Source organism: Leptonotus elevatus, chromosome 1, assembly GCF_054856555.1.
Source record: "Leptonotus elevatus isolate MCC_2025b chromosome 1, RoL_Lele_1.0, whole genome shotgun sequence".
In the NCBI taxonomy this organism is placed as follows: Eukaryota; Metazoa; Chordata; class Actinopteri; order Syngnathiformes; family Syngnathidae; genus Leptonotus; species Leptonotus elevatus.
The window spans coordinates 39071658-39142597 of NC_141239.1; the positions used below are offsets into that span (position 1 = coordinate 39071658).

At 39.2% G+C, this 70940-nt stretch overlaps 6 protein-coding genes across 13 annotated transcripts in view; 3 read left to right on the top strand and 3 right to left on the bottom strand.

The window, feature by feature from the left end:
* The first annotated feature begins 1031 nt into the window (after window positions 1-1031).
* Window positions 1032-5193, top strand: ptchd3b (patched domain containing 3b). Its single transcript, XM_086098276.1, has 4 exons — window positions 1032-1745; window positions 1962-2083; window positions 2201-2346; window positions 3401-5193. Exons 1-4 carry the CDS (start codon window positions 1032-1034, stop codon window positions 4921-4923), a joined length of 2505 nt encoding a protein of 834 aa, XP_085954402.1. The 3' UTR covers window positions 4924-5193.
* Window positions 5074-14178, bottom strand: LOC147182010 (ATP-dependent zinc metalloprotease YME1L1-like). Its single transcript, XM_086098289.1, has 18 exons — window positions 14029-14178; window positions 13255-13386; window positions 12988-13168; window positions 12565-12657; window positions 12342-12451; window positions 9630-9771; window positions 9154-9237; window positions 8851-9024; window positions 8613-8765; window positions 8373-8505; window positions 7583-7645; window positions 7381-7493; window positions 7132-7287; window positions 6856-7007; window positions 6637-6763; window positions 6471-6544; window positions 6287-6373; window positions 5074-6197 (listed from the first exon to the last, which is right to left on the bottom strand). The coding sequence occupies exons 1-18, from the start codon at window positions 14155-14157 to the stop codon at window positions 6054-6056; spliced, it is 2247 nt and encodes a 748-aa protein (XP_085954415.1). The 5' UTR covers window positions 14158-14178; the 3' UTR covers window positions 5074-6053.
* A 504-nt stretch (window positions 14179-14682) lies between these two features.
* On the bottom strand, window positions 14683-20624 carry LOC147182011 (acyl-CoA-binding domain-containing protein 5-B-like). Of its 4 annotated transcripts, none has more exons than XM_086098344.1 (14): window positions 20488-20624; window positions 20199-20305; window positions 19769-19892; window positions 19574-19646; window positions 18823-18973; window positions 18697-18729; window positions 18258-18422; window positions 17950-18165; window positions 17455-17546; window positions 16769-16898; window positions 16478-16671; window positions 15583-15633; window positions 15367-15482; window positions 14683-15280 (listed from the first exon to the last, which is right to left on the bottom strand). In XM_086098344.1, the coding sequence occupies exons 2-14, from the start codon at window positions 20278-20280 to the stop codon at window positions 15268-15270; spliced, it is 1440 nt and encodes a 479-aa protein (XP_085954470.1). In that variant the 5' UTR covers window positions 20281-20305; window positions 20488-20624; the 3' UTR covers window positions 14683-15267. The 4 variants fall into 4 exon arrangements, with proteins under 4 accessions (XP_085954470.1, XP_085954460.1, XP_085954479.1 ...); XM_086098334.1 differs by having other exon boundaries at window positions 16769-16922; XM_086098353.1 differs by lacking the exon at window positions 15583-15633 and having other exon boundaries at window positions 16769-16922.
* Window positions 20625-20964: 340 nt separating this feature from the next.
* On the top strand, window positions 20965-43741 carry abi1b (abl-interactor 1b). 3 transcript variants are annotated; one of them, XM_086098302.1, is made up of 11 exons: window positions 20966-21234; window positions 28423-28590; window positions 32881-33057; window positions 35193-35207; window positions 35474-35580; window positions 35936-36076; window positions 37278-37378; window positions 37540-37755; window positions 39898-39984; window positions 42380-42565; window positions 42638-43741. In XM_086098302.1, exons 1-11 carry the CDS (start codon window positions 21118-21120, stop codon window positions 42811-42813), a joined length of 1491 nt encoding a protein of 496 aa, XP_085954428.1. In that variant the 5' UTR covers window positions 20966-21117; the 3' UTR covers window positions 42814-43741. The 3 variants fall into 3 exon arrangements, with proteins under 3 accessions (XP_085954447.1, XP_085954428.1, XP_085954437.1); XM_086098321.1 differs by lacking the exon at window positions 39898-39984 and having other exon boundaries at window positions 20965-21234; XM_086098311.1 differs by lacking the exon at window positions 35193-35207.
* An 8912-nt stretch (window positions 43742-52653) lies between these two features.
* On the top strand, window positions 52654-59706 carry LOC147182013 (uncharacterized). The gene is made up of 6 exons (XM_086098403.1): window positions 52654-53364; window positions 56101-56306; window positions 56377-56547; window positions 56636-56788; window positions 56894-56960; window positions 58084-59706. Exons 1-6 carry the CDS (start codon window positions 52806-52808, stop codon window positions 59652-59654), a joined length of 2727 nt encoding a protein of 908 aa, XP_085954529.1. The 5' UTR covers window positions 52654-52805; the 3' UTR covers window positions 59655-59706.
* Window positions 59707-62440: 2734 nt separating this feature from the next.
* The window catches only part of LOC147182014 (metabotropic glutamate receptor 1-like), a 23257-nt gene continuing 14757 nt past the window's right edge, over window positions 62441-70940 (bottom strand). For all 3 annotated transcript variants that reach the window (XM_086098384.1, XM_086098374.1, XM_086098391.1), the window contains one exon: window positions 62441-65365. In XM_086098384.1, coding sequence (XP_085954510.1) covers window positions 64855-65365 — 511 coding nt within the window. In that variant the 3' untranslated portion in view covers window positions 62441-64854. The remainder of the gene's footprint in view (window positions 65366-70940) is intronic.

The window sequence follows — 70940 nt, forward strand, 5'->3', positions numbered from 1 at the left end:
ACTCCACAGTCTCTTTGGTGAGGAGAGGGGCGGAGTTTTTCTTACCTCATTTGAAGTCATGTTTTCCAAACCAGATCGTGCACATACTCGCACGTGCACCATAAACGAGCCTGACACAGATGCTGCAGTTACACTTTGGTCCAGAGGTGGCAGTTGCGAGAGCAAGAAAGTGACAAATGCACAAAGATCCTTTAAGAAGACATTTTCTGACTTTAATTTTGGCTATTTTGGCTACATTTTATGTACATTTTCGGGATGTCTTCTTTTATTTTGGGGCATTTTATAGTTACTTTTGGAATGTTTTCTACCATTAACATTCAATTCTCTGACATTTTTGGCAATTTCATTGACATTTGATGGTAATTTTCTGCTTTTCCTCCTTTATGGTGACATTTTCAGGTAATTCTGAAAACTTTTTCATCTATCTTTCGTCTGTTTTACTGACAAGTTAAACATTTTGACTCGGACCATTTTTGAATATTTAATTATTCATTTAAAAAAAATCTAAATTATGAATACATTTAAATAATATTTTATCTAAAAATGAAAATATGTCAAAAAATATTAATTTCTACAATTATTTATTTATTTTATAGTTCCACGGGGAGCCAACGGAGAGGCATGAAAGAGCCACATGTTGCTCCAAAGTCACAGGTTGCACACACCTGCACTATAGAGCCCGTGTACCAGGTACTCATACCAGTGACACAGAGAGAATCATTGTGTTTGTCCTGAGCTCTTGCATGACCATCAAGCAGTGAAAAAGAAAGGCCTGAGGGCCAAACCAGTGACAGTAGCAAGCATTGAGGAGACTCACTGAACCATACTACACCTACCACGACTCCTCAATAGCCACTTTGATTGAACCGCTCCCCAACCTTTTCCCGCTATTATTCCTTTCAAAGTAGATCAACCCTGTTATCATGCAAATCTCGCGATACAAAGCATCTAGAAAGAGTCCGATGCACCACAAATGCAGCTGGTAGTGAGTCTGCATTTTTCTTTGTAAGCTTGAACCCAAGTCAGCAGCCATGGCCACATGCCACACAGACTGCATGGAGAGACCTTTACGCATATATTTTGGGATGATGGGAGCTTTTATTGGATCGCACCCGTGCTGGTTCCTCATCGCCCCGCTTGTTGTCTCGGCAGGTTTTGGGAGTGGGTTTTATTTTCTCGCAGAGAGGCTGTCCAACAACATTGAGGAGCAGTTCACTCCTGTTGCCGGCCAAGCCAAGTTGGACAGGAAATACATCCAGGAGACATTTCCAGGAAATTATTCCATGTTTTCGCCTTTGAGACTCAGCACAAACGGACACTATGCATCAGTCATTGCAACCAGTGACAGCAATATTCTGACAGTGGAGGCACTTCAGGACATCTTGGACCTGGACTTCAGAATTAGGAGAATTGCTGTGCACTTTGACAACCACTCTTTTGAATATATGGACGTTTGCGCTAAAGTGAGGGGATCCTGTAACTCTAACAGCATTCTGGAAATCATCAGATACAATGCTTCTAACATAGACAACGTCAACCTGACATATCCTTGGCATCACACCGGTTTGAGTGATGTTCCCTTGCATCCAAGTTTAGGTGGTGTACGTTTGAAAGTGCAGAGCTCACTAGTTGAAAGCGCAAACGCCATTCAGCTCCGTTATTATCTACAAGAGGATGACAAAAGAAAGATAGACATGTGGTTGGAAGCTTTCATCAACTTGCTCTCAAATGAACCATCCAGTCAGGTAAACAACATTAGGGACACCTGAAGAGGTTAATGAAAGCAATTGTACAGGAAGAGCTGCTAGATTTGGAATGTTACAAAGATAATAATGGCACTTTGTGGAAGCGACATTTTTGGTGCAACCTTAGCCTTTGAATTGTGCAGTTGTCCATGTATGTATCACTGTTTCACAAGAGCAGAACCTGATTAATATACTGTATATGTCTTCCCTTTAAAGCTGACATACTCCACCTCCATGTCCATGCAGTGGGAATTTGAGAAATCTTCATCGTCGGTGATCAGTTTATTCTCCATCACCTACGCCATTGCCAACACGTTTTGCGTTCTATCATGCTGGAGGTCATCAACACAACAACTACTTACAGAAACATGGAGCATATGAATTGACACATAAGTAAATGCTGTACACTAAAAAAGTCACATTTCTTTAAAATGCATGTTTTTTTATTTCATTAGGTTGGACAATGTCCGTACAAAGGTGTGGGTGGCTGTCTGCGGCGTGCTGACCCCAGGTCTTGCAGTCCTTAGTGGTTTCGGTATGCTACTGCTGCTGGGTCAACCTTTTGTCATAACAGTTGCCTCTGTTCCTTTTATGATAGTAGGTAAGTACAGTTGTGGAATTTAGGGCTTATCATGGACATACATTTTGCATTTATTGAAATTTAAATAAATTCCTGTTGTCTTTATGTCCCCTGTTGGTGATTGAGGCCAGCTGAGTTTGGTTTGTAACAATGTAATTACTTAGTATGGAAGACAGTATGTCTTTATTTGGACTCCAGAAAACATTAAGTGACTGCAACCATGAAAAGAAACACTTAAAGGGGATACAAGTGACATTACTGAGCATTGAGAAGGACTCACTGAGCCATTCGATACCTAATAGGGCACCAAATATGATTGCCTTCCTTTAAAGCATTGGGGACCATTTGCGGCCCACCATTAACTTTTCAGCAGCCCGTGACATGACCCCCCCCCCAAAAAAGCTAAAATTAGGGGGAGGAAGAGTGTGACGTGAGCGTGTCAAAAAAACCAAAAACAATAATAGGTGTTACTATTAATAAAAAAATTAAAAAATTGTATATGTTTCTAAATAATCAGATATACAAGTAAACTAATTATGACTTAAATAAAGTTTCTCTTCAAAACATTGATGAATAAAGATGATTATATTTTAGAAGGAAAAATAATTTCTTCCACTTTCTGCTCTGTGTCAAGATCCATTTTATGAAGATATCACATTAATGATCCACAAGTAACTGTTTTCAAAATGGTCAGCTTACTAGGGTTTGTTCTGATTGTGGAGATCGGATTCGGCTGCTGTTCAGTGCAGGGGTGGATCTAGTTTAGTCGGATATAGGGCTAACGGCCACCCCAAAATCTTAAAAATTCTTGAAATATTTGCCTTATATCAACTTGAACAGAAAGCTGTTATGCATTTATTAAATTAATTAGAAAATATAATATATAATTGCTTACTTGATTAGTTTTAGTGTGCTTAATACATTGAATTTTTAAAGTGGCTTGCGTCCTTTCATTTCTCAAACAGGCCCTCAAACGAAAAAGTTTGGACACCCTTCTTTAAAGGCTTAACACTGTACAATGAACAGTTTGTGGGTTGTAAAATGCAAAAGTCTTGAATTCCATGTGTCTTCTAAGGTGTTGGACTTGACGATATGTTCATCATGACTTCCTGCTGGCAGAGGACCCGCGTGGTGGACAGCGTTCCCGATCGGCTGGCTGACACCTACAGGGACTCTGCCATCTCCATCACCATCACCACCCTGACCGACGCTCTGGCTCTCTTCCTGGGCTACAGCTCACCCTTCGGCTCGGTCCGCTCATTCTGCCTCTATGCCGCAATTTCAATTTGCTTCTGCTACCTTTACAACCTTACGTTCCTCGGGGCTTGCATGGCTCTTAATGGACACCGGGAAGCGGGGAACAAACACTGGTTGACTTGTGCCAGAATCCCAGAGGACTTGCCATGCGCACCCTCGAAAAGCTACAGTGTCTGTTGTGCTGGAGGAGGCTACGATCGAATCACGCAAAAAGAGAAACCTGAGTTAATGAGTCTAATGTTTGAGCGTTTCTATGGGCCGTTTTTGACCCACAAATACATTAAAGCGTGTGTATTTGTTATTTATGCTTTTTATCTTGCTGTTAGCATCTATGGTTGCTGCATCTTAAAGGAAGGACTGGATATCAAGAATCTGGCTCTGGATGACTCTTACATTCGTAACTATTACAGCAATCAAGAGCGGTATTTTTCTGAATACTGCTACAATGTGATGGTTGCAGTGGAGCAGCCATTCCCATACTGGAATGAAGAGGAATGTAAGCGTTTGCTTGGATGCGTTTCCAACTTTGAAAACCTGGACTATGTAAATGGTACTTTTGGTTGGTTTCAGTCCTTTGTGCGGTATGCAAATGGCTTCAATCTTAGCACAGGATCTCAAGAGGCTTTCCAATCCAATCTATTTGATTTTTTACAACTAAAGAATGAATTCAGTCTTGATATTAACTGGACTTCAGACAAAGAGATTCAGGCATCGCGATTTTTCGTTCAGACGCTTAATAACAAAACGTCAGCAAATGAAATGACTGGACTCAGGCAAAAAGCAGAAGAGTGCCCAGTTGGACTTGTCGTGTACCACTCTTCTTTCATTTACTTGGACCAATACGCTGTTATTTTAGACAACACCATCCAAACCATCCTGGTAGCTATGTTGGTGATGCTGCTCATCTCATTCCTCCTGATCCCCAGTCCAGTATGTTCTGTATGGGTGGCGTTCACAATCTGCTCAGTCATTGTTGGCGTGACCGGCTTCATGTCTCTGTGGGGTGTAAATCTGGATTCTATTTCTCTGATCAACCTGGTCATGTGCATCGGTTTTTCTGTGGATTTCTCGGCACATGTTTCTTATGCATTTGTTTCCAGCCCCAAATGTGATGCCAATGAGAAAGCCAAGGATGCTTTGGCCCATTTAGGTTATCCAATCATGCAAGGAGCTTTGTCGACTATTTTAGGAGTGGTAGTGCTGTCTTTATCTGGTAGCTATCTGTTTAGAACATTCTTCAAAATTGTGTTCTTAGTGATTACTTTTGGTGTGCTTCATGGTTTGATGTTTATTCCGGTGTTTCTAACAATTTTATGGAACTGCAGGAATTGGAGTATGTGAGAGAATAAGCAACATACAGTATAAGCATTCATTTTCAGTATTTTGTGTTTTAACGTCAACAAAGAGTTTTCCTAATTCTGGGTTTAGTTTTATTGTCTCCACATCATTTCCATTACAGAAGTTTTGTCAATGAAAAGCAGCTTGCACATGGATGTTTAATGCGCTCACCACACAGATGGTTTATTCCATACATCTATTTACAATACTCCCATTAGATCCCACTATTACAGGGTATATACAATTATAAATGAGTAATAGGCCAAATTTACCATAAACTCAGAAGGGGGGAAAATAAAAATACAACTAAAATTGATATTTTAACCAGGTTGGTAAAAAGCTAAAAGTGGGCAGCAAAAGATTGTGGTAATAGGATTGGTTTCAATGTAGAATAGGAGTTATGGTTACATGAGTTTGGTAGCCAATGCACACACAAATTTAAAAAAAAATAAAAATAAACTGGAACATTTTGCCAAGTAGCAGTAAATACTGACTGCCTGACAAACAGATGTTGCTGTTTACCACTCAGCATTTCATGCCACATCTGGACACACATGTAAGTGTATGTTTGCAGTAAAAGACAAACCTTAAATACATTCCCCAAAAGGACACCTTATTGACCAATAACATTGAAACCGTAGTTGAGTGGTACACACAAGTTTTGCTAAGCAGTCATGAATGGATGGGAAAAAAAGCACACAAACACAAGTAGATAACAGACGTACAGTATGAGTGGATTGGCTCCAAATGATCACATCGAATGCACATGCAGCTGAACCTAAATCATTCTCAACCAATAATTTACAAGATAATCACAACCAACAGTTGCTTTTTTATGATTGTGGTGAATATTTACATTCATGTACCAACTGATATCCTGAGCAATATCTACATGTATTTAATTTATTGTGCCAGCGTGATGACTTGGTGTAATCTAGGAGGAGACATCCAGCAGATATATTTCACTACATTAATGCACAATTTTAAACTTCACCACACTTAGGCCTGTAAGTAAATGAGCATTTAAGCACTAAGATTTTCCTAACACACCGATTCACAGCTCTTTCCCACAAGCCCCGAGTCCTTAGAAAATCCCAATCCAACCCCACTTTGTTGCGTTACCCTGGCTGCCTTCATCTGGTCACCAGGGTCTTTCCCTCCAAGACCAGCTGGATCTCTTTGGCATCCAGCGTCTCGTACAAGAGCAGCGCATCAGCAAGGTTCTTGTGCTCTTTGGCATGAGACTTCAAGAGGGCTTTGGCTCGCTCGTAAGAATCCTGCTCAAAGGAAGGCAAAGGCCATTTAGACAAGGTAGCAGGACATTTGCTCATGTTTTAATCAGCTGTCTTAAACCAGTAATACAGACCCTCAGTAAAACTCTGACTTCATTTTCCACTGCTGCTTGAGTCTCTGGACTTTGTTCTTTCATGTTGGTGTATGTCATCACACCCAACTGTGATATAGATGAGGAGGAGACATTAAAAATACATGAATATATATCAAATAGTAATAAAACAATCTTAACTTTTTGGGCATCTTTTTCACATCACCTTTTCACACATTCCAAATCTTGTCACCATCATCTTGGCAATCTTAGTTGCACTGTCAAAGTCACTTGACGCTCCTAGAGAAGAAAATAAATAAAATAAGACAACTTTCTATATCACAACCTCAACATCTGTGTGATTCTTGCATTAATTAGTTTCATATTCTAACCTGTTGTGATGTACTCATGACCAAATGTGATCTCCTCTGCGACTCGCCCTCCCATGCTGACATCCATCTGAGCCAGCAATTGCGAGCGTGTCTCACTCCAGCGATCATTCTCTGGTAGCATTGACACCTACAAAGATGATGGCGTAGCATTTACTCTCTCATTTCCCCTCCCCTAACAGAGCATATGTGTTGAAGCGTATGACCATCTGGTTTACTTACATGTCCCAGAGTGGGGCCCCTTGGCATGATAGTGGCTTTGTTAATGGGCATGGCGTCTTTGGTGTAATAAGCCACAATAGCATGGCCGGATTCATGGTATGCTGTGATGGTCTTGTTCTTCGTGTCGATTTCAGCACTCCTCCTCTCGGGGCCTTGAAGGATAAAAAGTTAAAGAAATGAAGACAATTAATCAATAGTTTGAATGGCGAGAAATGTGACACACCATTGTCTTGTATTGTAAGAAGCTAAGTCATAGACCCCAATATTTGGACTCACCCATGAGGATTTTGTCCTTGGCAAACTCCAGCTCCTTCATGGTGACCATGTCTTTACCATCGACTGCTGCCTTCAGGGCAGCCTGGTTTACCAGATTTTCCAAGTCTGCGCCAGAGAATCCCACGGTGCCCCGTGCAATAATCTTGGCCTCAATGGCTGCAACACAACCAAATTGGTTATTTTACACAAACATTCCATGATAGCACCTGCATGCAGTAATACAAATATTTGCCGATGTTTATGCCACACCTCTATCCACTTTAATCTTTTTGAGGTACCAATTGAGAATCTCTGTTCGTCCTTTCACATCTGGTTTGGGGACGGTCACCTGCATGTCAAATCGTCCCGGGCGGATGAGGGCGCTGAAGAAAATCAGCAGGTTACAAATGGTTCCTTTCTGCTTGACCAGGGCAGCTGACATTTTTTGTGCGTGTACAGAATGTAAACATACTTATCTAAAGCCTCTGGGAAGTTGGTGGCTCCTATAATGATGACTCCTTCATTTGGTTTAAACCTACAACATAATTTAATATTCAATTACAATTAGGTAATTCTGGTGAATAATGCATGCAATTTTAATGCTCTGCATTTATTCCCACAAAAAAATCTTGATTGCATTCAACAGCATAGCATATGAGACAGCTCTAGCTTAACTCATTCAAACCCCAAAACGTGTACAAACGTTTTTTAATATTTGTCCTTTCCTCCCCAAAACGGGGTTACACGCTTTTATGTTTTTTTTTTTAATGCAAGAGCAACAGAAGGCTTTGATGCAGATTCTGACATGAAGAGGTGGCTTAAAGCAATGGTAGTTATTAAAACGGCCAGCAGGTGGCAGCAGAGTATAAGAGATCAGCCAGGGCCTAGGGATGGGTATCTTTCACATTTGAACCAGTACTGTTCCAATACTCTGTAACTGGGAATCAATACTGGTAGTCAAGGCACCAATTTTCGGTACTTTTGTTCACACTCTCTCTCTCCCTTTTATTTTTATTTTTTATGTAAAATTGTATTTATTCAGGTGGTAGAAATTCTGTAAAACAGCCAGGAGCGAAGGGGTTTGTTTCAGAAAAGGAGAGTGAATGAGTTAACGAGGTAACTGTAGCCAGTAATGCAAGTTACTGAGAAGAAGGATGTAAGATCAACACGATGAAGTAACTTCATAGTTGACTATTCAAATTAACATATTTAACTTACGTTGAAATTAATACATGATTAATTATGAATACATGAGCAATTACCCATCCATCTCAGCAAGCAGTTGATTGATGGTCTGTCGGGAATAAGGATGCATAGGCGACTCAATCCTTTTTCCACCCACACTGTCCAGTTCATCAATAAAGATAACGCAAGGAGTGTTAGCTTTAGCCTCTCCTGGACAAGACCAACAAGAACAGTCAGCCAGTGAGTGTGAATGACGACATGTCTTTCCAACCAATTAAAAGTAGAAGTTATTTGACAAATACTGATAGAGGACATACTGAAAAGATTCCTGATGCGGCTGGCTCCAACTCCAACAAACATCTCATCAAACTCTGACCCAGACGCATAGTAGAATGGAACATCTGCTTCTCCTGCCACCGCTCTTGCCAGTAAAGTCTTTCCGGTCCCTGGTGGGCCAACCAGAAGGACGCCTAAAATAGAAAAATTAAGAGAATAGAAAAGATCCCTAAGCACCTGATTCAACGATTTGATGTTGGACAGCTGATTTTGTCTGACCTTTTGGCAGTTTTCCCCCCAGGCATGTGAACTTATGGGGGTTCTTCAGAAACTCTACTACTTCCTGCAGCTCATTTTTTGCTTCCTCAACACCTTTGACATGCTCAAATGTCACATTTTTCATTTGGGCAGGATCCACTGAGGAGTCCAGGCCTGTTGTGGTTCGGAAGCGCACTGTGAAAAATGGTAAGTTCAAAATCACACTGCACCACACTCTTTCAGTTCACTTATTTTTGCAAAACTGTTATACTGTAACATTTCTTTTTTTATAGTGAAAGTCTAAAAGTGAGAAGGACTCTTCACCTGATATGAAGGGGATCTTTGAGATGCTGTAAAGTCCAATAAGAAGCACCACCAACAAGATGATCCGATTCCTTCTCACAGAGTCTAAATAGTTGGAAGCATAAATACATAAACTTTCAAATGTTTCTGCAACACTGGTTCAGGACAATTATTTTCCTGTGTCTTGTGTGACTAATACAAATAGACAAATACAATCCCATTCAACACAACAGGGGCGGGAGAAGCAAATCTCATTGTGTTATATGTGTCAGTTCTGTTCATACAGACCAACACCACCAAAAATGGCAGATCCTTGAAGGGGCAGTGTTAAAGAGGCTTCATTGGGACTGTAACAAAGTTACTGTGTTAAGTATGTATAATTAATTACGTATTTTTTTAGCAGAAACTGGACAAGTGAGGGAGCCTGTGTCATTAACCATGCAAGTGATTATTCTGTCCACAAAGGAAGTTAATGTAATTCATCAATGTTAATTTACCTTTTGTCAGCACTTGGGCTTTCAGAAAACCCTCAGCGAAGCCCCTCTTAAAAGCATCCTGCTGTCCATCAGGTATGTTCCCAATCTTTGTTAGACTGTCAAGACTTTCCACATCGGCCCCCTTGTCTCGGGTTAGGAAGCCCTATTAGAATTAGACATTTACAACAAAATAATACTAATTCACATTTACTGGATGTTACATACGGTGCAAGTTGACTTCACATGCAGGACTGCAACTAAAAATAAGGAGATAATATAGCCAATAGCAGGCATTTAAGTATAAGTGGGCTTGACATGACAACATTCAGAAAATGCTGTAATTCAGTGGTTCCTAACCAGTTCATTCACCGAACCCTTCTTTATTGAAAAAAAATATATATATATATATACATATTTTTTCAAAATCAAGACAGAGGTACAGAGTTTACTGGTGAACAAAATGAACAGAATCGGTCTCTCTTCACCTTGAATTCAGAAAGCATTGTGTTCTTATATTCCCCATCTCCACGCAGCTTATGGAAGTGTACTGTTCCTTTAGTTTTGCTCGATAGCTAGTTGTGCTGGACAAGAACTGCTCATCTTGATATTGCAAATCATGCAAATGAACACCGACTCCCATGACTACTCTATAGAGCACTTTTAAACAACCACCAATCTTTTCTTAAAAAGGAACCCAGACTGTAATGACAAGTTTGCACTATATTATTTATTTGGTTGTTACCAACATAACTATGAGATTTATTTTTCAAAAATAATTTACAGTTTAATACATTTTGTAGAAAATGTATTTGAACGTACGCCGCCATTGTTATTTACGTTGCAACACATTCAGTGCGTAGTGACGTAGAATGGCGGCTGGCTCTCTGCCGAGCAATGTGAAACGCGTATAAAGAAAGCAAGGTAAGCCTCGTAGCGTTCCTAAAGAAACAACATGCGATCAGGAGTCACCCTCCCCCACCACTTTGCTCTCGTCATTCACCAGACTCATTCAAGAGTTTTGATATTCCCTTTGTCTAATCTTTCTTTTGGTATGTTCCATGTTTATATAGCAATAGAGCACAATATTCTGTGGGCCTTGCAAGATCAGTCAAAATCCATCTGGTATTGAAGCAGGTTGCTCCAATGAAAATGGCTGGTATTCTATGAGTTAAGATGGAACCCAGGGGCAGCAGACGCAATGAAAACAGCAGAGGCCCCAGAATTGAACCCTATGGAACACCATACATGTGAATTCATATCGCACATACTGTATTAGTCAGACTACTTTTTCTGCTCGACAGTTTGTATGAGGGAATTACAATAATGAAGAAATCTCATGTCGTACCATCACAACAGTCACAAATCGACTACACCAAATTTCCTGCAGTACAAATAGGCCAACCTATAGTCAGGTTTCCATTCAATTGTTTCAATTTTTTAAGCAAATTTACTGAAAATGCGCAAAACGGACATGCGACTTATGCCTGTTTCCATCTGTTCTTCTTTCGCGAATATTGAGAGGGGATTGTATATACCATAGGTGTCAAACTCCGGTCCTGGAGGGCCGCAGTCCTGCAGGTTTTGCATGTTTTCGTTCTCCAACACAGCTGATATATGATTAGCTCATCAGCAAGCTCGGCATAAGCTTGATAACCATCTTGCTGATTGGAATCAGCTTGTGTTGGAAGAGGGAAATCTCCAAAACCTGCAGGACTGTAGCCCCCGAGGACCGGAGTTTGACACCTATGGTATATACAATCCCCTCTCAATATTCGCGAAAGAAGAACAGATGGAAACAGGCATAAGTCGCATGTCCGTTTTGCGCATTTTCAGTAAATTTGCTTAAGAAAGGAGTTTGACACCTATGGTATACACCATAGAGATGGGATTTACCAGTAATTTAAAAGAAGAAGAAAAACGGGAAGCGACTGCGCCGTGCGATGACGTCGTATGAGTTTTTCTTTTGTAATTCTTGATAAACTGTAGTGTTTCTTTGCGGTTTTCCATCTAATATAGCATTAATATTTGCTTCTTTAATTAATTCCAAAAAGATTTCTGTTTCGCCCCCCCAAACATATCTAACTTTATCGTCCTCCATTGCTTTGTGACTACAAACGTACGTGAGACGTAATATCCGGTCAAAACGTGCGACATGTATCCGGTCTTGTCAGCGCTTATTCGCAAAACTTGTTTCCATTGCCAAAATTCGCATTTCCCTTTTTTTGATACGCTTCAAAATCCACCCCCTCCAAGCGTAAAAACCTTTTGGGGGAATTTTGGGCCCTTTTTCGAATTTCTAGCGTTTCTATTCCGTTTTATTTAAGCATTTCTTGAAAATTTGAATAAAAACAGGTGGATGGAAGCCCCGCTAATGTAGCGTGATCACCTGTAGCCAATGATGGCCAAACGGGGCATACGATCATGAATCATGTGTGTCAGGTGTGTGTTTTGACCTCCGCCGAACCCCTGAGACTGATTCATCAAAACCCTATCTATCCAACACATGTTAAGAATTACTGCTCTAAGGGAAAAGACTGTTGTGTTGGAGAATAAATAAAACTTGAATTTTAAGCTCTTGCTGTAAAATGTAAGACATACTTCTAATGTACCAAAAACTAAATTAAAAAAATAAAATAATGACATCATTGTCAATTGTGCTATCAGTAAGATAATTTTAGTGCTGAAAATGTAAGCCTATCATTCATAAAAAGACAGATCTAAGAAGCATTTTACCTTCATGAAAGATGGAGGGAAACCTTCAGATTCCACTTGGCGTTCAAGGCCTGACTGCACTCTTTTGGTTTTGCTCTTTAATGTTTTAAAGCCTCTGTGTTGGATCCACACTTTTGAGGAAAAAAACAAAAACAAACAAACAAACAAACAAAAACGTCACTTATAGCTTAACGTGCCTTTCTTGTGCAACATCTTAATAAGCATATGAGTAAATGTGTGTCACCTGAAGAGTGTTGCAGCTCTGTGCAGATTGATTGAAGAGGAGAGGGCCTCTGCCTGGAATAAACTGGGGCTGACATTAGAAGATGAGAAAACCCTAGCAAGGACAAGTGCTAATTAGCAACATCCATTTTTTACTTGAACACTGTGTTTCTGTGACCTTAAATGGGCTTAGATTAAAATGTCTATGTGCATTTAGTAGAACAGACCCAGTATTGAATGAGTTCTTGCAAAACAGATAATCTGCCATACTGTATTCTAATTCATAAGTATTTTTGCCTCTTCTTTAACCATTACAGTACAATAAAGTAGAATTCAGCATACTGTATTTGAGAAACAAAAATATAATTACAGTACATAATTCTCTTATAAAGAGGAACAAAGTGAACAGTTGTAGGTCTAGTCAGTAAACGCTACCAAAACTCACCATGCTTGTTTAGAAAAAAAGAGTGTGTGGAAAGGTGGGACGTTCGCCAGATTGCCCGTGTACCCGCTATCGGGGCTGGGGTTTCCTGTAAATTCAAACGTGGTAACAGCCTAATCGCCAACTCATTCAGCTGTTGTGTTCCCATGTCTGACAGGCCAAGATCCCGGAGGTTCCACTGGGGCTGACAATACACAAAACTTTAATTATAAATGTCATGCTTACCAGTATTGCCTGTAGTACCAGTGTCAGGTAAAAGCGAGTGATTACCTCTGGGTAATGTAGTTCTGATTGAGAGGCATGCTCATTGGGTACTCTTGATTTGCGGATGGTGCTGCTGCTTACTACTGAGCTTTTCAGAGAGTGGACGACATTGAGGAGGTGGCTGAGGGGAATCGTCACCTGCCATTAAAAAAAAAACAATAGACCATTAATGAAAAGAGAACAATTGCTTAGTTCTCCACAAAAGTGGTTGTTCTTTTAGATACTGTTTTCAATGTTTTTCAAGCTATTTGAACATTTAATATCTTCAGGTAAATGTTCAATATAACAGAAGTAGAAGTAGAACAACTTTGTTCAACTGTAGCAACGAAATTCTGAACATTTTCAAAATTATCATGAGAAAAGTACAGGTGAACGCTTGCGACCTTGAACGAACCCTGACGTGGAATCAACATTTGCTAGCATCTCAAATGTTCGCCCCTCAGTGGGATAAAGTGCTTTAACCAATGCTATTGATTTATGCTCGAACTGCTTCGCATTGTCAAATGTGCGTGCGCAGTTTTGCCTTCATAGCCCCTCATCGGGCTCTTCTCACGAGACCGCACAATGATCACGAACGGCACGTAACCCAGTACATCTCAGGCGCCATATTCTTATAATGTAAATAATGTGTTTTAAATTAAAACAATACTAAAAGCAGATCCGTAGTACAAATACTGGAAGCTATGGTTAAGGTTAGCTAGCTAACAGGCACAACTTCTAAGGGTAACAAAAAGAACACGCTGCTATTATTAGTTTGACAAACCTCTAATGTCTTCTTACCTGAGGTTGAACAGCCGTTGACAAAGAAAGCATTTTGAGCCAACGGCGACCGTGAACGCATACAAATGATTTCTTTTTACACGTATTTGTGCCTACCACTTTAACTTTTGCAAGCGCGACAGCTAGCATAAAGATCAGGATGTGACGTCAATTGCTAGTTTTGTAACCCGGATAGACCCGCCCACCCGTTTTGTAACGTACGTTTGTTTCCACCACCCCTATCCTCTCAATTGAGTTCATCCAATATGATCTTTTAGTGCTTTTATGTATGACTACACACGTGACGTGTACTGCCACTTGTAGATTATAATCCATATATTTTACACAACAAACAAAAAAGCAAAGTACACTACAGTTAAACTGAACAGTCAATAACTTGGAGTGTACACAAAAAATACATTATGCATCAATGGGTTCATCAATTTTCAATACTGACTGAAACTGACAACCAGTTACTCACATACACCTATAGCCCAAGTCTAAAATTAACCCAACATGTTTTTAGACTGTGGAAGGACGCCAGAGAGAGCGCATGCAAACACAGGCAGTACATTCAAACACCATACTCAAAAGCCTCAGGCTTGAGTGCAGATTCAAATCCACCTGTTCTTGGATGTTGTTGTATAACAGCAAAAAAAAAAGGAGACATTTTCCAACAGTATCGTTTTATTAGTGTAATGCTCACACTTTTATTACAGCCAATGAAAATGGTCTCTGCCACAGTCATGACAACAAACTCAAACTGGCAACAACAGCCTCCAAATTCATCATATAAATCATAAGTGGAAGACAATATGGTGCATCTACACTTGTAGACTTGTTACGATGCAACTGATATTAAAATAAGATACAGTATATAATATTAAAAGTAGATTGTCTTTACTTTCTTCCATTGAGTATAATAACCATTGTAAAACATACAGTATACAGTAGTAGTTTGCAAATATGTCAGTGTATGGTTTTTTTGTGAGAGAGAGAGAGAATTGAAAGAACAACAAAATAAAATAAAAAAACAGTGATCCTTTAGGACAAAAAAAAAATCCTCTGAGTAGGTTTTTCCCAGTCCCACAGTTATGCAATAGAATGTGCTGTTATGCTGAAATTGACAGGTGAATTGTCAAGCACTTACAACATTTTCAAATCTTGACATTTACTTCATGTTCATTTCTAGTCAAAGTTCCTCCATCTGTCATCGAAACAGGAGTGCAGCTATCATGACGTTTACACACAAGGATTAATTCAAGTTATTTTCCTGGAAAAGAAAACACACTTTTATAACACTGTGAAGTAAAAACAAAAGACCAAGACATATTATATTGAAATCAGTATCTTGCTTACTGTCTTTTTCGTCGTGAATAAAGCTGGACCAGACCATATGCAAGTGCAGGCCAAAGTATTGTCATCGCCATGGTAATTGGAGAATGGTCAAATGGCCACCAAGATGGTGTCAAAAACTGTAGAGAAGCGCAAAACATACTATAATGTGGTTCCAGTGATAACAATAACTGTCAATCTTTATTTGAACACTTTGAAGGAAATACTGGATGTTAATACCTTTTGTGCTACAGGTAGAGCGTCTGCACACTTTGATAATGATGATTTTGACTTGAAATGGGAAATTACAGAAACATACTGGTTAAATAAAACAAACAATTGGTAGTGTTGTGAAAGTTCGCTTTCTACGCAAACTAGTTCAAAGTTTAGTTCAGAAACTTTAAAATCATCTAGTTCAGTTGTTAGTTCATAATTCAAAAGTTTACGGTTCCAAAAATGAACAGGTTGATAGTTGTTGGGTTTTTTTTATTTGAGGAAATTTTTTGCTTGAATAGTCTTTTTTTTTTTTTATGAGTAATTAAAACAAAAACAGGATTGTCATTTTTAATGTGCAGGGTGATACTAGGTAGGAACTGAGTCGTCACAAACTCAACTAAACCCCATTCTTGTCTTCAGGCCACCGTAAAATGAACGTTCATGAACTTGTTCATGTACAATACTGCCAATTGGACACACATGAGACCATACATAAAAATTGTGTAAAAAATTCAAGATAATGCTAATTTTTGATTGGCACTGTGCAGAAGTACAGTATGTTGCTATGTTAAGGTCTACGCCACTGCAAATTACAACCACAGAATAGTGTCAATTATAACCCCTCTAATAATAAATAGAGCCTTAAAAAATACATTTTAATAATGATCATCATCCATAATGGGTTTTTAGAGTATGTTGTGTCTGGTGACACCATATTTAGTGTAGTATACACTATAGAGGGGTTATACTGTGATGACATAAACAATAAATTAGTTAAATAAACTAAACCATAATGAGTTATCAAGGTTAACCCTTACAACAAGGCAGTTTTGTGAATGGTTTGTCATTTACTTTGTAGAGCAGCATAGTCTAAAGCACACTTTTTATTTTGTTTTTTTTGAAAGACCCAGAGCTTTACCTGTGCTACAGTGAGCCCCTCCAAAGTGTGCAACCGATGTAGCACATCGGCCATGTCTTTCTGCAACCTCAAAAGGGCTGCAACTATTTGCTCATTGACGTTCCCCCAAGAAGCAGTGCTGGGGCGTGTGCACTGTGATGTACTGTCACAGGTACGCAAACACAGTTGAGAACTGCAAGGAGTCTTTGGAGACTCTGAAAGATAAGACAGAAAGTGCAGGCTTGCTATGACAACCTTTAAAAATACTGTAATTAGCTGTAGAATGGGTTATACTTATTGTTCTATATTTACCTCTTACAAACTTGTGAGGCTCTTTATGGTAAGAATTAACTCGGAGTGAACAGCCTTCTGCTTTAAGGGTGGAGGAGCTCTCTAACCAAAGATCATGCTCCTTCCCCAAAGCAGATGTTGATCCACCTGACTGGGTGTGTGATATAGACAGAATCTTGTTGGAGAAACATGACATTATGTTTAGTCAACTCAAGAGGGGGAAAATGCAGCTGAAATGAAATATTGCACATAAATACAAATTGAACATTAAGACAATCTAACCTAACACAATTTACATGCATTCATCCATTCTCCTGTACGGCTTATCCTTGCTAAATAAAACAGTACGAAAGTTAAATCAATACAAACAAATAAGACACTAAAACAAGGGCAGAATCTCAAGCTGTGTGAAAAAACACGGAATTTAAAAAGCAGGTTTTAAGGCAGGTTGTCTCCCAACAGCTGATGAGAAGATTAAAACTATTCAGATTGTGTGGACATCTCAGTTCATCTAAGACACCGAATTTAATTTAATGATCATTATAGGTTACAATTAGCTATGATTCTTGTAATGCTGTGAATCAAGCTTGAGAAAGATCACTCTGTGCCATTAGCTACGAACAAACTGTTTCACAGCTTCAGGAAACCTTCTCAACTCATTTTCAAAACAAAAATTATGGAACGTAACCCTTAAATGTGGAACAAACCTTCTCCATGGCTGGATGATCCATTGGATCACAGAATTCCTCATTATCAGAGTCTGCCAAATGGAAGTTCTTCTCAGCAACATCATTGTGATCTAAAACAAAAATATACTGCACTATAGCATGTTCTTTGAATCTGAATAATAGTAGTAAATCTGAAACTGTAAAAACAACACAATAATTAAAGTAAGCAACAAAGATTAGCAGAGGGCAGAATATGCCACAACTTAGGCCTGATGGTCATAAATATAGTTTACTTTCACCAAATTGTTGCATACGTGCAAATGAAAATGCCCTCGGTCTACCGGAACACCCTGTATTGCTCAGCCAAATTCCTAAACACTGTAAACTAGACTTTCCTCTGCACGAAAACAAAGACGCTCCAGTTTTTACGCCGAGCGCACGTGCGCTGTCTATGAAAATAGAGCCCACTGCAAAATGGAACAACAGGATGAAGATAATTGAAAACATAGTCTTATCTTTAATGCATACTGTTACCGAGCAAGTGTCCATTATAGTCCATGTAGATGGGGCTGCATGTGTTGTGCTCTTTTGAGTAGACCAGCTCCTCTTCCTCCACCTCACTATTGAGGGAGCTGTGGGTCCCAATGGCCGAGGAGGACATGCTAGGTTCCACGCTGCTGCTGGACCACCTGGTGTAACACCTCCACCCTGCGTCCTGTGGCGTGTGCAGCCTCGGCGCAGGGCTCAACTCTGTCACAAGAGTGGAAAGGAAAGATAGAAATCATCTCAACACATGGAACACATTTTGGTAATGCTGATATCAACTACAATACCAGTAATACCTTGTTTTCCATCTGACTTGTCTTCGTCTATATTGTCTTCACTCATTACATCTTTTCTCAGATATTCTCCACCTTCCTCACATTGAACTGCCTCCTCTCCATTAAAACTCAGGCCACTTTCTTCTTCTTCAAAGTTTTGTATATCATCCCACAGATCTCCATAGCCTGTAACGGGACACAGAAAAGATCAGTCATCAAATTTGTTGTTTTGTTGCACATAAATATCATTGTCAACGTCAGCCAAAATATTGACTTAATGGAACAAATTATTTCTACTAATTCTCCTTACAATATATTTGAACATAGCAACATAAACAAAGACCAACAAGTGCAATACACAACAGTGTAAAATTACAAATCACACATGATTGTTCACTTTGAGCACTAGTTGATTATTTACTAGACATATAGACATTAACCTGATACTTAAAATACTTGCCTTCCATTGCGGGTTTCATTGGACTGACCAATTCTATAGATAAAAGAAAGAAAGTGCACAGAATATGAAGTTAAAACAATTAAAAGAAGTATTTGCATCCCTCTGGCTCCTGATTAATGTATACACCTGCTTGCTTTGCAAAAGGTCTTGTGAAAGTTCTGCTGTCCACCTCGTTCTCCTCACCCCCATCATCATCTTCTTCTTCTTCCATGTAGAAGTTGCCAAGCTGCTGCACCAAGTCAGAAACTTCATTTGAGACGGGCATGGTCTCCAAAATCTGGCATGGTACAGTTGTAATAATTTTAGTTAGCGATAGTTACTGTAGAGCACATGTGAATAATAAACATTGTTTAATAAATGTATTAGACCTGCCACCAACTTTTTTTCAGTGAGCTCTCAACCATCTTGACCAGTAATGAGGATTTTTTAACTGAATTCGCTCATCAATTAAGCATAACATTCAACAAGTATAAGATTAGTTTCTGCTTAAAAATATAAGACAGTTACTATAATTGTACATCTTAAGCAAGTTTTCAGTTTTTCGTTTTGTTTTTGTTTGTAGAATAATACATAAATAAAAACACGTAACATGAAAATCCATAACTAAATGTAAAGGTAAAAGTAATTAAAATGATTACAGACAAGGGAAAAAAAATGATATACCTACAAACCTCTCAACTAAACATAAAATTATTATATAATAGGTACATGTAACACAATCCGTAATTAATTGCTGTTGTTGTAAGTCAGTTACACATGACAGATATTTTTGCTAGATATAAACTGAAATTTAAAGTAGGGTATAAACATAAATACACATTTGGCAATTTGGTTCCAAATTAATTTATTAACATGAAAAAGTAAAGAAAAAGTTTACCAGCTGGATGTTTTCAACATAATTCTTCATTGCTTCTTCCTTTGTCATGTTTCCTAAAGAGCTCCATGCATCCCTGGCCAAAACAAAAAAAACCAAAAAAAAACTGAAATTAAAAATTAATAAATGTGAATGTAAATTTAAAATCAATAAAGTTGTGTCCCATCCAGCTGAGAGTTGTACCTATGATATGTTTACCATTTGTTTTTTTCATGCGACTCCCAGAAACCAGTTGGTCTGGTGAAGTTGCAAGGCCCCATGGTGGCTTGCTTGTAGTAACTATAAAACATCAGCATCATGTCATCTGACAGCTGGAAATGACCTAAGGGAGATACAGTAAATGTAACATGGACATTGTGAACATGCACAGGTAAAATCGTCAATTGCAATACATGTGAGCTTCTGGGGGTGTTATTAGACTTGACTGTTCAGTTAATCAGCTTGATGAACAGAAGGTGAGCCTAAAACTCTGCATGTAGGTCAGCTTGAGCCACACACTGTTACTGTTTACAGGTAACATACTAACGACAATAACATATCATTATGTGTTTTACATATGCATCTAATTAAAAAACAAACGTTAACGCCATTATGTCAATTATTTCCCATAATGTATAGAAAAGTCAACCTTCTTTCGGTAAGCTCCAGATCACTTTAACAGCAGCAGCAAATTTAGCCTGCAGGGTGTGTTGGTCCTCCTCCTGCGCCATGGTGACCACCAACGCGAGTCCTCACCTTTCAACAAAAACATGATGGAGAAAATGTCAAAAACTAACTCCAAGGTAAATGACGGTGCCATTCATATGTCAATAAATATAGTCCTAAATAGAATCCTAATCAATACGTCCTATTTTATACCCGTTGTATTGATAATTAAAAAGCACGTTAAAAATATATGTGACTTGCTTTTAACTCACCACAAAATGTCCTCCTTTACATGGAAAATCTGCAAAATGCAGATTGTTGTGATAAAATAATGTTGTGATGTTATAAATCAATCTCGACTCGGAAGATTCCAAATGAGCAGAAGAGACGGTGACATCAATTCGGGAAATGTAGTTCTTTAAGAAGATTAACTCTCGGCCAGTTCCGCAATTCCCATAATGCTTTGGGAAAGAGGGATTTAAACCGCAGTAATTAATGGGAAATGTAGTCCATAGACGTAGGTCTTTTTGACAGCCACAACGGCGAGTTCAAGTGAAAAATTATGTTATATCTGTAATTAAAACAACAATATAAAAGTTTAACAATTCAACTTTTTTTTTTTAAATCAAGGCCATGTTTATTATTATTATTATTATTATTATTATTATTATTATTATTATTATTATTATTATTACCTCTTAGTCAGTCACTGCGATTGTCGTGTTTTTTCTCTCTTCTTTTTAACGTAGCTCTGAGTTCGTCTAGTGGCCGTCGTGCATCGCAGGCTACGGCCAAGCAATTCCAGACGGGGGAGCCCCTCACTTTCTCGGCCACAGAGCAGCATCACCGCCTCGCCTCACCGAACAAGGCAGGGAGAGGAGAGAAATGCAAAGGGATGTAAGATGGCAGAGCTACAAATGTTGTTAGAGGAGGAAATCCCTGCCGGTAAACGAGCTCTTGTGGAGAGCTATCAGAACCTTTCCCGGGTGGCGGAATACTGTGAAAACAACTATGTTCAGGTAAGATATATGGCGTTCGGTTCGATAATTTGATGATTATCTTCGTCGTGTCTGCGGTGCTGGGGTGGGAGAAGTGAGACGGTGACCACAGGGACAGGAAATACGCGTCGAAATGATCTCCAAACCGATACAAAAGTGTCATTTTCAACCACTATAACGATTCAGTCGTCTAACGTGGTGACAGTAATACGAATACTTTGTAGGTGTGCAAACGGAGGTTCCCATCGATGTGTTAAAAGCTGCCGGTGGTTGTGGAGGGTGTGTCGTTGTTCTGCCCAAGTGTTTAGTCACGGACTGCAGTTTACGACATAACGTGCTACTACTAGTCGATATATAAAACAACATTTACGATGTATTTTGCCGGTTATGCCTAAACAAGTGCCATATTGCCATATCGTAGCGTTAGAACATTTTGTTTTTTGTAGTGTACAGCATTTTCTTCCGTTGGTTTGACAATGGTGAGCTAGCGTCCGATTTTTACAGAACACTTGCACTAGAAAAGCTGGGACCCATTATCGCCCAACGAATAGACAACAATTAAATTACTATGTTAACTGTTCTTATTTCCTGCAAGTCATTAAATAGGCCTGCAAATATTCCAAGTTGAATGTGATGGAATTTAATGCATTTCCAATGCAGGCGCAGGTTAGTGAGAGGTCTGCATATTTGGTTATGTACTGTACACGCATACTAGATTCAGTGATCCATTGCAAAAGGCTTTGTATTTGTAAGTAAGAATGGTACGTATTGGAATATTACACAGATTGGCTTATTCAATATGTTGTCTCTTTTAAAGCTAAATAAGGTTACCAAAATACCAGGAACCCAACCTCATGATGCAGTGGCACACCACTTTGAAATGCAACCACAGTGATACTTCTTTTCCTTTCGGCTTTTCCCTTCAGGGGTCGCCACAGCGAATCAGTTGCCTCCATCTAACCCTGTACTCTGTATCCTCTGCTCTCACACCAACTACCTTCATGTCCTCTTTAACTACATCCATAAACGTCCTCTTTGGTCTTCCTCTCGACCTCCTGCCTGGCAATTGAAAACTCAGCATCGTTCTGCCAATATATTCACAATCTTCAATATGTAACTCAAAACTCGAGGCTGGTGTCTGTGGATCTCACTCTGCTTCATCTGTCCTTCCTTTCCTCAGTCTCTCCTTTGGTCTCTTGAGGTCTCCCTAATTTGTTGGAATTGATATGTTTCTGGGGTTGGTGAAAGACTCTTTCCTTTCTTTTCTTTGATCCTTCCTCGGGTCTCCTGACAATCTCACGACTCTAGCTGGATTCTGAAGTATTCGGTTTAGGTGAACGGTAGGGGATTTTTAATAGGTTTTAGGTGAACTAATGAATATGCACTCACACACGCACACACGCATGCACATGCACATGCACACCCACATACAAAATAAAAATTAATAAAAAAATAAAAAGAGAGCAATGATGATGACATGTCAAATCGGTAAAATTACAGAATGAACAATACTGAGCTCTCCAGAAAAAAATAAAAATATGTAACTCAAAACTCATTACTTACAATAAAGGCAGAATTTCGCACCATGTAGTGGGTGTAAACAGACTGTGCAGGTGTACCTATATGGCACAGACATTTAAATCAAATGCAATAGTGTGTGAGTTTATTGTTATCATTCAGCCATCCAATAAGCATTTTACAATGGTTATGGTAAAATGTGGGGAATTTGGAGATTACAGCTCAGAATATATGATGCTTCACCTCGATGTGTGTAAACATGGGTGACAAACATAACAAGCACATTGTTTTTTTTTAGATTAATAAAAGATAGATTTTAATACAAACTTCAGTGCGAATAGAGTTTAAATACAAACTGGTGGCTAGTCCAAGAAGTGCCTGTTTGATTCTCCTTAGGCAAGGTCATATATGTATAGTTGCACACATGAACATCCGTACGTACCATACCATACCAGATTGAATAAACAAAAAAAACTTACTACAGCTAACTACTCAAAACCACAAACTTTCTTGGAGGAGCTAAAATAAGCTAAATTCTGAAACAAATGACAAACATGACCACTGTACTCCAAATGAAATTATTGACAATGCTATCCTAAAAAACTAAATAAATCATTATTTGTTTTCGTATTGATGAATGTTTTAATATGCAGCAGTCAAGGGGAAATGCCAAATCTGTGACAATCCATTCGGACAAAGAAACATATTATTTCCTAGATGTTAGAAAAGATGATGTTGGAAAAACCACAGCTCAGTTTTGAAGTCTCTCCCTTTCAAAATGTACCGGTATGATCCAAATATAGCAACTCTCTGTCCCAAAATACATTTCTTGTCATCAACCTTAATTTGTGCCACATTATATTTTTTATTGCCTTCTTTGAAACTTTTAAATGATGTTAATTGATGCTTCACCAGCCGGTCATCACAAATAAAAATTTGTGACACAAATGTCCTGACATATTTCTATGAGAGGGAATGCTGCTGCTGATTCCCTCCAATATCTCCCTACAGCTCCCATGATTCCGTCTGACTAATGGGTGTTTCAGTTATGACTCACAAACATCTCACATGACTTTCCATTCTTTCATGGTAGTACAATGTTAAATTTGACTACATATTACTCTAACTGGAGCTCCCACAAACGCATGAATATAAAGAGTTTTTTTGTTTTTGTTTGGTGGTTTAGCAATCTGCTTGTGTGCCTCCAGAGTTGAGAGGTCCCGGGTTTGAGCCTTGTCTCAGGTCCTCCTGTCATGTGTGGACTTTGCATGTTCTCTATATGGGTTTTCTCTATGTGCTCCAACTTCCTGTCACATTTCAATACCACGGGTTTCTTAACTCGTGTGCCCCGAAAGAAACACAGTTTAACATTCTGCCTGCCTGGTATCCTAATCCATCAATTCTGGCCCATCAACATCGATTGACTGAAGGTCAGCAAAAGCTTCTTAATTGCAGTATAAATTAGGGGTGCGCCGATCACAATTTTCTGGCCGATCTCCGATCTTTTAAAAAGACTGACCTGCCAATCCCGATTTTTGCCGATCTCGATTTTTTTTCATAACAAGCAGCATACACTTTCAGAGTTCCAATCTTATTTTATTGGAAAACATTGAACAATATCCGTGAAATAATACAAACTGTTTGTTTTGACTGCAAATTAAGTAGTACTCTGAAATAAAAATAAAAAGCCTATTAGTCATCTCAGCAGAAGAGGACAGTGGCTGACTTTTTCAGACCTCTGAGGAGGGAGATGAGATCGGTGAAAAAGATCAGTTTATATTTAAGTGATCGGCCGATCACCGATCCCCCAAAACTAAGGAAATCGGGGCCGATAAATCGGTGAACCCAGAGTATAAATGCCTTCAATGAAACAGTCACATGTCTGTATGTATTTATTACTTATTGATTGATTTGTTACAATTAGGCCTTCATCAAATTCATACTTTTATTTTGGTATGCCTGCATATCACAGTGTTAAGGCAATGCATGGTGTGCACTGTGCAGTCATACTCAAATACATTTTTTCATTATCATTATGTTTGGAAACACTCCTGTCGGCATGGGCATGTACCGGTACAAACCTGAATTTTTTCAATCAGGATATCGGATGGTTTTTCATTCACAATTAGTCTGGGCATGGACAATCTCACGGTGCTATGTCGAGGTGTCTGTCTCTCCATCGATCATAAATGATATGTAGAAGACAGAGGTGATTTTATCACCAGTGTTCAGTCCGTGCAGACTGAACGCATATGAGCAACCCGAGCAACAAATACAAACAACAATGGACACCTGCTTGGGTGGGAGCATTTAAAGATATGCACTAGGACTAATGCAACCAGAATAAGTTCTTCCTCGTGCATGTTGAAAAACTGGCCTCATTTCCAACCAGTGTGGATGTACAGTAATTTCTGGACTATAAGGCGCACCTGACTATAAGCCGCGCTAGCTAAATTTAGGGAATACTCAAGTTTGTTACACATATAAGCCGCACCCGCGTGTAAGCCACAGGTGTTTTAATGTTACCGCACCGGGTTCCCGCTACTTTCTTCTCCATAATGAGGGCGCAAATTGTCTCGCTCTCGTTCTGTTTCTCCTACTGTATTTGGGCTCACTTTGTTTGTTTTGCGCTGCCTGATGCTCTTGTGCTTCCTTTATAGTGCGCCCCATTGTGATCTGATGGATAAGCCGCACCTTTGTATTAGCCGCAGGGTCGAATGCAAGTGAAAAAAGTAGCGGCTTATAGTCCAGAAATTACTGTCGTACCGAGCCCTGCACAAATGACATGACATGATCCAACACAGCATTGTTGGCATCAAAGAGTACAGGCTCTGACACAAATGTCTCTTTGGCACTGTTATAACCTCAATCTTAGTGTCCAAAGAACAAATAATGCCGGTACTATTACACTGACACACATTTTGAATGTCCGTAGATGATGAATCATCATGATTTTATGGCATTTAAACACCATTGTTGGGATTTTAGATGAGAGATTTAAAACGAGGCAAAGGATAATCCTCGAGCCTGAACAGAATAACATCAAATCCAAGTGTTGGAACCTTTTACAAAACAGATGGGAATTTGGATAGTGTGTTCATTTATTATGTTTAGCCGCTGGAAAGATTGTTTTTATCCCCCGCATACTGTGTATATAGTGTAGCATATAGATTTATACTGTAATAATGACCACCATGGGCTGTTAATTTATTAATTCATAATGGTAAATTTGATGTCATGCTAGCTGTATTTCTGGGCTTGTGGTTGTGGTTAACTAACATGAGAACATATTCCATGGGTTATTGTATCTAACTCAGGAGTTGGTTCTGGTTTGTGTTGCTCCATCAAAAGGATCAGTCTGCCTTTTGGATGATACACTACTGTGTTGTAACCACTGCAGAAAACAGTCAATTGCTCCTTGCACAATTCCATGTGTAGTTCACTACATGCCAATTGATTTTATAAATGATCCCGAAGCCATTAACCAATTAAGTTGTCATGACAAGAATGTGTGTGTGGTTTAAAAAAAAAATAGATGTAGCTCTAGAAACACATATCTATGGTTTCATAGCGATGATGTATGGTGTTCGTACACATTTTGTTTAAATATGTTGAAGTGGACAAAATTATAACTTCTGTGTCCATATAATGAAGTGATTTTTGAGTGTTTTGTGTTTCTCTCAGCTAATAAATACGTGTGGCATGCTAAGTCTGCATGTTTACATAAATATCAAGTTGTGATCAAATCAGTGTCTTTATATTTTACTAAGTTTGGGGACTCATTTGTTGTCACTTAATTTGAGTTCATTTCTTAGGATGATTGATTTAGTAAAGTTTTTTTTTGTAGTGAATTGTGTAATTCAAAGCATGTTTCCGCTTCTGTGCATTGCTTTTACAAACAAACAGAGTGAAGCTATTTGAGCAAATTTTCCGTACTCTGTTATGAATATTAAAAAGCAAACAAACAAACAAACAAACAAACAAACAAAAAGGACCCCTGCTAAGAAACAGGAATCTTGCATTGACATGTTGCAAAAGTAGTGATTTACATAATGGACCCTTTTAACCCAAGATATGTGCTTCTAATCCACCAATATATTGTGGAGGTCGCATTGCCTCACTTGTGCAACTTTTCATAAAGAATACTATAGACTTTGAGAGAGCTGGTTATGGACAGGTATGAACGAACAGAGTCAGAGCAATTCAGTTTGATGGTTTTTTAATTGATGAAAATAATCTTAAACGCTAAGGATCATCCATCCATCAATTCTCTGAACTGCATGTTTACTTATTTATTTTATTATTATCATTTTTTAACAAAATTGAAATTTACCCCATGAGGAAGCACCTATTTTCACATTATCTGGAAAGAATACCTATTTTTTGCTAGCATGTCTGTGGAAGTTGATGCCCAGAAAAAAATTGAAATCGGGAGTAACAAAGTGATTGCAGAAGGGGAAAAAACAAAAATCTTAACTTGTTTTAAATAATGCCACTGTCGTTTGCTTTTTTCTATATGGAAAGCTGGGTGAAAAAAACAAACAAAATCTGTGATCTGATATTTTAATTTTAAGGCCTGATATTCCAAAGCCCTATAGTGTATATTGAAATCTGCTTTAGACATTAAGCCTGGTCAAATTTATTTATATAGCCCTTAATCACAAAATGCACAAATAATTCAAGATTTTTAACACTTAATTCATTAAAACAACAACAATGTGTATTTTTGCTTTTCTCCAATGGAGTGAATGGTGGATATGTGTTGACTAAAATTGAAGTATTGTACACACATTCTGGCAGCAACTGGCCACAAAAAAGCAAAATATATGTGCATGGATTGGAAACACAACAATCTAATAGGTAAACAAAGTCAAAATGATCAAAAACTGGAGGTACAGGATTTCAATCAGACCACACTGGTATATTGGCTACTTTATGGATGGTATGTGCCTTTTTTGTCACCCAAAACCTAACTGGTAAAGCTATTAATATATGAACATTTTCTTTGAATTTCCTGTGTAATTGATGTAGTTTACATTTCCCTCCGTGTTTGGTTAAAGCATTTATTTTTTTTACTCATGGCAGTGTAGCTTATTTGATAGAAGGAAAGGATATGAGTCGCACATAAAAACCCAACAGAACTGTAGCATATTAAACTTTGCAGTCATGATGACTGTACTTCCCTGAGTACCATAAAAAAAAACTTCCTCCTCAAAAGAGTAGATCAACGTGGAGCCTTGTTTTGCCTCCCAACTATAAATATGTCTTTCAGTTCCTCCAGCTATTTAAAGACACACGGAAACAGATGGTTCAAGCAGACGGGTGAAGGTTTGTGAGTCTATGAAATGTTCACTCACTTGGCTTGACTCCAACCATGCACCTGTCCCATGTTGTTCATTTGGGAGCTTCACAAAGTTGTTACCACTTGAGGAACATGGACTCATCGCTTGGGTAATCCAGACAGGGTTTTCCAAATAACGCAAAGAATGTATTCTCTACTGAAAAATGGCTGTTCTGATTAAATGTAGTGACACATCAATGTAGGAATCCAGCAGATCATGTCACATGAAAACAGTTGACCTGAGTTCTTCAATCAGGATGATTTCAATCGAAATGACCAAAAAAAAGTCTACACAGCATGGCTACTGTCTACTGGAAAACTCAGATTGTCTTGCTCTTCTCCTTGTCCAGGCTCAAGACAAGAGGAAGGCCCTGGAGGAGACCAAGTCCTACACCACCCAGTCTCTGGCCAGCGTGGCTTACCAAATCAATGCCTTAGCCAACAATGTGCTCCAGCTACTGGACATCCAGGCCTCGCAACTGCGACGTATGGAGTCCTCCATCAACCACATCTCACAGGTATATAGAACACACCAGTAGAAGATCTATTCACACCATCACCAATGCATCTGTGTCAATCTTCTCAAATGCCCAATAGTATGTTTAAAGGTCCATATTATTGCTGAACGTGCATTATTTGTGTGTTGCTACCAAAATGTAAACGTTTATTTGCTAACTAAATTTCAGCATGACTGACTGGAGATTTTTTCTCTTTTGAATTCCATCCTGTCATAAGTTCATTAAGATGCAATTTCCATAAGTATCGGTGTGCTTTTATGTTGTACTGCATATTAATGGGTGGAGTGCATTATTAGTGTGCTGTTTCCGATATTATATGTTTATTTGCTAACTAATTTTTGGTGGTTTGATTACGGTATTTTATGCACAAGGTTCAAAATAACTTTTTTTTTTTTAGGAGCATTTTTGCTAATCACTGATGTAATTTGGGGAGCAACTTTGTAATATTGAGGCACATTTTTTTGCAGGTTAATTAATCCTGGGGACCTGAAGCAAGAGCTAAATTAAACAAACAAACTAACAAAAAAATCTGACACTACTGTATAATGGCTCAGTAACAGCAAAAAAAAATAAAAATAATAATAATAATAATAATAATAATTAATTGAGGGCCACTGAGTGCGGGCGTCCAGCCCGTGGGCCGCCAATTGCCCATCCCTCCCTAAATGTTATTTATCCAATTTCAGTGACTTTCAGTTGGACTATAATTTACTTTTCTCCCTTTTTTAACGTCAGTTTATGCCTAATAATTTCATTATATAAGAATCTTTATTTTCTCCATTAAATCACATTGGGAAAGTCAACCTAAAAATGTTCATTACAATAATATATTCTATGTAGCCCCACTAGTCTTAACATGGTATTCTGATTAATATTGTGTTTGTTGAATTTGAGTTAAGCAGCAAAATCCACCCGTTTTTATCCATCTATGGGGCGGCCATTTTGCCACCTGCTGTTAACTGAATATTATACCGGGGGGCTGCATAGAATATATTAATGTGAAGAAAATGTTTGGGTTGCCTCTTTCACAATTGTGTGTACATTCACATTTTCATATCAGTACAAAGTGTTTATTGATAATACTCGGAGTTTAAAACGCACGCAGATTGCTATCCACAATTCTACCCATGATCAAAACCGCTCATCTTATGCTGATTACTTGTCAACAAATTAACCCACAACTACACCAAGGTCTTCTTTTGTTATTAAGTACCAGCATTACTGGCTCACAAGTTCACAAAGATGGACTGAAAGGAATGGAATTGCAAGGATGGAGGCTTATCATGCTCCAGTACCTTCTGTCTCAAGCACTTAGCTTGCATGTACCAAAACCAAGCAGCCGTCCATCCAACTATAAAGTCCAAAATGTAGTGTTTCTTCTGATATGCGTCCATACGAAAATATACTGCTACATATACATAAAAGGGCATCAATCATACAAGAGCTGCCAAACATTCACACCTCTCCGCCCCACTTTCCTCATTATTCCTTTTCTCATGCTCTTTCCTTCCCTATTTCTGTGCTTCACAAGGCCATGCCCCTCGGCCTGTCAGCCCGTGAATGTCCCCTCCCTGTGCGCTTCATTAAGCTTGTCAGGGATGAAGTGAAATCCTGACACTGGCACTCACGCTTGCTTAGCATTTTCAATTCCCATTTTACTCTACAAGCTTCAGGTCGGAGCACAGTTTGAGGCTCTCTAGCTCTGTCATGTTGGTCCTCAGACGTGAACTGTTATGGTCCAAAATGGCCGCTCGTCTTCCTGATATTTGTGTGATAGCTGTAAATGGGCAATGATGGCATTCTTCCATCCATTAATTAATTAATTAATTCATTCATTCATTCTCTCCCGCTTACTGGATTACGGAGGCAGCATCTTAAGCATGGAAGCCCAGACTTTCCTCTCAACTTCGTTCAGCTTCTCCTGGGGGATGCTGAGGTGTCCTGGGTCATCCCCAGTGCCCCAGCCGGTAGGACATACCCGGAACATCTCACCACCTCACTAGGTGACATCCTAACAAGTTGTCCAAGTTGGCTCCTCTCAATGTGGAGGAGCAATGGCTCTGAACCCCTCGCAGATGATCGAGCTTCTCACCCAATCTCGAAGGGAGAGCCCAGACAACCCATGGAGGAATCTTTTTTCGTCCGCTCTTATCCGGGATCTTGTTTGTAGTAATGCGCCTCCGGGGGAGGGAAATTGAGTTCCAAGTATTTCTTTCATCCTAGGAGGCTTTAGTTTTTCTGATGAAGCATCCTCTCTAATATACTGAATTGCTGGTAGAGCTGATCCATTGTCACCTGAAGGTCCAAACAAATGTCTCACACAGTACAGCCGTGCAGAGAAAATTAATTTTCTGAGGAAGATTTATTAGTCATAGCTTCAGACAGCTGCACTGTAGTACCTTCTGTTGCCACAAAAAGACTGCAGAGCTTGGGCAGATGACCAGATGTTAATTAGGGTCCATAGATCGCAAAAGAAAATGATACTGAGAGCAGGGATAGAATTGTATGTGTGTGTGTTTGTTTCAAGCCTGAATTCAACTGCAACTCAGCTGAAATGCTGATAAAATCCTGTCTGTACCTCAGGAACTGGAGTATTCATACTTCTTTCTTTATGTGACATACATTTCTCAATCAGTTCTTCTGTCTCCTGTTTTTTCTTCTTGGCGGGTCAATGCCTGCCCTAGCGTCTTCTTGCTTATCACCGACAGGAAACATACTTTAAAAAAACAAACAACTTCTGAGCTAATGTAGGAGTCTGGCCTCATTTTCCTGGAGAAAAAAAAAGGATTGCATGTGTTCTGTCCATATATGGCAGACCAACAATAGGTTTCAATAATTGATTACATTTGTAATCTGGCAATTATTTTGGAGATTAATTTTAATTTCCATTTATTCAAAAACAGGATATTTTGTCTTATTGACAGTGCTGAAAACACACAAACAAATTTGTTTTGATTCACTTGCTGGTTTGTTCCGTAATATGTTAAAAAATAGGCAAACATGTTAATCATTGTTTCCCAAAGTAAAAGCAGATGTTTGCAAAAGGCTGAATTTCCGAGGATTTGGGCAATTTTAAATTAAGCAAGGTCTCTAAACTGTTAATCCATTATCAAAAAATATTTCTAATTTGATAATCGATTAGTTGTTGATTAATCGTTGTACATCTATTCCCATGTAACATGAGTTTGAATGTTATTGGTTAAATCTGAACACAGCCACATCCCGTCATTAAAAGGGTGAGCACACCACATTATCTCAGTTGTGGTTTGTTTTTGTTTTTACTTCCCCTATCAGAATATTTTTTCCCCCCAATTGAGTTGTACAGGTTTTAGGTCACAATAATGGTGTACAAGTTTTGAAACAATTGATCTTGGTCGAAGGTTATTTTAGTTAACCAAAACTAACGAAATAACAAAAAAAATAATAATCAAAAAACATTTTCAAATAAAAGATGAAAAAAAAAAAAACTAAAACTAACTGAAACTACATTTTACATTTACAAAACTAACTATAATTATAGTGAAAATGTTCTTAGTTTTTACATGAGGCTTTGGGGTTGATTTTAAATGTGATCTAAGGACATTTCAGCATTTTTGAAATACGTAAAACTAACAATTAAAATAACATAAAATAACTATAACTAATAAAAACTGAGCTGCCCTAAAAACTAATTAAAACTAACTTAAAAAAAAAAACAAAAAAAAAAAACTCAAAACAAAATAAAAACTGAATATAATAAAAATTCCAAAACTATAATAACCCTTTTTTCATTTTTTTTTACACAAAATACGGGTATTTGTTCAGTGGTGTATATACTTTTTCTGTCCGCCATATCTTCATCACAGCCAAGAAAGGGAAGCTGAGGAATGTGTTTGATGTTTAAAACAGTTTTGTAGCACACTAGTTCTTAACACACAAAAGCGCTGTCCTTCCAATACGGACCTGAGCTCATTTATTACTTCGATGGAGATGCCTGTCAAATGTACTCTTCCTCCATTGGTCATGCCTGCAGCAGTAAGAGAAGGAGATTGTAGCAGTCAATTGTTGTATGACTTTTCTATTTGCTCTCCATGTTGCAACTGTGATTCAGGTTGTCGGTTGATAGAATATAAGAGCTCCTCACAGATAAACCCAGAATATGAAATATAATGAAATTGCTGCAGAATATTAACAGGAATTTAGGAGTGATCTTCTTCAAACACATTATTGAACAGGGTGTGGGGAGAATGATTGAATGGCTTTAAAAAAATAAATAATTTACTCATTAATTTCCTGCTTTATCTCCTGCAGACGGTGGATATTCACAAGGAGAAGGTCGCCCGTCGTGAAATTGGCATCCTGACCACCAATAAAAACACCTCTCGCACCCATAAGATCATCGCCCCGGGCAACATAGAGCGGCCTGTGCGCTACATTCGAAAACCAATCGATTACACACTGCTGGATGATGTGGGGCACGGCGTAAAAGTAAGATTAATTTTGATCATTTCTCTCTTAATAAAATCAATTGCATTTCTGCTAATGCTGTCTTTTTATGCAAACATGCATTTTCATGCTAAGAGGCTGTTGTTTTAACATGCTAGTAAATGCACTAAAAACAACCTCACAATCCGGCCTGTAGTGTTGTGAACTGGAAAGAGCCATCTTTGCCACGTGACCCTTCACTTTCTATGTAGAATCCGGCGGAAATGTTTTGTTGACTCTTTCCTGCCTTATGCTTGATGTGTATTCTCTCTCCCACATGAAGCTTCTGTTCCCCGCCTTTGCTCTGTTTTTTTTTTTTTTTTTTTTTTACAAAGCAGTGTGTGTGTTAGTGCCCCTGTGAATGTGTCGACATAGTTTGGCGCATTGATTGCTGGTGTCATTTGTTTCCCTGCGGCATATTGAGTCGGTCTATTCATCCGCCTTTCTGTGTCTGTGTCTGCCAAGATAGTGTCTGTCTTCTGGTTTTCAAACATCTCCTGATTCAAAATCGGGGGCTGGCTTCTAGGAGAGTTCACCTTCAGACATATTTTATTCAAATGGATTAGTCAGGATTGCTGGAAATGATTGTCAGCAAAAATCAAAATTTTCTGACAGATTTTTCTTTCCATGCTATTATTTTAAAAATGTATCCCATCTGGGCATCATCAGTCAGACTCAACACGAGACCTCAGTCTTAAAAGGAAAATTGACTTCCCCTTTAAGTAGGGCACATACAATGCATGGGGGGCCCAAAGTATTATTATTAGGGGTGTTAAAAAAATTAGATTTGGCAATATATCGCGATATTACAGCGCACAATTCTCAAATCGATTCGATATGCGGCATTGATGTTTAAACATCAATTTTTGATGGAAATATTCAACGAAATGTCTTACTTAGGGTTGGGGTTCACACGTTAAGCATGGAAGAATGTTATATTAATGGAACATTAAGCCTTAATATTTTATTTCAATGCCGTTCGAACATGAAACAGATAGCAACAGATTGTTTGTTAAATACATTGGCTCACAGTTACAAGCCTGAAGTTTCAGATAAATACATTTTCATACAAATTTTATAGTGTACATGTACAAGTTTACTGATTAGTATTTTCTAAATTTGAGTTTAAAAAAAATCGCAATAATCAATTTATGGATTCGTATCGAATCGTGACCTATGAATCGTGATACGGATCGAATCGCCAGGTACTAGGCAATTCACACCCCTAATTATAATAGTACTTAGTTTGCTTGGCTCCATATTTTTCATGATCACACAACAAAAACTTGCAGATTCACTTTGGGGAATGTGTGGGACTGTTGCGCTACATTTTGGCCACATTCATATATTTAGCCGTAAGTCATGTAACAGTTTTGCTTAGTCTGTTACAGTAGTACAGAGTTTTGAATGATGAGAAGCACCTGTTTTATTATTGATGGCTGTACTCACCCTGTCACCATCATTTTTACCAGAGCTTTCCAGGGTAACATAATTAGAGAGCCACTTATGGGATTCCGGGACATCACTGAGCTTTACTGACACAGTTCAGTTTTCATAGACCTTCTAAAATAGTGACATGCGTTTAATTTTGTCTGATGATGTCATCAGGCCACGATCTTCATTTCTGATTAGTATAGCCTCATTTGTCCACATCTATTACTTCCATTCAGTTTACTTGTTTAGTTGCACTCTAAGCTGTTGAAATATTGTTGGGAAATTGGAATGACTACTGTACTTTGTTACTTTGTTGGCAGAACAGGACAGTTGGTTGTCAAGTGTCACCCCAGGGTTCTTGGCATGTCAAATGGGAGGCAGATAAATAGAGGAGTCTTTGACAGGGCAACTTCCCTGCCAAGGGAAGCTACTGTATTTGTTTGCCTAGCTTGAACTTCAGTTACTGAGACAGCCAAAGATGTGTCCCTTTTTCCGTAAATTTCTTTGGTACAAACGTTACTGTTTCATCTAGTGTCACTAGAATGAATCTGAAGCTGAACTTGCTATAACATAGAGTGTGATTTGCCTGTAATTATTTAACAGCCTGTCCCTTAATGTTGCAGAAATAAATTCCTGCCTATTAAACCATTAACCAATGAGCATATCTTGTTTTCTTTCTTCTCTCTTTTTCTGTTTGCACTCAGTGGCTTAAAGCCAAGGTAAGCGATAGTCACCTTTTATCTTCTCTTCACCACAATTTATTAAAACTCCATGCACTCACAAATTTCATGCAACCATTTAGTGTACGCCTGATGGGAATTTGTTGATACAATAGGCATGTCTCTCAGCTCTCAGACATTTTACATAGCACAACTGTATGAATGAAAGTTCTGCTCAGTAATTATAATCCTCAGTGTTAATAGTTACTCTGACAGGGCACATGCAAATGTCAGTCAAGTATTTTAACTGGCCTTTTTCTCTCTAGCAAAATGGGAACAATGCTGCAGGACGAGGAGGAGGGACACTTTCTCGGACTAATCCACCAACCCAGAAACCCCCGAGCCCACCAATGGCTGGCCGCGGAACCTTGGGGTGAGAGTTGAGAAAATACAGAGTGGTATTGAGGGAAACTAAAGCCAACTGGGTGTTTTTTCTGCGTGCTTGGCCATGAATGTTGATGAGATTACTCTTATGTGTTTGTACTATTACTTGAGATAATTAAATTGGCTCTTAAAATGGTTGAATAACCAGAAGCAGCTAACAGTATCAACAAGTAGTGCTCTTTAAGTCTCCTTTCTTAAGTATGGCTGATAACACAATAGACAATACTGTAGAATTGAGATTCACCCCTTAAAAATAATTAAAGCAAACTCAAGTGAAGTTTTGTTGATATTCATTTACAACCAAAGGAGTCAGTTTTACCTGTAACCTCTTTTTCTTTGCCTAGGCGCAACACCCCCTACAAGACACTGGAGCCAGTCAAGCCTCCAGTGGTGCCCAATGACTACATGACAAGTCCAGCCAGGCTGGGCAGCCAGCAGAGTCCTGCACGTACAGCCTCACTCAATCAGAGGCCTCGGACACACAGGTAGAGTTCACCACATCTAAGGATATGTGAGCTACATACTGAATATGGGAGGGTAGAGGAATGAATGTCAACAGTGAGAAATTGTAAAATATCCTTCTTTTTTTTTATAAACTATAAAGGCCTAAGGTGACTACTTTTGATTCACCAGCCACAAAATTAAGTACACACACTAAAATGAGACTACAGTAATTTCTGGACTATAAGCTGTTACTTTTCACTTGCATTCCACCCTGCGGCTAATACAAAGGTGCGGCTTATCCATCAGATCACAATGGGGCGCATTATAAAGGAAGCGCAAGAGCGTCAGGCAGAGCTAAACAAACCAGGTGAGCCCAAATACAGTAGGAGAGACAGAACGAGAGCGAGACAATTTGCGCCCTCATTATGGAAAAGAAAGTAGCGGGAACCCGGTGCGGTAACATTAAAACACCTGCGGCTTATATGTGTAACAAACTCGAGTATTCCCCAAATTTAGCTAGCGCGGCTTTTAGTCGGGTGCACCTTATAGTCCGGAAATTACTGTATTTAGTTTGCACACCAGATTTTGGCACAGAACTCCATTGCTTGATCCGAAGGGTTAGGTTACCTAATTTTGGCAAAATGCGCTTTACAAAAACTCATCTATTAATATACGATTAGGTTCCACCATACAATCTGTAAGGATAATAATAGTGTTTGATCAATATTTAAAGTGACAGCAGCATAGTAGACTAGTGATTAGTCCACATCACAGTTCTGAGGTCCATGAGTCAGTTTTCACTTCATCCCACATAAAAAAACAACAACCCCAAAACAAAACAGAAAAACATTTAAAGGGTTATTGAATACTGTAATATAAATTGTATATTGTGTGAATGATTGTTTTTCTAAATCTGCCATGGTGACCAGTTGAGTTTTTATCCAGCTCATCCATCACCCTAATTAAGACAAGCACAAAAAAAAATAGATGCATTAAAAAGGACTCTTCCTCTATTTGGTTATACATAAAAAAAAATCACACTTTTTTTTTATGAAGGGCAGTAGAGGAAAAGGTAGCCCAGATTGGCAGGTGTCCAAACCTGATTTAGCATCTGTCAAAGCAGAATCTGTTAATAGTGACAAGCGTCATGACAAAAAGAAACCGTTCTGATGGGATTGCTAACGTAGTCATTAAGTTTGTCCCACACGTCCTTTTAATGGGTCAATTGTTTTTTTCGTGCAGTGGCAGCAGTGGTGGTAGTGGTGGCAGGGAGAACAGTGGAGGCAGCGGAGTGGGTGTCCCCTTGGCGGTCCCAACGCCTTCTCCTCCCAGTATGGGCCAAGGTGTGAGTCTTTGGAACTCTGAGATACATTCTCTATGATTATATTTTTTAAATTTCTTACTATTTGTAGTCTACTGGTCACATCTTTTCTAATATGTTAAAGATGCTCTTTGAAGTCAATCTCAGAACAGAAATTTTCAGGCTGTATTCCTGCTCCTACAGTGGTGACATCTTCCGCCTCAGTGCCACAAGGTCCCGGGCTCGGTCCGATCCCCATGTCCCAGTTTGGCACCATCTCTCGGCAGATCTCGCGCCACAACTCCTCCACCACCTCCTCAGCCTCCATGGTGTCGGCCACGGGGACATATCGTCGCGCTCCTTCTGTTTCCTCTCAGCAGCCCCATATTAACGGGGGTCCCACATTCCAACAAAATTCAGGTAACTGAAACAGTTTGTTTTACTGTATGTATTTTTAATTACAATTTTGCAGAAGAGTTCAAAGATCTAATGTTGGGCATTGATAATTGCTAATTCTGAAATTTGAATCAGCGGGCTTTTACAGCAGAGGAAGGAGGCAGTTCAGGGCACATCAGCCGCCCAGACATTTTGTTTTGTTGTTGAGTTTATCTTGGTAACATCACTCTGAGACATTTTCCTCTAATGGCTTCTCTCATAGGACAACATAAAACAAAATGGGAGGAGGTTTGGGGTCTCATATGGGAAGAGATAACGACCTAGAGCTGCATCAGCAGTCTACCAAAAACTGGGACATCCTCTTTGAGATTGTTGAAATGTTTTCCAGCAAACAGACATGCATAGTACATGCTGCCTAGTGTAGTGTGTAGTTTTACAGCACAAACACTCAGCTCAATGATGTCGCCTCGGCGAAACAAGTGGAGTTTAGAGTGGATATTTCTCTGCAGTGATTTCTGTGAGATTATAGCTTCTAACTGCAATTCATTAGATAACTGCCTTTGCATTTTGGGGGGGTTTGTTTTGTTTGTGTGTAACAGAATTTACACCTCATCATGAAATCCAGTGATAGTTGAGTTGGTCGTTTATACTCATCTTTGTGAATCCTCATCAGGTGAAGGTTGTATTTGTGATCTTATTAGATTTTGATCATTCGGGTCCATAAGAAAGTCTGGGTGTAGGTGAAACTTTAAGGTTATTAGACAGAATACTGTACTAAATATCACTAAAGAGACATTCAGCAAGGAGGTTGCTTATCTTGTAAAGCAGGGGTGTCAAACTGTTGCGAACTTGCGGACCACATTGACTATGTTTACATGCAGTCAATATTTGGGTTCAGGTCAAAAATCCAGTTTCTGAAATTTTCAGGATAACCCGTCTGCTTGCATTAGCAGACAGTCCTGTAAGCACATCTCAATCCAAACAGCGACACATGGGAGTTATTACGCAAATTGTCATTTCCACTTTGAACTTTCTGCAGTCAATACTAGAGATAGACCGGTATGTTTTTTGTCAGGGCCGATACCGATTGTTAGTAGTCAAGGACGCCGATAACTGATATTTGGAGCCGATATTAATTTTTCACTAAATTGGGAAATATTGTCATCAAAAATTAAAAAAATACGAACTCGAGCTTATTATTTATTTTTTAACATATGTTTATTGAACAATGTTTTAGGGTTCGTAAAATATTGGAGTTTAAAAAAATATTTTACTTATCTTAGTTTTAATTTCAAACAAAAACAGAAGAGTTCCCAGGGTCAAAGCATCTATGAAAATGTAAATAATTAGTTCCCTGATTGTTATTTTTTCATTTAGCCAGTGGCAACGTAAGATGGCCGCTGCGCACACAAATAATTCAGACCAAGATTCCTTGTGAATAGAGCATGTTTAGAACACAAACCAAAGTTCCATTCAAAGGATGTACCATGATATGTGTTTATATGACCAAATATTTGGGTTAGAAGAGTGGCAACCCAGGGGTCTTATTCAAGTTTTTCAACGTGTGTTTACATGATCTTTCGTAACCCAAATATTGGCAACATTCGGCATTTGGATGGGTTATTGACTGCATTTAAATAGTCATAGTTACGGTTTCCCTTTGAGAAACCATGTACATGTTTAATCACCTCATATTCTTTCCTATACAGTGCACAAAAAAAAGGTGGATATCAAGTCAAAAATAATCGGTTTAAGTTGGTGTAATAAGAGGCTTAGAAACAAGAAAAATGCTAGCAATTTGACATGTTTGATTTGCTTTCGCGGGCCACATAAAATGCTGCTGCTGTACAGATCTGGCCCCCGGGCCTCAAGTTTGACACCTGTGCTCTAAAGCAAAAGCTGCGCCTCGTTATTCCTACCCTATTACAGAGCGCTATTGCCGTCTCACCTCACGCTTGCGCAATAGATTGCTGACAGCAAGCAATGTACAGTATGTCTTCCATCACATGCTTTACTGTTCATTCCTCACCGTTCTTCACTTCTCACTCTCTGGTGCTCCGTCGCGTCCACATGGTTGCTTCGCTCCTCACTTGTCCTTTTCTCTGTCCACCGCGTCATCATTGTCTCCGCTGCTGCCTCTTCTCGTCTGGCGGGTTGCCGCTCTAGTGTCTGTGGCTCCTCCGCCTCCTCCGATGGTCCAGCTGACACCGCAGATCCCTCTGACCGGCTTTGTGGCCAGAATGCAGGAGAGCAGTAAGTACTCAGACGATATGTTGCTGCTGGCTGTTTAAACACACACGCAGCACAAGCAGACTCACTAATGTAGTTGCCATGTAGATGGAAGTGAAATGTACACTCACCAGCTGCCACAGTACATACACCTTAGGCACATTAAATTAATTAAAATCATTTAAAAAAATTTATTAAATAGTGCGTTCAATGTTTCTCAGCATCCACACGCTGCTTAACATTGACTGTGGTTGCTTGGCGACTTTTACACTCATACCTCTGCTTGCACTGCACGCTGGTCCCTTGGATGTCTGTCGGTTGCCATGGCGATGGCTCACATAAAGCTTGCGACCTGTTCCAGCTCCACTGAGGGGTGAAAATGTGACCTGACGCCAGTTCCTGGTCCTCCCTCGGCCTGTCTTTTGAAATACAGTTCGATTTTGATTGTTTGCTTCTGGTAAACGTTGCGGGTTAACAAAACTCTGTACCATTAGTAGTACAACATGGTACACTGTTCAAAAGCTTCCATGAGTTGTTTTAAAATAATCTTGCTTTTATAATGATGGCAATAGAGCAACGACTTTTGGTCCACAATATTCATTTTACAGTGTGTTATATTGTGTAGTGTGTCAACAAATGAACTTTGTTGCCCTCTACTGAACAAAACGATTACTGCATCTTCTTTCCACTTTGAGTCTTTAACGAGGATTCTTCAGATTAATGTGGATTTGATATTGGTGGATTTAATAGTGTGCTAGAAGTGGTTTCCTCAGTTATTATGAGACAAAATACGGAAATATGTACTTTGGCTATCTTTGCCTATCCTTAATGCACCATTTTATGATGCTTATTGCTTATCCATCCATCCATTATCTGAACTGCTTACCCTCATGAGAGTCACTTAATATAAATGTAAAATGTTAAATTATTTTGACAATCAAAAAACGACCCTTCCATTTTGTGTTGTGCTTGTTCTCATTAGAGTGGCAGGCAAGTTGACTTTGGAGTATACCTGGTCTGGTTGCCAGCCTATCACAGGGCACAACCAACCATTCACACTCACAGGCCTTTTAGGGTCCTCACTTTGAACCTAATGCATGTTTTTTTGTTTAGTTTTTTTTTGCTCAGGGACATAGAGGAAAAATGCACTCAAGCACAGGGAGAACATGCAAACTCGACACAGGATGTCTGAGATTCTAACCTCAAACATCAGAATTAGGGATAGGCGAGTACTGATACCAGGTATCTGTATTGGGCAGATACCTGGCCTTATATCAAGGTACAGTATCTGTATTCATTACGGCGCCTGATAGTATACCAGTATCGGCCACCCTCTTGTGACCGTTCGTTTTACCATCAGGAACAGGAAATTACAAGAATTTGAAAGGAAATGCTATTGGGATAGGTCTTTCTTCAAAATGATCTAGGTTTCTTTTCTTTTTTTTTGTCTTTTTTGGGTGGGGGTTATGTAACAAAATTATAGTGGTATCGATGACTACTCAAGAGTTGAGTTCTCGTATCGGTCAGAATTTTTTGGGGTATCGAACATACCTACCAGGGCTGGGCAAAAAAGTCAGTTCAATTCAATGGATGAATTGGAATTTGAGTTGACTCCACCCCGTAGGATGTTGAATTCAATTTGAATGTCAGGAAGTGGAATTGAATTAATTGTCAGTGGGAATGAGACTTTTACATATATTTCTCTTCCAATTGGAAGTACAGAGACTAACATTTGTATAGATTTCCTTAATGTAGGAAAGCTTAGCACTTCAATATATCTTTTCTTTATTTCAAAGTACACCCTAAAAACAGTTGGGTCAAAATGAACCCTAAATTGGGTCAAAAGGGGACCAACCCCACATTTTAATTGATTTATTTATACAAAAATGGTGGTTCAAATGAATAACCAGCAAAACAAAAAAAAATCTGGAGTCTTGTCCCAATGTTTTAGTTTAGTTTTAGCATACCTACTAGTTTTTTTTACGTGTCAGTTTTTTTGAGTAATGCACATACACCAAAAAGTTGGGTAAAAAAAAACAACAACACAAAATTGTTTATTTTTTGGTGCAGTAATGTAATGTAATTAATTTTGATCACCAAAAATGAAAAAGCATTTTTTTGTGGTTGTTTTGTGTGTTACTCTTTTTTTTTTTTTTTGGTGTGTTTTTTTATATATATTTTTTAACCCAACTGTTTTTGGAGTGTAATGAAATGAAAATATGTTTTTGTAGTTGGGGCGGGTTGGCCATTGGCAATTTCAGACACGGGTACATTTTTGGGCTGGTTTTACCGATACTGGTATCAGTACTCTCCCATCCCTAATTTTATTCATGTAAATGTTTTTTTTCTCAGTTTTAGCTTTTTGTCATTTCCTTATTTTCCGTTAACTATAATAACCTCTGCTCTTGTTGACCTTCAGTAACAGACAGCCCAGCTCCACCTCCTCCGCCTCCCCCTGAGGACATGGGTGTGTTTGAGGAGCCCTCACCCCCACCTCCACCTCCGCCTGTCGACTATGACGAAGAGGAGGCTGCGGTTGTCCATTACAGTGACCCCTATGCTGATGGAGACCCCCACTGGGCCCCTAAGGTCTATTTAGAGAAAGGTATGTAGAAGCGAGCTAAATTTTGGGGAATGTTCACTTTCTGTTAAAAAATTTTTTCCTGTCATTTTGCAGTTGTGGCCATCTACGACTACAGCAAAGACAAGGAGGATGAGCTGTCCTTCATGGAAGGAGCCATCATTTATATTATCAAGAAGAACGACGACGGATGGTTCGAAGGCATCTGCAACGGCGTCACCGGGCTCTTCCCGGGAAACTACGTTGAGTCTATCATGCACTATGCTGATTAGGCAACAACAACAACAACAACAACAACAACAACAAAAACATACCTAAAACGGGCTTGGAGGTAAAACAGTGAAGGTGTACAGATGAATGCAGTTCTTACAGGTCTCATCTTCTCCTTTTCAATGAAGTGCCATGGCAAAATGTTTGGAAATAAACAATTTCGGCTTGACAGAAGCACAATGGCCACTGAAGCTTTTGGAAAAGCGACTTGTATTAGTTTACACTGTTGACATGAAGGGAGGAGATAAAAGCATTTCATAGTGCTTGCTAACTTCAACTCTTGTAATGAGAAGGCTGACTATTTGTAAATGTTTTGTGTTAATATGTTAGTGCAGCACAGCCAATAGCATATTTGCAGTGTTAAAACATGCTTCTTCCACAGGGTGCTGCATCACTGACAATGAACTCATTCACTGCCATTGACGGCTATAGACGTCAGAAATTCATTTGAACTATTTCTATTAGTTTCACATTTTTTTCCCACTTTTGTTAACAAGAGTATGTTCTAAATGTACAATACATTTTTTTTCTAGGTTTTCATACTCTTGTTAACAAAAGTGGGGAATTTTTTTTTGAAAGTAATAGAAATAGTTCAAATGAATTTTTGACGTCTATAGCCGTCAATGGCAGTGAATGAGTTAAACTTATCATTGTGTTGCTGCGCCCTCTTGCACTGGAGACCCACAGACTGGCCAAAGCTGTTCTCTCGACCCCAAAATTCCATTCCACCTTTTCAAGACTGGACATCAATAAGTGCATTAGCACGTGACTGAATGTGTCAACCTTGTTTTGTCTGACTCCAGAGATGTTACAGAGGGAAGAAAGCAACCTCACCTTTCAGGGATTCGTTGCGATATCACCTAAAACACTGACAATGATTTTAGGAGAAGATCTAGTGGAAAAGAAAAGATCCATTTGTTGAGGATGAACTTGAGCTTATCCTGGTTGACTTTTAGGCAAGAAGCAGGATACGTATTGGACTGATCGCCAATCATAGGGCACTTATAGACAAACATTTACTTTGTACAATCAACCGAGCACACATCCTTTTGGAATGACAGCAAATCAGACTACCTGGATACAAACCCACACAAGCACAGAAATAAGCCCACACAGAAAGGTCTGAGCCCAGATTCGAACCCAGAATCTTTCATTGTGAGGCAGTCACTAATGGCGGGAAAAAATAACATGATTTCATCAGATCTTCTAAAAGATACAGTGCACATTTTCTAATGTTTTAGATGATATTTGTAGGATCCCTTTAAAAAAAAATGGTCAACTGGGTGTACAACATAACAAAAACTTATTCTGCTCTCTAACTTGTACATAAAGTGTGATGTGAGATGCTAAAGTGCGTTTGCCAATGTTTTTTTATTTTTTTATTTTAATTTTTTACCCCATGTGAATTTTCATCCGTTTCAGGGGAGGTGGTGCCAAGAGTAGATTACATTTGATTATTTTGACTTGAATGTGCATTTTCTTCATCGGCCACAGTGCTGTCGAACGCGTATCGTGGAAACCGTCAGTCATGATGTTCGTCATCATCATCATCATCATCATCGCCACTGCATTTTACTAATGTGCTGTCCAGCCACTGTAACAAAGTCGCGTCTTGAAGTACATGAAGGAGTCAAGTGCGTGCGTGAGTCATTTTCTCGGACTCCATCAGACTAGTCCAGAATCTTTCACATACGTGTTGCCTGCTGGTTGAGTGCTTGCTGGTGTGGTGCTTTACATCGGTGCTTAACAACAGTAATCGTCAACCCAAACAACCTCAAATCAAAAGAGAAATGTAACAAGGTCGCCTTGTTTGTTTGCTTTCCGGTGGGTGAACGGTCACCCATTTTGATTGTCTGCAATGTCGTGAATGTAGATTCAGAGTGGTATAATTGACACAAAGTATACACTTGTATTGACACACCCTTTTCCAAACTATTCCCACCAGTTGGATGTAGAGAATTTCAGTATCAAATGTCTAAGGAGTGTAGTTTAAAGGGGAAGTCAACCTTAAACATTTCTTGACAATAATATGTTATAGGTGACCTCACTAGTCTAAACATGACATTCTGATAAATATAACATTTGTGGAATATGAGTTATGAAGCAAAATACAGCCATTTTTTATCCATCTCAGAGGGCGGCCATTTTGCCACTAGCCGACAACTGAAGATGACATCACAGTTGCTCAAGGCTCAGGCAACGACCAATCACAGCGCACCTGTTTTTTTTTTTAACGATGATCTGTGATTGGTTGTTACCTGAGCAACTGTGATGTCATTTTCACTCGACAGCAAGTGGCAAAATGGCCGCCCCCTGAGATGGATAAAAAGTGCTGGATTTTGTTGCTTAACTCACATTCCACTTACACAACATTAACCAGACGACCATATTTAGACTAGTGGGGCTGCATAGAACATATTATTGTCACTTCCCCTTTAACTCAAGTCATTCGTTGAGCAGTTATCTTTGCTCTTCACATAGTTGCTGTAATAAAATAAATAGAATGCCTGAGGTAACTTGCTGTCTGATGCCATTATACAATCATTTACAGCACTCGACATAAATGAGTACACCCCAACAGTTTCCATTGAGAACCAATATGTCAGTCACGACGAAGCTCTAAATGCACTTGCCCTGTTTATCACCAATTGTAACCATTAAGGTGCGCATTACATGGAGAAGTTAGATAGTGTCACTAACTTGAATTTATGTGCACCTTTGATTGTAAATATGATTTTGTTAATGTGCACACAAAAAATGGGTACACAGTGAAAGCAAATGTAAATTATAGAGCTTAAAAAAAAGTTTCAAACTCCAGTGAGTGTAATATTCGTTAGAATTCTGAAAAACTTTCTCGTGTCCACTGAGAAATTGAAAAAGGGGTGTACACATTTATATTAATCACTGTATACTAAAGGGGCTTAATTGTGAACTTTTATTGAGAAAATGAACAAAAGTGTAATGCCTTTTGTTACGTTCAAGTGGAACATTTTCCAAAACAAACATGCTGCCAATTCAGTATTTATTCATCCACATGCATGAACGTTTGTAAACATTTCCTGTGAATACATCCCATTTATGATTGTACTTTTCCATCATGCGCTGACTTGTGTGGGGAAACTCGCATTACTTTTCTATGTATTTCTAGCTTTGCATTCCACTTGTTTTTACATCTACTGTATGTTTGGAGCAGCGGATTAAAGTTTACTCACACTTTATATGTAAAGGATTTATTTATACTTTTTCATAGAAAAATCATGGGACAACCACTGATGTGCAGAAATTTGTAATGTTTATCACATAACATAATTTCAGGGCATCGCAGATCGAGACGCCCATTTCTTTTTTTATGTGTGACTTTCGTATGATATGGGGAAAACTTGGTAACTTAAGTGTTCATGAGAAGAGTACTGAATATTTGTCTTCTCTTAATTTGTACATAGGTTGTGTTCATTGAAATTCATGTACAGTCTTTTTGTAATAAACAATTCATTGAAAGAAAGAAGAAAAAAATCTGTTATGTACTTTATATTCATTATTGAAAATCTTTGACCTCAGTCATTTTACATTATGCTGTAGATAGATTGGAATACAAAAGGTAAAAATCCAGTTGATTATTCCAACAAGATAGAAGCAATCTGATTCGCAGACATGAAAACTGGAGCACTGAAACAAAAATATGTGTTGGACTTTAAGTCGCTGTGGAGTATAGTCTTCTGAATTACGTTGATAATAAACTACATACACATTTATTTATTTTTATGCACTTCATCTATGACTGACCTGGCCCATGCTGACTACAAAAGTTTGCTCGCCCCTGTCATAGTATTGTTGGGCGTTTATATGTAGTTTTATTTAAATCCAGCAGAGGGCAGAGTGAACCAAGTCAGGGCGCAATGAAGATTTGGAGGTTATGCCACGGTCAAGTTTCATTCCTGTTTCTAACTACTGAAAAGAAGAGCCTAGAGAACTTTATGTTCACGTTTTTAGATGTTTTTCTATCTTGCTTGGAGTTTTACGGCTCTCCGTCTGGTTCTCAACAGTCATTAAAGTGATCAAACTGCTGTGACCCAGCATCGCTTTTGATCTATCTGATTTTTAAAACGTTTGATGCGGACCAGAGGCTCAGGGGTGCTATAAAGACATTTAGGGATGCTTGGGTACTACAACGTGTATGTGATAGGTAGCTTGTCGTGGTTTGGGGTTACTTCCCACTCTAAAAATTGCATTGGAAGTCAGTGAGTAAACCAAATCTAATAAAAGTTATGCAAAGGAGAAAAGGACTTAAAATGTAAACATATCCCAACCCTAATTTCTTGAGAAGGGTACTCTTTTTGATACAACAGCTCCTCAACATACGCATTGACAGTTAGCATGTTTCTGGAGTAAACCAGCTCCCCGCAGTTTACAGTGAGAATTAACAAAAATGGACCTTGGACTTGTTTTTGAAATTGTCTTTTAAAAGAAACATACAACATATCAAATATGTTAACAGACATTAACTTAATACAGAATGATTATCTTTTGACTATACTTGTCTGTACTATATATATATATATATATATATATATATATATATATATATATATGTATATAAATATATATATATATATATATGTATATAAATATATATATATATATATATATATATATATATATATATATATGTATATAAATATATATATATATATATCTATATAAATATATATATATATATCTATATAAATATATATATATATATCTATATAAATATATATATATATATATAAATATATATATATATATGTATATAAATATATAGATATATATATAAATATATATATATATAAATATATATATATATATGTATATAAAGATATATATATATATATATATATATATATATATATATATATATATATATATATATATATATATATATATATATATATATGTATATAAAGATATATATATATATATATATATAAACATACTGGTACATTACATACACATAAAAATAAATGTGCTTAATGTGTGAAAAGTACAGACACACAAAAACATATGAACAAAACAAATTGACTTTAGCACTGTTTGTGTCTGCCTTTTTACATTTGGTCTTTAATACAAATACTTTAAAATGGAGCTTTTGTTTGCTGAAAAACAATCTTATGTCCATGACCTACTCCATGAGGCTAGTTTTTTTTCTTCTGTGCAGACACACACACCACGCACGCACGCCACACGCTATAGTAAACATATGTCTATATACAAACATTTTGGGGTGTGCTATTGTTCAGTTTTGGGGGTGCTAAAGCACCCCCAAAAATGGCCTAAATACGCGTCTGACAAACCAAAACCACAGTGCTATTGACCATTTGCACCTACGTCACGTGATCATGTGACTGCCCTATGACAGACGGCGGAAGGAAATTATTGTTGAATGTAAGTGGACATGACCCAGAGTGACTTAGTGACTTAGCGACTGTTATTTTACAAATTAAATGTGAGCCATGGAATCTACTACTTCAACCGAAATTCGCCTGTCAGTCGAAGTTAGTCGGGACTCATAGAGCGCGATATTGACTTAAGTTGGAGATCGCTAGTTTGAAAACAGCCCCTTACCTTCTGTTGCATGCTGTTTTTACCAAGTTAATCAAATCGCCGACTTTGCCAGAATTCACAGCGCACGACCTATAGCATTTTGTAGTCACTGCCGTCTCTCCTCACTATTTTTTTCAACCTGAAAAAACACAAGATGTCTATTTTCAGTTATTAGCTAATGTAGCATTGTTTGTTGTTCAGTTCACGTTAGCAAAACCATGAAGTCACACTGAGACAGCTAGGCTAGCTCTCAAAATGTCTCTGGCACAAGAAAAAACTACAATTGTTGGCAAATGTCTGACGAGAAATCAACATTGGCTACCTTTGCCTCCTCAGCAATATGCGGGATATGAGCAGGGGATGAACATTTGCGAGTGTATGCGAAGGTCGCAAATGTTTATTTCTCATCATTCCTTGTTCGAAACATTTACCATTTTTTTGTTTTCTCTTGTTGCAAAGCAATTTTGAACATGACAAGAAAATCCATTAAAACAAGACGAGACGGCGAGAAATCAACATGAACTATTTTCACAAACACTCAGAAACTTTCACCCCCTCTGTGGGATACTGTCCTGAGGTGGTATCTCACTGAGCGGCAACGAGACAGTCACAAACCGTTTTTATGCTCAAAAATAGTTTTCCTTGTTGCAAGACTTTTTTGAATATGTTCAAAATATGATGGCAGTAACTGACATCCATCGTCCCCATTTTGCACAAGTCGTCAGCTATAGATACACATATGGCCCTCGACCCATAATCACCCCCGGTTGTCATGGCAAAATGGCAACAAAAGCTTTTGATCTGATCATATTATGTTGTGCTATGTCCCAGGCAGTAAAGCGCAGAATGGATCAAATCCGGTCAAGTGGTATTAGTTTAAATTGGTTCGTTTCCTCTACTCTGACAATCTGATCACTTGAACTGCAGTTACAGCATATGGCACGGAGCAGTTGACGAGGATGACGTTAATGTCTGATGTCATGATGATGACTGATCCCATTCTCTGGACTGCTCTCATTCAGCTTATGCGCACAATAATGAATCAAACCCCGGGCTGTGATTGCCTCCGTCAGACATATGCCATGTTTTTCTTGGCGAGTCCCTCTTATACAATAAGAGGCTTATACGCTTTAGACGAAATCCATGACCATGACCCATGGTCAAATCCAGATGCGATGACTTCACATCATTGTGTCACCCTAGAGTTTTTCACCTCAAAGGCTGCCTGGGGTGACCAGATCGTTCCCAGATTGGTGAGGTACACTACAAGCGATTTGCCCCAATCGCCCCTTGCAACCTTCTCCCGCTTCAAAAACATCATCCATGAGCCATGTGGCTCGAGCTCATCTTACTCATATGGTCATATTTTCAGAAAGAATGTAACTAAAGTTAATTTATATCATACTGCCTTGTGTTTGCTCCCAGAATGAAACGACCCATGAATTATTTACACAATGATTGGACTTGTGGCGCAGCAATAAAGATTTTGTACGTGTAAACTGATTTTGACATAGTAAAAAGTGGGACAGACGTTAATGTGCCAGCAGTGAGTTCCATACCATTCCGGATCAAGAGAGGCAGGTTTCTGCATGTATTCCATTGTAAGGGGAGGTCCCACTAAGTACTTAAGCCTATAGAAGTTTTTGTTTCTGTATTTCCTGACAATGTGGACGTTGCTATAAAAATGAAAGGGGGGAAAAAAACAACGAAATAATGCAGTGTGATGAATTCCACTTCTCAAAACTCAAACAAGTTTAATACAATGTTTACTGGTGGCACCAATAAAATGAAGGGAAAAATGAAAGCGCTCAACAGGCTCCACATCTGCAGAATGACATCTTGCAGGGTGCACAGCTGCTTATGATACAAACTGAAAACTGAACTGAAACCTGCCTTTCTTTTTTTTCTTCCTTTTCTTCTTCTTTCTTTTTATTTTTTTTTAGCCCCATGACACTTTTTCTGACTTATTTATCGTCAGGATTCTATTAGGTCCGAGCAACTCACACAGGACTCTCATGATTCAAAGTTGATGCTAAAAAGTTGTAATGTGGATAATTTATATAATTTCTATATAGCGAAATGTTTTTGAATATGGAAAATTAGATTAGTCCTATTCTTCTATTTTTATTGACTGTTTTTGTTTTTGGTGGACTTGATGATTGAAGTCTTATTACAAAATATACTCGCAGAAATAATTAACCTTAACTTAAGATTTATGTGTTTTTTCACCTGACAAATTCCCATTTACTTGTATTTTTTAAGATAATTTTAACACAAACCTGCCAAATAAACCTTATATGATATTCATTATTCTAATAAAGCCTATTTATTTGAAATGCACAATCCTCGGGTTTATGTATTTAGTATTGATATTATAATTACTCTAAATTAATAATAATTAAAAAGCACTTGTATATATATATATTTTTTTTATGTTTTTGGGATGAAACTGAATGCAGACATCCCAAAAACTTAAAGAAAAAAAAGTAATTAATTATACTTTATTAATACTAAATACATAAACTTGAGGATTATGCATTTCAAATAAATAGGCTTTATTAGACTAATGAATATTTATCATATAAGGTTTATTTGGTAGGTTTGTGTTAAAGTTATCTAAACAAAAGTAAATGGGAACTTGTTATGTAAAAAAAATACTTACAAGTTCAGCCTAAATATTTATGTGAGTGTATTACATATATTATAAAATATTATAAATAATATTACAATTCCCTGGATTGGCTAGCAACCAGTTCAGGGTGTACCGCGCTACTGCCCGAAGCCAGCTGGGATTGGCTCCAGCAACTGGATGGATATTAAAAAAAATGTTTTCAAATTATTATTATCATTTTTTTAAAGGTCAAGAGCTTTACAGATTCTACCGTGAATGGGGCCGTGCAAGACCTCGCTTTCGCTGCAATACAATTCTCTCATTTTGGAATGTTGGAGATGCCGCCACCACGCTCTCACACTGCCTCCACCTAATAGTCTTACTCTGTTCGTGCAGCAATCCTTATAGCACTCTTCTCGTCCACCGTCTGAACACAAGGTCAGTAGCAACAACAGAATCCATTTTTGGCAAAGGTGATGAAATTGATACATTTTTCATGGATGCAAGTGAACATGTTTATTTTGACCTACAATATAAAGGTCCCTGAACACAGCTCAGTCATTAAAGCCATTTACAGCCTTGAACATGTTCCCCACCCTCACTTTGTTTACATACACTATAAACACACAGTCCATTAAACTATAAGGTGGTCTAATGAGATCCATATGAAAGTGGCATATTTGGATCAATGAGATGAACTTTCACCTTTCAGATGAATCCCAACTATGTTTTTCACCTGTCTCTACATACTGGTCACATACTAAGCCTACCACCCTCACATTAAAATCAATCCTATGTTGTTTTTGTCTTTAATCTACCACCTGTTTATATATTTGGCATATACAGCGTGCTTGCAAGTCACTGCCCTAAGCATCAGCTAATCTCTGCACGTTGCTTATAAATTCCATGCTCTCATTAAAAAGGTTGCTGCTGCTGCTCCTCTCTCATTCTGTGGTCTCACAAATGAACCAACACAGAACTGGCGGCAAACAGACAGATACCAAAGCCAAGAGCGTAGTACTGAAGAGTGTTTTATTGAGACTTAGTCGCATGAAAATGTCCCAAGTGTTTCCTGCTCGCAGTAAAATCAACATGTTTTCCCTTTTGTGTGGTTGGGAGCTTCTCGCTGTTTTCTCATTAATCTGCACTGGCTGCTAGGAAATGTAGCAGATGGAATGGAAAATTTAACTCTTGACAGCCTATTCAGAAAGCATTGTACATATTAGTACCGGTCACTTCAACTTGTATTGTAGGCATTAAACGGTTTGTACACGTTTATGCAATCACACATTCTGACCATTCTGTTCAAGAGTGTTTTGTGTGAACTGAGATGCAATGTGTTAAAATAATATTTCGCCGCAAGAGGTTTTAATATTAAAACCACAGTGGCTTTACACAGAGAGATATAGACACACTTGTATTTTTCATCTTTGAGAAATTCTGTGCACATGCCTTACACTTCTCAACCTGACTATGAGTGTTTTGGCAGAAATCTGGTAGCCAGGTAATTCGGAGCAGAAGAGCCCCAAAGCATACGATATGTTTTGCGGTGTGACTTGGCAGAGTGGCACGTCCGGGAACGCTACGGGTTAATTTAAGACTGGAAGCAAAAGCTGTTGCCAATTAGGTGCGGTGAACACCACATGTGGACCATGCATGCAGAAGGAGCAAAAGGGGGCAGAGACCACTGAGAGCACTCCAGTTCCATATCAGTTGCTCGTTACATAGATGGACAGCTACCAAGTGAAGACATACCAAGATAGAAGATAACCTTTCACACAGTTATCCTTTCATCATATCAACATGGCACATATTTCTGCTATGTTTTTACTTAGTGTCACTTTTTTACTGAGCACAACTGAAATTGCTTCCGAAATGTGCCCGGGGCCTCGGTGCCTCTCGAACCAGGACGGGAGCGCAACGGACACTCACCCGGCGGTGTCCAGACGAAAACTTCAGCAGGGACAAGTCTACCCTAATTACCACCAACAGGATGCTCGTTACGGTCATCACCACAGAGGCTTCGTGCCACAAACTGGTATTGACGTTACAAGAAGGACCAACCCGAGAACAATCACTGCTGAGGTGTTTCATCCTGGCTGCGCGGGCGGAATCTGCCCGACCACTGGCAATCGTCAACCTGATAGCAGGGATGCGTCACGGGAATGCAAAGGGAATGAATGCAACTTGGATCTCCGGATGCGCCAGAAAGCAAAACCTTGTGTCGACTGCAATACACAAAAGGGAGAAGACGTGAGAGGGAATCCTTCACCGGTTCATGTAAGAGACAGAGCAGCACAATTTATGGAGGAGCCGTCAGAAGGACCTGCACGGATACAGTTGACATGTGACATCAAATCAGGTTGGTAAAAAAAAAAATAAATAAAAAGACATTATACAAGTCATGATATTGTAATGGTAAAAGGAACAAGAGCTGTATCAAAACTTACTCATTTACAAAGACTGCTTACGTTTGCTTGACAGTGTCAGAGTATAATAGACAAACCATATTTTGATTTCCATAAAAGAGGACACTCGGCTCGGCCTCGAGATACTTAAAGGGAAAGGAGTTACTTTGTGACCACTGGAAATTTTGAAACTGATCGAATGGCCATGATATGCGGGGTCCCTCAAAGGTCAATCCTTGGACCTCTTTTGTTTTGTTATATGTTACCGTTGTATCAAATGCTTCCATTGTTTGTTATGGTGGTTCTGCAGGTTAAATTCAGGTTAAAACTTTTCCTGTACCATTGACTAAGGTCTTCCAGACATTTTAAAATCATTTTTTAATTTTGCTTCTTTTAGAAAACTACTCTTATTTCATTGTTTTAAATATTTTAAACATTTTATGTTAAAGTTTGTTCTAGTGATTTTGTAATTTACTTTTGTTTTCTCTGCTTTGCTTTTGAATGTCGTTAAAGCGGCTCTTTGTAACAATTTGGCCATCTTTGCAATAGCTTTTTTATTTTAACATTTATGACTGAAACATCTTCTAATTAGTAGATTAAACCCTCAGCTGTATCACAATGGATACTCATGCAAGCCACTGGCCAATAGTTTTCGGATTTGTTTCAGGTTAGAATTTCCTGCCCTCTGTCTGCGGATGTGACGTCATGTGCGCATTGTGTACGTGAAGGGTGTGTGCAGTTTCATTTTTCGGCCACAGGTGGCAGTAGCAAGTTTTCTGCCTTCAGCAGCTTTAACTGTTGTGTTTGTTGATACTTGGGTGTTGTGTCTTTACTTTCTGTATGAACTGTGCTATAGAAATAAAACTACCTTACCTTGCCTTAAATGATACTCAAAAGTTTACTCAAAGATTCCATGCATTCTAACTTTTTTAACATATGCCTCATGTATGGGTAGATGAAATAAAGCAATACAATACAGATGCTGCGGGGATACAGATGGGGGACTGCCTACTGATTCACCTACTGAAGACGCAGCATCAGGAGCAACTGGGGGTTTCGTATCTTGCTCAAGGATACTTTGACGCTGTCAGAATGGCGTGAGATCAAACCCAAAACCTCTGAGTTGTGAGACGATCACTGAGCCACGCCGCCCCAAGAAGTGCTCAACTCAGATATCGAACCTATGTCACAACCACGTCTCCAGTTTGGGAGCACATTTTCAATCCATTGAATTTATCATCACATTGCTGTGGTTGCTTTAGAAGATGTTTTGTCTTTCATCAAAGTGCATCGGGTTGGCTCGATTAAGATTAGGATAGATTATGAAGTAACACGAATGGTGGACGAGGAAGAAAAGTGTGACAGATTCAACAATATTGGCATTCTATATGTATCAGGTCTATCTGGGAAACTCAGAAGGTCATTTAATCAACTCAATACGGTACACATCAAACCTGGTAACACCCTGAGACAAATGCCAGCAAACCCCTAGAACTGGACACTGCATACACGATCAAACAATCTGATTTATGCATTCCAGTGCAGTGAGGAATGTACTAATATTGGGGAAGCTGAACAGCCACTGAGCAGATGCATGTCACAACAAAGACGGGCTAACTCTTCAGGTCAGCTGTCTTCCTGAACCTCAAAAAGAAACTGTACTCTTTTGAGGACAACCATGCACCTATTCTTGACATTGAAGACGGATGGTTTGAAAGAGGATTGGGAGTTTCATCCACGTAAAGGCTGAGAAACCATCAAGAGAGGAAAGAGTTGGACTACAGACTGCTCTGATTAGAGTCTATTAATTTTTTTTTTTACATTAGCAGTTTCAAGGCACATCGGAAGACATCAGTTCAAACACACTGACTTTAGGAAATAAGAACTTTTACTTAGTTAACTATTAAGTTTTTAACTAACTAATCGTAATTAATCCTATTACTGCAATAATTAACTCACAGTTAATCGCAAATCTGTTCTAAATGTAAATTAAAATGTACAAGATTTTTTCTTCTTCTAATTTTTCATACTATTGTTAACAAAAAAGTGGAAAATTTTTAAACTAATAGAAATATGGTTGCATCTTTTAGTCATTGATACCGTAATTTCATAATAATTCATCAAATTGAGTTAAAATTAAAAAGATGTACTGTACTGTGAGTGCGGTATTGATTTGTGTTGAGGTCATTTATCTGCCACTAGATGGCATAATTGCATTTGTAAGACGGTGACAGCAGTGCTTTTTTTTTTCTTCCATATTAACATGAAGTAACTTGTGAAATTTTGCACATTTTTAAAATTGTAAAATACAACTTGACCCTAGTCTCGACAAATATATGCATTATTATTTAAATGTATTACTGCTAAATTTTGACGTGGACGTGTCTGCTGCGTTGCGACTGGAATTCTCCCAGTATCGGCTTTCCAAGTAAGGGGCGGTCATTAATCGCGCGTCAAAAAAATGATTGGCAATAAAGGAACTTTAAATTAACTCGAAATTAGCACACAAATTTTGACACCCCTATTTTTAACTCTTTCTTAGAGGAAAGCTGATCACTATTTAATTCATCTGATTAAAGTGCAGATGATCATGTAATGTTCCTAACTCTTGTCCAGACCAAATCAACTGTGGTTGCAGATTTCTCAAGGAGGAAAACCCTTAACATAAACTCTTCCCTCTCTTGCTGCAGCGAGCAATGATGTTCCTTCCGACGATGCTGTCATCCTGCAGCTTCAGCTGTCCGAAGACCAAGAGAAGCTTGTTGAGGCCTTGAAGGGTCAGCAGGAAGAGGTCAAAGTGATGCATCGGCTCCTCAGTGAGCAACAGGGGGAGCTGATCCACCAGCAGAGAGAAATCCTGGCGCAACAGAAGAAAATGCATGACTACATGGAGCAAGTGAGATGATCATGTGTGCACGTCAGAATAATATTAGTTCATCTTGCTTGACTTGATTTTTGTCTTCTAGGTCAAGGCACAGTACAACATACTTTTGGACACCATCAAGCAAATGTCCATGCAGAACCTGCAGGAGGAGCTGGACAGTCACAGGGAAGTCTTGAGTGAGCCAAGTGGGCCACATCGAGTTCAGCAGGCCATCTCTTTGCACAAAGTGGACATGGAGGCCAGCGTAATGGAGGTAAACATTACAAGTATATTCATTGTAGTAGTGTGTAAAATGATGCTCAGAGTTGCAAGTTTGGACCAACGTGTTTGCTGGCCACCAGGTGGGCCATTCCCTTGTGACGTGTGGGAGATGTGGCCCTGAGGAATACTGTGACTTCAAGGGTGGTCATCCACTCTGTGAGAAATGCACAGTCTGCCCTGCCGGCTTCTTCCTGGTTGCTCAGTGTTCAGTCCACGCAGACAGAATCTGTCAGGTTAGACTGAACAGTTGTCATTTTGGCGCTTTGGAAACTATTCGATAGCTCAGAATAGACAGAAAATACCGTTAACAACTTTTGTGTGTATAATTGTGGTTGCAGGACAGAGATGAATGCCTTGAGCTTGCTGATCTTTGTGAAGATCGCCAGAAATGTATCAACACACCAGGTAACGCTAACAAATTACACCAAAGACCAACGTTGCCCCCAAGGCGTCACCCACTCAATGAATAGTAATCCCCCTGTCAACGAATGGAATCGCTGGATGTCGTCCACCTTGTGTAAAGCAAAAAAATAATTCTCGACGATATTTTGATGCCGCTTTTTTAGATATCATGAGTATAACCAATAAAAAGTTGTGTCATTTCACAGTACAGTGCAACCTCAGGGTTTGAACGTCTTAGAATACGTACAAATTGACTTTCACAAAAAAAAATCTGTAAAAAATGCCTCAGAGTTCCACCTCGGAGTCCGAACACCCAAAGCCTAGCCAAACGTACCTTGAATAGGTCGCCGGGTTAAGCTGAGCGATGCTGGATGCACACGTCATAGTAGTCGAGATGAGGCGCTGCTCATTTCGAGTCAGAGCGAGAACACTCTCGGAGCTGCTCCGTACATTCGCGAGTGCATTTAGATTTTTCCATGACAATTTTTTTACGCCAAGGGCCCAAAGAAAAATAGTGGCAGTGGCAGCAAAGAAAAACACCAAGTGCTACGAACCACAGTGGACTTATAGGGAAGGAGATCATCGCGACTATTTCTGTAAATACTGGCGCAGGGACCCTCAGCTGTTCAACAATGTGCCTGACGTTAAACAGCACACGCAAGAGTCCCTAAGTAGTCTAACAATATGTCCAATATCAAATACACTAACTTTGTACTGAACTAAAGCATGCATTAACTTAGCAATAACAAGAAATTTACAATTAAAAAATATTTGTGAGTGTATTTTTCATCCACTGATGCCATAACACCACAACAAAAAAGGTGAGGTTTTTTATTACTTAAATACTGTACATATTTTTACATAAATAGAAATTAAAATAGGAATTTACTGTATTTGGAGCTTGGGAACGGATTAAACTAATTTAGATGATTTCTTATGAAAAAACTAATTTCTGAGTTTGAACAGTTCAGACACCTCACAAGAAATGTAATTCCTTACTACCAGAGGGTGATTCTGGTGGAACTCCCTAGTAGCATCATGCATGCTTTGTGCTTGACATAGTTTCTTTCATATTTGAACAGGACTTGCACATCTTATCTACAAATATTCTGAATTGTGTTCCCAGGTGGATTTCGATGTCAAGGAATGACGGCGCGAGACGCCAGAGCTGGCGTGTGTGGCCACGACTATTTCTACAACGTGGACATGGACGAGTGTCAGGCCTGCGCTGAGTGTGAAGGACAACCAGCGGCATCATCGTGTACATTTACAACAGACACCGTCTGCTCTGGACCTTCTGATGGTGACAATGTCCTCTCTCTTTCCTGGACCGGAGATGTAAGTCTGCCTGACACCAAAGGCCACATAGTGAACTTGGCCTCGCCAGGCGTGCAGTTTCACATCCGGGCGAGGGACCATGCAAGCCTGGCATCGACCGAGGACGGACGTCTGGTAATGAAGAAGCACGGGCTGGTATGGCTGGAGCAGGACCTGTCAGTCAACCACGGCTGCCGCAGCTTTGTTCAGGTGTGTTTGCATATGAACGCCAGCGATGGCTCTGAAAGTCATTACCTCAGCGGTGTCAGAATTGAGCAACAGGAAGTGAGGTCCCTCCAGGGCGTCAGCATCAGCGCGGTAGCAGAGGTTGCCCCGGGTTACGCGATCTCCACTTCCCTTTGGAGTGCTAACCACCACTGCAACCAGAGCAATGGTTTGCGAGTTTATGACCCCTCAGCTGCTTCTCTAAGCCTCATGTGGCTGTCCCATGACACGGGTGCCGTCGCCATGACGGCACAGGCTGCGCTGTCAGCTCACTACCACACAAACCATCGGCCAAGCTTTCGTATCGCCTCCACCTCGGACCCTTACGTGGTAGTGCTGACTCATGACGGCCGTGGGATACGTTTTGCAGAAAGTGGTACCGTGCGCTTTGTATTTCAGCAGGCGTTGTACTCCATGGGCCAGGCATGCGTGAGTGAGGGCTTCCAAATGTTGGCGTACCTCAATCGGAATGGTACCGCTGTGGAGCTTTGCCGGACCTTCAAACCAGGGGTTCACTATCGCGACACATCCATCTCACTGTCTGGAGCGACTGAAGTTGGTTCTGGAGACACATTGGCCTTTGAGATTCTGTCTCCTGCCCAGTGCAATGTCCGTTTCTTTAGTGATGACACAGGTGTTAGTGGACTTAGCTTGGTTTGGGTTCCTGCTGCTATCTCTGCCGCTATCTATGCCTCTGTAGCTCAAGCCGGCCTTCCCTCAGGAGCCGTCCGGAACAAGCCTCTGCTCTTCCATCAGACCAGTGCCCAGGTGTCCCAAATGGGGTTGTCAGTGAAGGGGTCCGCTAAACCCAACCAATATTTTGTCTTCAGGGAGAGCGGCACTGCCAATGTAGCTCTGGACCTTAAACTGATTCACTCTTGCCGCCTGGTTAAGCTGACTCTACTCAGACTAATTGACTCAGAGAGGCCTGAAGCGGGCTGGGAGGCAAGGGGCTCTCGACCCACCCCCCTCGCCCAACAGGTAGGTGGACAAATGCCTGATGGTAGTCAGTGGGCTAGTGTAAGTCTGCGGGCATCCTTCCAGGTACAAAACGGCACAACAGTGTTCTTCACATTGGATTGTGTACGAGGACGAGTCAACCAGGTCAGCCACCACACAGGAAGTGGAGTGTCAGTGCTCTGGGTGGCAGCATAACACCAGAACTTTGGCCCTACTTCCTTTCAGTGGGCTGTAAGCCCCCCCCCCCCCCCAAAAAAAAACGATACAATATTTTTCAGACAAACACAAAATGTGAAAAGTTTGCCTTGTTTTTGCAGCTATTACAACTAGGGCTGGGTATCGATTCAGATTTCAGAAGATTCAGAAGGGCGATTCACGATACTCATTGATTTTCAATTCAGTTAAGGAATTCATGCAGTACCAATTTTACTTTTATTTGGAAGACATTCTCGGAAGTACCAATGTTGCAAATAGTATAAACTTCTTTCTCTTACTTGGAGCATTAGTAAAAATATGAACATTTACATTCATAATTGAATCCAATGCAGTTACATAATTATGTATATTTTATTGAACATGACCCGATCAAAACAATAAATACTACAGCGCTATGTAAATAAAGTGGCAAAAACACTCTGGCAAATCACGACATTCACATTCCTGTGACGGTTTTTATGCTAAGGCTCCAGTGGTTAATAAATAAATTTAAAAAAAATTGACATAAGAGAGACAGTCATAGTGCATCCACATTTTGTGTTTTTATGTCCAATTTCTTACCTTACTTCTTTTGGGGGGTATTTGTGTTCAATTTTTCGCTTTTTCTTTCATTTAATGTAGTTTAATTACTGCCCCATGCATGCACTCCGTTTAATGTGGCGGTAATGCACTAAAAACACCTGCCAACCGCAATAACAAAGTCATGCATTACCGCCAGTGACCTTCTTCATAGCCATGGGTATCTATGCTAAAGAAGGGGGCGCTAATGAACCAAAAGTATTTGACAAACATCAAATGGAAGTAGAAGAAGTAGTCCGTAGTCTTGTGTAAGTTATAGTGTAGTATGACTTATTTACTATTTAGAGCAGCAAGATGCACAGTAAACGATCAGGATTCTACTTTTGGCTCCAATGTGACGCAGAATTTTAGTTAAATTAAGTCATTTTAAAAGGGGAAGGGGCTAGGAAATGCATCATGTCAATGAGACGTCCCCACGATGATCCAAAGACAAGTGTGTGTGTGTGTGTGTGTGTGTGTGTGCGTGTGTGTGTGCGTGGGTATGCGTGTGCGTGTGTGTGTGTGGGGGTGTATGCCCGCTTTTCAGCGCACATTTTTGGCAAGTGTTTTAAAACAAAATACAATGATTTGCAAATCATGTTCAACCTATATTTAACTGAATACACTACAATGACAGCAAACTGATAATAAAGTTTAACTTAAAATGGTATGGTTCCAACCAGTGGCGTCTCTGGCATGAAAAGTTGAGTGGGGCACAAAAGTGGGCACTTTACATCCACAAGCAGCAAAGCCTACACAATAAATTCTAATTTAATTCAAGATTAATCCAGTGGAAAAGTGCTATATAAATGAAGTAGCCTATTACAAATTAAGGCTATGAATAAAACCTTTGAATGGTTCAAAATAGGGCTGTGCAATTAATTGAAATCCAATTCCAGTTTAAATTATTACGCTCCACAATTACAAATTGACATAATCGTAAACAAAAATAAAATATTATTAATACTCATTTTGAGTTGTTTAAGTTTATATATTTGCACTTTTTTTTTTAAATGACTAAGTTGATAAATATTGTTTGCTCCAAAAGGAACTTACATAATTATGTTTCATATAATTGTATTTGTCTTAATATTTTTAAATGTTTTGTATGAAAAAAATTATCGTTTGAATAATTATGATTTAAATTCTTACTAAAATAATTGGGATTTTTTTTTTCCATAATCGAGCAGCCCTAGTAATAAAAATGCTACTCACCAGTGCTGTTCATTCAGCTCAGTTTCTAGCTGAACTTTATTTCCAATTTGCCAGATTTGCTTAGCTGCTTCAAATTCAACACATGGAAATGTTTTGCAAAAATTACTGAAAAGTGTGATCTCTACAAGCAGTACTGCTATAAGGTGGCCAAATCTCACCTTCACTTGAGTCACAAGCTTCCTTCACACAGCTGCAGTGTTTTGCCCCCTCCGTTTCTGCAGCGCTGCCTCTCGCCCTCTTGAGCGATGACGTCATCAACAAATCTACTTCATTCATATTGTTGGTTTGCTATTACGTTGTCTTTTTGCTTCCGATAAAACACAATCTACTTTACTGCTGTATGCTGCCATCCGCCAAAACTGAGCGTGTTGATGGAGTAATGGTGTCACGTGACACCAGTCCTGTATTTCAATTGGATGATTGGCATGGCTGTCTATTGCGAGCAGCTTGGGACATGCGCACTGTGATTTGAGTGGCACATCCACTTCATCACTCGCTCATGGGGCCGGCGCTCTCCTGTTTAGAAAGTTAGATAGAAAGTTATATACCATTGAACTTGGCTTTGTATTATACATATATGTTTATAACGAAATTAATTCATAATTATTCATGAATATTATTATTCTTGATGAAATCAAATGTTATAAATTTCTAGCTATAAAGACGACCAATTATGAGCCTGCATAGTGCTCAACAGCGCCATCTGGCCTCAAATGCAGAGACATCACTGGTTCCAACACATTCCAAAAAGCTGGAAGAGGATCATGTTTACCACTGTTTTACATCACCTGTTCTTTTAACAACATTCAATATACATTAGGGAACCAAGGACACTAATTGCTGAAGCTTTTTTCCCCCATTCTTGCTTGATGTACATCTTCAGCTATTCAACAGTTCGGGGTCTCCGTTGTCATATTTTATGATTCATAATGCACCATACAATAGGAGACAGGTCTGGACTGCAGGCATGTCATTGCAGTACCCACACTATTTTACTACAAAGTCACGCTGTTGAATGCAGTTTAGCATCGTCTTGCTGAAATCAGCAGGAGTGTCCATGAAAAAGACGTTGCTTGGATGGCAGCATATGTTTCTCCCAAACCTGTACCTGTTCGGCATTAATGGTGCCTCCACAGCTGTGTAAGTTACCCATGCTATTGGCATTAACACAACCCCCACAGTCACAGATGCTGACTTTTGAACTTTGCATCCATAACAGCCAGGATGGTTCTTTTCCCCTTTGGCCCGGAAAACACGACAACCTCAACTTCCAAAAAATCTTGAAATATGTACTCGTCAGACCACAGAACATGATTTGCAAATCATTGTATTCTGTTTTTTTTTTGTTTACCACAATGTCCCAACTTCATTGTAATTACTGTAGGCTGTATGTGTTTATATACTGTATATTCATAGACATAATGTACATGTATATTGCTGAATGAAACAGCTTGGATGAAATGTAACAATGTAGTTCTTATACATTTGTATTTTGCACATATCACAAAATGGGCAAACTTGCTTTTCTTTTTGTGTTTAAGCCATTTATTTACTGTATATCATTTGTTATTCATCCACTGCACTGCCACCACTTCTGAATCTTGTCACTTCTAGTGAAATATGTAACATGATTTCCTAATACCCCCCCTCAGAAAAAAAAGTAGTAGTTGTGACCATGTGTTTGATGTTAGTCACCATTTTCTAATGCGTAATGTGTTAAATGGCTGTCTTCTGCTTCTGCAGACTCATGTATTATGAGATGCTATGTTAAGATGTAACTATCATTTATCACAGAAAAAAAAGTATTACATTTATATTTGATAATGGAAATAAAATATAAATCATTTTGCTTCACCTGTTTCCCGCCACTATTCTTGTCAGAACATTCCAGGTGTTCCTGATTAGACAGGAAAGCTAAGAGCTCATTTTTCATCAGTTGAAATGACAACATGAGATTTCTCAACTCCTTCTGGCCCTCCGACAAACCTCGTCATTCCCTTGGTAATAAATTGCTTTGGCATAAAATCAAGAGTTCCCAGGCTTATGAAAACCAGTTGAGCATTTAATGTACAGTACTTGGTAAATACTCTCAGGTGTGTGTGTGTTACTGGATAGTGCTCAGTTTCAATACGCTGCCTTTTTCATTCTGCTCATTTATTATTCCCTTCAACTTGTAATACACAAACACACGCACGCACACACATTCGCGCGCACATGTTGGGTTTACATATCCAGTGGGGACATCTCATTGACATAATGCATTTCCTAGACCAGGGGAGGGCAAACTCAGTCCTCGAGGGCCAAAGTCCGGCAGGTTTTGGAGGTTTCCCCTCGTCCAACACAAGCTGATTCCAATCAACAGGATCGTTATCAGGCTTATGCAGAGCTTGCTGATGAGCTGATCATATATCAACTGTGTTGGACAAGGGAAACATCCCAAACCTGCAGGACTCCGGCTCTCGAGGACCGAGTTTGCCCAGCCCTGTCCTAGACCCTTTTAAGGCCTAGATACACCAATCCGACGTCGGCCAAATGTGACCATTTATTTATTAATTATGGATTTTATCCACCGCCTAACGTACCTGGCAACAGTCATATAAGGGGAGTACCAGAAAGCTACTTGAGTTGATCTTGCCTGAGAGGGAGTTACGGTGAAAACTCCTTCATCTTGAGTTCTTGAAGTTCGTTTTGTGTCCTTGATAAAAACAATGAACAGAAATAGACTGAAAATGACCGCGAGGTCAAGCCAGCTTCATCGCTCCTTTTCGTCCTGAATGAACCGGAAGTACAAACCCGGAAGTGAAAGTGTGCGCTACAAAATAACGCGAGACTATTTACGTAAATGACGTAATGATATTGTAAACACCAAAATTAATAATAATTAAATGTGGATATACTTACAAATATCACTTGGCTGGCATGCAATACAAATATTATATAACCTTGCCAAAATTAACATGCGTCTCTTAAAATCTCTGTAAAGTTAAAATAAATACCTGCTAAATTTGACACACCACACTAAAGAATTTTGTTTGCATCCCAGCCGAATTGTGATGGCCAAGTGTATAAAATGAGGCTTCAAATTTGTGTCAAATCAAGCTATCCCAGTGAGACATTGCAGGACTACTCAAGGCACTAGCCATCAGCTAGCTAGCGAGAAAACAGCTTCCAGGGTTTAAAATGGATATGAATTTTCAAAATGGAGGCATAGCTATTTAGGTAGCTAACTGCTCCCCTTAGTGGTAGAAATGACTCACAATTATGGGTTTTTTTCTTACATTTTTCAAAAATTGGACTTCAGACTTTCCACCGTTACGACTATTTGACATTTCAAACCATTTTAAGCCACGTCCACTCTTCAAGCTTCAAGTTATGACATGTGTCTATATGGGTAAAGATTCTCCCATCACAGAGTGGAGGAGCTCCGCTTACAGTCTTCTAGGATAATGGCCGCGTACCTCACATTGGGCGGCGTGCAAATGGAGTCGGAAATCGGTGAATCGAGGGAGGGGTCTGAGAAATCCCGGAAAGGCGAGGGCGGCATGAGCTCCAGGCGATCTCCTGCTTCTTCCTCCTCGTCTTCATCTGCGAGGAGGCAACTGTCGTACAGGTAACTGTGGACGATCCCAGGTTCATCTTCAACGATCATGTTGTCATTGGCGAATTTAGCCGCTTCCTGGTGTGTAACGAAGCCACCGAGCTCATCGCCCTCATCCTCCTCGGTCACATTGTACAGCAGCGAGTCACGGTAGGTGCTAGTGAGCGGCTTGATGATGGCCGTCTGATTGGTCGCCGCCATCTGATTGGACGCCACCTCCTGCATCCTAACATGCACCGACAGTCGTTGCCAGATGTGATCGCCTTTGGGAGGATGCCGCGCACCTGCCGCAGACCAGGATACAGACTTGCTGTTAGCGCTAGAACAGAAACAGAGATAGGGGGTTAATAACAGGGAGGAAATTCTACACCCCTGAATGGCAACTTGAGGGAAATTTTGGTATTACAAATGTAAAAAATTAAATGTGGGAAAAATACGGAATGGATTTAAGTCAGCTGTGATCACTCCCACAGCAATCTATGAATTTACCAACACCAGGTCTAACCCGCCTCCGCTCAGAGATACGTCACACGCTCAGCCAGATTTACAAGTCACAGTAGTCACAATCGAGACCTTGTAGCTCCTTTTACACTGTCTGTAAGAGTCATTGCTTAAGAAGTGTGACGTCTAACACCTGGCTCTACTGTTATTCCTGTTTTCAGGACAGACAGTGTGAAAGGGCGCTGTTCCCTCAGCACACTCATTTTAATTTTGATGGAGGTCGGAGGTAGATGACTGTTTAAGTGTGATTACAGACTGTCAGATGTCAGCTCAAGAGAGCCACCATACCCTTCGAGTAGAGCTGGTCAGTACATCGAATTCATTCAATTAATCGCCATTTTAAAAATGGAATTGTTGAAAATTTGCTCAATCGTGAAATCGAGTGGCAGAATGCTGGATGGGTGGTTTACAAGTAGCATGTTAACAATAGCTACCAACTACTTAACTGTGGCATTTAAGTGCAAACTATGAATGTTAGGTTTATGTTTAAACTGATTTAGAATTGGTATACATTATTGTTGTCTGAACATTTTGCACATGAAATATTTTTGAATAAATTAAACCTTTGAATAAACGTTTGTTGGGTTTATTAGATTAAAATTAATTAAAATCGTGAGCGTCCTGAATGACTGAAAAAAAATTAGATTTTATTTTTTGGCCATATCGCCCAGCCCTGCCTTAGAGAGCCTCAATTATGGCACCCGCACTGCATGTGAGTGTCTGGGTGTAAGCTGTGGCCAACATCAGCTCCTGCAAGAGGGTGCAAGTGCATTGCTAAGTGTGAATTTCCACTGAAATGAATGTAAATGCCATTAATCCGTTGCAGTCTTCCTCTAAATAAAAACACAAGAACATGTTTTTGTATATTTAAATGAGTAAAAATAGCACTCCATATTAATGTACTTCATAAAAACATACAATAATGGCATAATTAAATGGAATTTAAAACAATTTTTGTCACACTACATGAATTGAATGGTTATTGTGCTGCTCCATCTGGGGCTGGATAAACAGATGTAATGTTGTAATGTAATTTTTTGGAAACTCCCTACGATAAACGTGAGCAGGGCCTGCTAATCAGCATGTGGCTGCCACTGCAACATGGCTGGAAGAATGATGCCTTCCATCTCCACCGATGAATACCACAAACCTCTTCAGAAGATGGCAGTGCTGGAGACAAGAATGCATCGCCTTGAAATGTTTGTGGAGGTGAATGGGAAATCGTGGAATGACACCACACTGCCAATGTCTCCAAACAGTGGTCATCAGCATGCTAACAAACAGCTAGCTCCATCCACTGACCCTCCTTGGAATAAGCTGGGAGCAAAGCCAAAACTGCAACAGCCAACTAATGACTGAGGAAATGTCTCAGCCTATGCAAAAGGCCACTTCAACACCAAGTCTTGGACATTGGTACCGGAAAGAAAAAGGAAACCATCTTATGGACGACGAAGACAAAACACTGACATCGAACTGAGAAAAAGGTTTTGTCGTACTGTCATCGGACCAGCAAGCCACGGTGGACCACGGCACCAGTCGAAGGTATGAAAGTGGACCTTCTCAGCAAATGAGTTCAGCTACTGAGACACAAACACTGATAATAGGCAACAAAGCCTTGTCTGGTGTTAAACGTCACAAAGGTTCTGAGTTTTGCTAATGACACGGTGCTGGACATTTCTGAAAAAGTCAACAAGATTGCTACTGAGTATCCGACTGTAAGATCGTTTGTGATTCACACAGGAGCATTTGATGTGTTGAAAAAACAGTCAGAGATACTGAAGTAGGACTTTATTACCCTTCTACAAAAAATGCTATCTCTAAACGCAGAGGCATTTCTGAGTGGTCCTCTGCCTACTGTCCGGCCAGGTGATGAACGCTTAAGCCGGATTATGTCACTCTCGAGATGGCTAAAAAGTATGTGTCTTTTTATCCAGTGAACTTTATTGACAAATGTTCCACGTTTTATGAACGTTGCCACATTGTAACGCAATGGGATTTATCTCAAAGAGCAGGGAGTCCGATTACTGACAGGCAACATCTTCCATAGTGTGCGTTAGTGGACGCTATGTTCCCAAAACAAAGGACATCATGAATCACAACAACAGATAAATAGAGAGTCTGGTGCAGCTGGCTCACAGTCTTCCACGCCCCGCTCTGCAGAACAGATTGATTTGCCCTCACTCCAAACACCGACCATCCAGAACCTCTGCACTGTTCATCGCCCCCGAGCGACGCCTGCCAAACACCACCACCACTACCAAACTCACCCCCGCACAGTACACCGCCCCCGAACGACCCGACGACTGACTCCCCATCGGATCTCACCAATAGGATAAACCATTTGATCAATCCCTCCAAACAGCTATCTAAAAGACTCTCCAACCGGCTATCTACTGATCACAGGAGTTCTCCCATGCTTCCTCCCAAGACTCCACCATCAGCTATCTACCAACTGTCTGACTCCACCAAGCCTCAACAAATGCAGTACTACAGTTCAGTTTGACAGACTTTGGCTCCAGACTACGTGTGCACTACAAACAGTGTGTGTCCCCAGAATAAGTCAGAACCCAATGAACCTAAAGAAGCTTGTAGCATTCCTGTGAGTACAAGTCACAGAAATTTGGCAAAAGAAATGAGAAGAAATAAGTCTGAAGCTACAAACTTAGTCAGTATAGCTTGTCAACCTTTGACTAAACCACTGTCTCCGATTACTACTGCGAGACTAGCTTTACTCAATACGAGATTGCTAGTTAACGAATCACTGTTGATTCATGATGTCATATGATCTGGACTTATTTCTCCTTAGCGAAACATGGCTAACAGAAGGTTCCTGCAACACTGTTATGAATGTCAGATTTCAGTTTCACGAACAAATGTTTCAGTGTAAAGACATTTTATTGGGAGGCTTTAATTCATTTGAATATATCTGTCTTTTGGTAAACGGCGATCCAAAGATAATCATTGTAATCATTTATAGACCTCCAAAACGAAAAGGCAAATTCATGGAGGAAATTGAAGAAATGCTGTCAGTAATCTGACGATCTGGTCATATCTGGACACTTTAACATTCATGTTGACAACAACTTGGATAAAAATACCAAAGACTTTTGTTCTATACTCGATACTTTTGGTCCCTCATAACATGAGAAGGGTCCAACACACAATCATGGTCACATTCTTGATCTCGTCATCTCTACAGGTGTTGACATTTCATCTGTTGAGGTGAAAGATCGGACTATTTCAGATCTTTTCTGTGTGTTCTTTGAAGTACAAACAATCCCAGAAGTTCAGACAACCACTGTCTCTCTTAAAAAATGAAGAAATATGTTTATGGAATTAATGGCTGCATCACCAACTGTCAATGCAGAGACTGTTGATGAACTTCTGGATGAATTCACCTCAAAAATCCCAAATGTTTTGGATGCTGTTGCTCCTATTAAAACTAAGACCGTTTCATCCCGACCTAAAACACCTTGGAGGTGTGCTACCAACGTAATGACTTTAAAATTAAAGTGCAGAAAAAGCAGCGCGAAAGTGGAGAAAAACTAAACTCCAAGTTCATTTTGATTTGTACAGACAATGTCTTTGCAATTTTAAGAAAGAGCTAGTAATAGCTAAACAACAACACTTTTCTGAAATCATTAGTAAGAACCTCAACAATATGTGTTTTATGTTTTTCTATAAACCAAACCAACCAACCAAAAAGTACAAGCCATCAGGTCAAAGATTGTCACAAACCAGCACAATGAAAAAAATGATGCAGCACTTAAAATCACCTAGGAATAATTCCACCATGACAGAATTTGAATCAGTGGATCAAAATACTATAGCAGACTTGGTTCAGCAATTGAAACCTTCCACGAGCTGTCTTGACTCAATACCTTCTGGCTTTTTCAAAACTATTGTGAAATCTGTTCAAATCGATTTACAGTAAATAATCAACTGCTCATTTCAATCAGGCGAGCTTCCTAAATCTCTGAAAGTAGCCGCCATCCGGCCCATTCTAAAAAAGAGAACGCTGGATGTCTCCCTGCTAGCAAATTATAGACCCATCTCAAACCTTCCCTTTTTAACTAAAATTGTTGAAAAAGTGTTTTTTAATCAACTCTGCAATTTCTTGAGCTCAAACGGATTTTTGATCAATTCCAGTCAGGTTTCCGGCCTCATCACAGTACAGAAACAGCTCTGACTAAAGTACTGAATGATATAAGATTAGGCACTGACGCAGGGAAGGTATCGGTGCTCGTCTTATTGGACCTCAGTGCAGCATTTGACACGATTGATCATAATATACTGTTGGACAGGCTGGTAACTTGGGTGGGGTTAAATGGCACCGTCCTAAAATAGTTTAGGTCCTACTTGGAAGACAGGAGTTACTTTGTGACCATTGGAAATTTTGAATCTGATCGAATGGCCATGACATGTGAGGTCCCTCAAGGGTCAGTCCTTGGACCTCTGTTGGTCAGTCTGTATATGTTGCCTTTGGGTCAAAAGCTTCAGAACGCCAATCATAGTACAGATGACACACAACTGTATTTATCAATGTCCCCAAATGACAGCAGTTCAATTAACATATTGTGTCACTCACTTGAGCAAATTGCTGGATGAACCAAAATTTCCTTCAGCTAAACGAAAACAAGGTCATTGTTTTTGGCAGTAAAGAAAAGAGGATTGCTGTTCAAAAACACTTTGCGTCACTGTCTTTAGAAACCAAAGACCAAGTTCGAAATCTTGGGGTGCTAAGAGACTCAGACCTGACTTTCAGCAATCATATCAAAACAATTACTAAGACAGCCTGCAGCTCGAGTTCTGATCAAAACAAAGAGATCAGGACATATCACTCCAGTCCTTAAGACTTTACACTGGCTCCCAGTCAGCTGTGGAATAGATTTCAAAATTCTGCTACTGGTCTATAAATCACTGAATGGTTTGGGTCCTGAATATATTGAAGAAATGCTAATTGAATACAAACCCAGCAGAGCTCTGTGATCTACAGAATTGGGCCAACTAGTGGAACTCAGAGTTCAAAGTAAACATGGTGAAACTGCATTTAGCTGTTATGCTGCACACAAATGGAATAAGCTGCCAACAGAAGTGAAGTCAGCCCCGAGTGTAAATGCTTTTAAATCCAGGTTGAAAACTGGTTTTTATCCCCACATACCTTTGATTAACGTATTTTTAACAGTTTAAAATCATGTATTTTCTCTATTATTATTATTATTATTATTATTTATTTAAAGTTCCTTACGCTAACTGTTTTTATAGTTTGCTGTCTAATATTTTAACATTGTCAATTTTTTTTTGTAAATTTTGTAACCTACTTTTGTTTTCTTGTTCTGTAAACTACTGTGTTTGTCGATGCTTATTTCCTTGTGTAAAGCCTTGCGTATGAA

Bases quoted from the DNA above. Each gene is read 5' to 3' on its own strand.
- LOC147182013 (XM_086098403.1), top strand. From the start codon at position 52,806: ATGGCACATATTTCTGCTATGTTTTTACTTAGTGTCACTTTTTTACTG. The intron at 56,548-56,635 runs GTAAACATTACA...GCTGGCCACCAG, and splicing joins TGGAGGCCAGCGTAATGGAG to GTGGGCCATTCCCTTGTGAC. The intron at 56,961-58,083 runs GTAACGCTAACA...TTGTGTTCCCAG, and splicing joins GAAATGTATCAACACACCAG to GTGGATTTCGATGTCAAGGA.
- ptchd3b (XM_086098276.1), top strand. From the start codon at position 1,032: ATGGCCACATGCCACACAGACTGCATGGAGAGACCTTTACGCATATAT. The intron at 1,746-1,961 runs GTAAACAACATT...TTCCCTTTAAAG, and splicing joins CAAATGAACCATCCAGTCAG to CTGACATACTCCACCTCCAT. The intron at 2,084-2,200 runs GTCATCAACACA...TTATTTCATTAG, and splicing joins TGCGTTCTATCATGCTGGAG to GTTGGACAATGTCCGTACAA.
- LOC147182011 (XM_086098334.1), bottom strand. From the start codon at position 20,280: ATGGCGCAGGAGGAGGACCAACACACCCTGCAGGCTAAATTTGCTGCT. The intron at 18,730-18,822 runs GTGTATACATTA...TTTTATCTATAG, and splicing joins ACCTTTTGCAAAGCAAGCAG to AATTGGTCAGTCCAATGAAA. The intron at 16,923-17,454 runs GTTTGTTCCACA...TTCTCCAACAAG, and splicing joins ATCATCCAGCCATGGAGAAG to ATTCTGTCTATATCACACAC.
- LOC147182010 (XM_086098289.1), bottom strand. From the start codon at position 14,157: ATGCTAGCTGTCGCGCTTGCAAAAGTTAAAGTGGTAGGCACAAATACG. The intron at 9,025-9,153 runs GTGAAGAGTCCT...CATTTTTCACAG, and splicing joins AAAGATCCCCTTCATATCAG to TGCGCTTCCGAACCACAACA. The intron at 7,494-7,582 runs GTATGTTTACAT...GATTTTCTTCAG, and splicing joins TTCCCAGAGGCTTTAGATAA to CGCCCTCATCCGCCCGGGAC.
- abi1b (XM_086098302.1), top strand. From the start codon at position 21,118: ATGGCAGAGCTACAAATGTTGTTAGAGGAGGAAATCCCTGCCGGTAAA. The intron at 21,235-28,422 runs GTAAGATATATG...CTCCTTGTCCAG, and splicing joins GTGAAAACAACTATGTTCAG to GCTCAAGACAAGAGGAAGGC. The intron at 37,756-39,897 runs GTAACTGAAACA...TTGCCGCTCTAG, and splicing joins CACATTCCAACAAAATTCAG to TGTCTGTGGCTCCTCCGCCT.